General features: G+C 34.0%; 1 protein-coding gene across 2 annotated transcripts; it reads left to right on the top strand.

Moving 5' to 3' along the window:
• The first annotated feature begins 2,073 nt into the window (after positions 1-2,073).
• On the top strand, positions 2,074-14,297 carry LOC125075080. 2 transcript variants are annotated; one of them, XM_047686679.1, is made up of 4 exons: positions 2,074-2,277; positions 6,009-6,147; positions 6,603-10,475; positions 10,903-14,297. In XM_047686679.1, the coding sequence occupies exons 2-4, from the start codon at positions 6,025-6,027 to the stop codon at positions 11,791-11,793; spliced, it is 4,887 nt and encodes a 1,628-aa protein (XP_047542635.1). In that variant the 5' UTR covers positions 2,074-2,277; positions 6,009-6,024; the 3' UTR covers positions 11,794-14,297. The 2 variants fall into 2 exon arrangements, with proteins under 2 accessions (XP_047542635.1, XP_047542634.1); XM_047686678.1 differs by lacking the exon at positions 2,074-2,277 and adding an exon at positions 2,993-3,085.
• The last annotated feature ends 38,058 nt before the right edge of the window (positions 14,298-52,355 follow it).

The raw sequence follows: 52,355 nt of genomic DNA, 5'->3' as shown, positions 1-52,355 counted from the left end.
TAGCTTCAAATAGTTGGTTTAATTCAAAATTGCTTGTAAAAGCCTACTTGAATAAAGTATATTTTGATTTTGATTTTATTGTAGATTCTTACATCGCTCCCCTGGTCCCCACCAGGGAAAGGATGTACTAACTTATGAATTCACACGCTTCATGTTTCTAGTTTACCTTTACTTCTTGTGTTTATAGTGTTTACGTTTATCAAAACCATAGATTTATTATTTTACCATAATATTTAACCATTAGATTACTTACAATCAACAGTACCACCTCTGACTTGGTAGAAGGGCTTTTTGCAACCGCATAATTATCATATATTCAACAACTTAATGTCGGAATCGGAGGGGTGCTTACCTGCCTTGAATGTGGTCGTACATGCGCTGCAAACATTGGCCATGTTTGTCATTTGAACACACAACAGAAGTTCTTAATAGTCAGATCCCAGTCGCTGTGGCCGAATACGGTCTTGATAGATAGCAGTACTGGATCTCCCGCCCGCAGGGGAAAACTGATATGCTAATATATTCATATAATCTATATGATGACGATGGCCTATTGACACTTATTGTGATGAAATATTTAAATGCGAGCATGTGTGCTCAAATACAAGCGAGTGCACTTGTTAGGCTCTCACTAATGTCATTGTACATCAAATCAGATACAATAGAAAAGAGTTCAGGCGCTGAACCAATGACTCCGTCCTTTTGGAGGTAGGGGTACCAAGTGGACAGAGCCAGATTTAATCACTTGTATCGGGAACTTTTAAAACAGTAATTAGTAAAATTATTATAATTTGATTATATCTGGATATTTGTCAACTCGTCGGAATCTCTGTTTTGGGGCCCCCTCTCATGTGGACGCTACAAGGCTGTTGCTCCGGTTGCCCTCCCCTAAATCCGCCCCTGGTAGTGAACTCGTATCGCCCACACCAGATCGGTAGTATATACGACAATGCGAGGCCATACCACTCTGCCAGATTATGACATCCTGACCAAAATTAAAGTCGAAATATACTTTATTCAAGTAGGCTTTTACAAGAAGAACGAAAGAAGCTTAACTACCAGTAGAAGAATATCAAGCCCTCTTTCCTAATATCCTAAAATCCCCGAAGGTAAGATTTAGGTTCGCTTAATCGGTCTACTCCACTAAACAGAGAAGTACCAGAAGTGATCACCAGTACCTTTTATAGCACCACCGTTTCAGTCGTTAGTTAGCAAGTATTTCGAGGATTAAATTGGTCATATCCAGGGTGCATCATGAGGAAGTGACGAACACGCATCCCAAACTAGTTCAACGAGGCGAGTTATTATTATAACAAAATCATATAATTCAAAGACAATGGCATAACCATAAGCTTTCTTGAAAAATACCGGTCCTTTTTGTGATTAACTACGAAGTCACGTAAGTCTCGGTAATTACATCTCCTTTTTGCTTTATCATCTCGCAATAAACTTAAATAAATAAATCTATTTAGCAGTAAATTGAATAGCGACAGGGGGTTTTATAGGTACAATGACACTTATCTGTAAAATATAGAAGAATACGTATTTCAAGTATAATGTATAAGAATATATGAAGGAATTACAAATAAAGATTACCAACTAATATTAATCTAGTTCATCAGCCCGCGACCTACATAGTAACAATTATAGGTAGCTGTGTGAAGGATGACCTACTCGCAACGGAGGGACGTCGATGCCCCAGTGGCACACTTTTGTTCACGAGCGCATGTGCACTTCAGGGTTTGAATGAAATCGCGCCACGTTGGTCGGGGTAGGAAAATTTTCATTAATACTCGGGAAATTTTTCGCAGTCAGCATTGAAGATTTTTATTTTTTTTAGCCAACTGTTTTAAAAATCGCGTATAAGTTAGTACTAAATTATCAATTTTAAATTTAGCAAGTGATCAGTTATAATTTTAGTTATAATAAAAATAAGTAATTTCAAGTCAATGGACTATTACAAATATCATGAAAAAATAATGAGATATACAGATATTTTAAATAAATTATATATTAATGAGGGGAAATCCGATTTTAATAAGTCGCAACATTAAGCCAGGGTTTTAAGAAAAATGGCCGACTCACGTAACGTCAAAACTTATTGGGCGAGTGTCTTCGAAAACGTGTGATTTTTATCGAAAACGAAGCGAAATTTATATATCCAGTGTATGTGACGTGATTGAGTGCTTGTGTTTTTGTGTAATTTCATAATATCAAGATATTTGTTACACGGTGGACGACGGAACCTACCAATTGTACACTCGGGTCTGATGCACAGTAAGTATTTTGATATATATTTTCGTAAAAAATACTATTTAACCCATAAAACATTGATTACAACTGCTACCTAAAACAATTCGATGCATATGTATATTCATATCATGCATAATTAATTCAAAACATTATAAATAATCTCAAGAGACATCGTACACACACGATATATTATTGAAACAATGAATAGGCCTTGATAATACACAGCAGATAGTTGTATCGCTGGGACACTATTCATATATATTTACGAGACGATAACTGAATATCATCGCACGACGATGTCAGAACCACAAATAGATTGCATTTTACACAACAAGATATTCGTATAATGAACTGTCGTATCGTTTGCGTTCCGTAGTCATTATAAAAATAAAAAAAAAAAATAAAGTAATTCCGCGGGAAAAATATATCGATATATTTTTTTTTCAAAACAAATTTAATAAAATTAATTATTAATGTCAAATTATTTCTGAAAATATAATGTACTTAAAAAATACTTATGAATGTGGTGTTAATCAGCTATGTCATCAAGATATTTTTGTAGCAATAATGATAACAAATGTCAAAAGTTGTAGGCAGTTGATGAGATAGTCATGAGCCATCCTCTTCCACTACCCGATGACTCAACTCTTGGTAGCATCACACTTGCAAAACCTTGTATTAATACATTGGTCATAGTTGCTAAATGTTATCCATTATCATAAATGAATAATCTAACATTAATAGTGCAATGTGTTAACTTTAGTGTGCAAATGTTAAAGAAAGAAATTCATTTAATTGGATTTGCTTATATCATCACTTTGTTAAATCGAAAGTAAGTTATTTGTTAAAAATATTTGCTTTCTTATCTTCGCAGTTATTTATATGTGCTTTAATCAAAACAATCGTCAGTCTTGCCGGGTAAATAATTTGAAATTAATTCTTATTTCTGATATAATCATTACTCTGGTACATATTTTTAATTCTATAATTGTTTATAGTGCGTGAATATTAATTAAAGTTTTTTGTTAATCATTGTCATAATGGTAATTATTTTTAATATTAAATAGCATTTTCTATCATCGAGATTTAAAGCATATTTGGTTCACGTATAGTCGATTCCAATTGAGGTAGGAAAAAAGATTAACAAACCTTAGATTTACGTATTTCTTGCAATTTACTAGTAACTCAGCTATATTGTGTTGTACTAAGAGTTTATTATTAATATATCTTTATTTATAATACAACACTATTAACAATTTAACAATTAACTACTTATTTACACTTTAATTTTACTTTAAAAATTCTGATAACAGTTTTGTCTATGTTCAAAATACCATTCTTTCGCAAATCCATAGTGAATATCATAGATTAATCAACCTCTGGACCAATGATATTGTGTCAATTTGCTGTCAAATGTTGTCTTTTTGTATTTTTTCCTGTTATGGTTGGAATTAAAGTATAGGTTATAATATTATCTGGGCATTGTAGAGTAATATGACATTAAAAATACTTTTTGTTTCATATTGTTTGAAACAACAAAGTGCTCCTTTAGATTAAATAGTGAATGGCTGATTGATAATCCAAGTTAATAAATATGTACTATTGCTAAAGTTCATTGAAATTAATAATATTTTTGGATCAGACGTGATTGTAATTATTAAAGTATAGTAATATAGTATTTGAATAAAAAACTCATACTTTGATGAAATTATGAACTTTATTAAAATTAAATACCAATAAATTTATCAATGAATATATGAGAACTCATAATGGACAATGTATATGTTTAAATTTCAGCTGATAGTGAATATATATATAGCCGATAGGGGTAGATTTGTTTTGTTGCAGCCTGAGTGAACTCAAAACTATAGCCACTTGGACTGTATCATATATACCGTAGACACTTATTTTAAATATTGTTAATAAATGTGCTGTAATATCAAATTAGGACAACCATGTTCTGTAATAATATGTATACAGTTTTGTATTATAAATAAATAAATATTTCATTTCACAGTATATGTTGAATAAAAATTATTACATGCTTAGAATATTTTGAATACATCATTAAAACTAGTCAATTCAATAAAATCAGTAACTCTCCTTATGCAGGTGTTCATTTTGTACCAATTCATGCTCATTCAATCAATTAGTATATTTTATTGGTGACTACAAGTACTAACTTGTACTTGCCTAATTTGACCGAACTAAAAATATTGTACTTCATCTTATAACAACATTTTGTTTTATTTCACCTGTTCATATGTATAGGAATTTCAAACGAGCTTCACCTTGTATGTACTTGTGACAATTTAGTTTGTGCCCACAGACGAAAGCATGTTTTTGCACAAATGCAAGTGCCCCATCTTGTTAACTTACTTTTACATACTGTTGGGATAGTAAATCTCACATAAAATAATCCCGAAATAATTCAACCAAAGAAATATTGCCTCTAAGGAGTCTAATAACTTTTTTATTATGTAAGGTTTCAAATCACAGACATTTGAATCTGAGCATCTTAATTTATAGTTTTAGCTTAATTTGGGCTTCATTGCCTTGTGAAAACGACTAAGCACCTTAAAACGGCAAAAGCTAAACAATAATTAAATGGAATTCATATGATTTAACAATATATCACTCATTAATTTACATTTGAGAGATCATTTGGGTTTTGTAGCAAAGATTTAAACATCTGAATACGAAACATATATACATTTTGTGAGTTATATTTATCTTGCAGTTTGAGTCACTTGGATAAAATTGCCTAAAAAATATTTTTTAAGATTTTGTATAACTTTTTTACACTCTAATTATTCTATTCAGTCACCATGAACAATTTAGTATTTTTTTAGTAACATTATGAGAATGGCAATTTTAAATGAATTAGAGTAACTACTGAGTTTTTCTCGGTTCTTCTTGGGTGAATCTCAATTCAGAACCGGTGGTAGCTTCACTTAAAAGAGTTTGTAAAATGATGATTTAAAAGTGCTTGTAAAAGCCTACTTGAATAAATTATATCTTGATTTTGCTACATTGAGTTTTTGTTTATTTATAAATATGAACTTATAAATAACATAATGGCTTAAGGAAAAATATAAGTATGTTCGATTGAATGTTATGTAGGAAAAAAAAAACAGTCAGAAACAAAAATTATACTTCCTTCCTCGTGATTAATGTAATACAATTTTATTTAGGCCATTAAAGCTTTGGGGTGATATTGCAATAGATATACTTTTACCTTCCGCCTGAGGGTTCGCCCACTTATAAGGGTAGTCCATGTATAGTCTGTGTATAAGCTATTTGTTGTACAACTTTTTTTTTTAAATATATGTGTTTTGGTAATTCCTCAAATTAGTGGAATTACTTATATTTTTATTTACCCCTAAACTAAATTAAATTTAAACTTTGTGTTGAGGCGAGAGTGAATGGGTGAGGTTAGAAGTGACTTTTGAACATCGCTAGCCGGTCCGTAAACCATTGTGAACTCCGATTTCAACCAAATCCGTCTAGTTGTTTTCACATAATAAAGTAACAAACATCCAAAAATAGTTGGCCTAGCACCAGATTTTTCTCTGACATGGCATCCCTTCTAACAGTCAGAGTGAGGTAGCAAAGAATGCAACTGTGTTTTTACACATATACTGCGTAGTTGGATAATTTTCTTTTAAAAATAGCGTCTGTGACCGAAAAAGGTCAGGACGACATAATAGTAATCAATTATTATTGCATTAAATACAATTTAATTCAATTTGTAGATGTGAGGGTGGTGGCATGTGGGGCGCGCAGGCGGGGTGGTGGTGCGGCGCGCTGGCGGCCGCGCTGCTGGCGCTGCTCGCGCTCTGCCGCCGCGCCAAGCGAGCGCCCTCGCCCGTGCCCCAAACGACAGTCACCCAGGTACTGGCACTTTTTTATTTATATACACTCGAAGATATTTTATGAAGATATGTATTTAAATTTACTCTTTTTTAATGAAATAAGTAGGCGCCGAGCAAATGGGCCACCTAATGGTATGTGGTCACCATCACCCATAGACAGATTAGGAGTGGCATTGTAAGAACTATTAACCATTCCTTACATCGTCAATGCGCCAACAACCTTGGGAACTATATTGTAATTCCATTGTGCCTGTAATTACTGGCTCACTCACTGAGTACTGCTGTTTAACGGCAGAATATCTGATGAGTGGATGGCACCTATCATACCCCACTAACTGGAACATATTAACTTGAAAAAGGTAAGTTTATTATTCAACAAGCAATATTATTCTCAAGGTAGGTTAAAAAAAAATTTGTAATTGTATACATTTGTTGAATATCTAATAAAATAACCCAATTAATTTATAATTCTAGGTGCACATAGTGTGTAATGGTGCGGCACGCGTGACACGTGCTGGGACTCCGCCGGAACCCACACGCGCTCGCGTCGCGCTGGCCGCTGCGCCCGCGCCTGAACCCCCCGTCAACTCCCAACGACCCCCACGCGATTCACAGCAACCCCCTCACATACTTATCGTACAAAACTGCACACAAAATACTATTCCTCAGCAATCTGACTCACCCCAACCCTCGAGCTCTCAAGGTCCTCGGCAACCACCATTAGAATATCGTGGAATACCGAAGTTACCTTTGCCGGAGCAGTGGCTTCATAAACGCCCCTTCGATTACAAGTATTCGGCAATTGCGAGACCATTTGCCCATATAGTGAACTCGGATCTCATGGTCGATCAGCAGAGGGAATCGCGGGCGAAGAAGTACAGCGCCACAAGATCTCCGTCGTTGGAAAAAGACGAGAAATCACCCTTTGTGAGTAGTGCGAAATCAGAAGACACGGAAGTTTTTGGATTTGACAGCGAATCCGTGCGTAAGTTGAGCGAAGACAGCGATAAATCTAGGGAAATGGGAGAACGACCGCCCTCTTCGCCGCACGAGAGCAAGAAAGAGCTGTCTCCGACAAATTTGCGTAGATTTCGATCAGTGAGCACGAGGCTCAATATGTGTAGTGTTAATGAGAGCCCTCTGCCAGAGGGCCAACAGGAGAGGTTAGAAATGCAAAGTTCTCCTCGTATACTCGAGTGTAGTTCAGCTAAGGAGAAGACCTCAGGAACTAAATTCGATTTTTCTCCGAAAATTTTAGCTGATACCATTGCCTCTCCGCGTTTTTTCACACCACCCGAAATGGTATCGCCTTTATTTTTCGCGGAACCCTCCCCAAAGTCTGTTTATTATGATAGTGTGAGGTCACCGAAATTCTTCCCCGAAACGCCTCGCGATGCAGAAGTTCCTCAGTCGCAACGTGCGTTAGGTGACCACAGAAACCGTACAAATGGTATAGAAAAACCCAGCTCGCCTAGAGTTTTAAGCGCTCGACCTAGCCCTAAGGTTCATAGTTATAATAAAGAAAATTACTTCACATTCGAACACGTCACTGCAACAGAAGAGAATGCAGCGAGAGTGTCACCAAGACCGAAACGGTATGGAGGAAGGAATTCTATAGAAAGAGAAAGATTTACACCACCAGCTGATAAGGCTGACGTTAAAAAGTACAGAAGGCACAATAGTTGTGACACGAACTATAGAAGCGTAGAGGTGAATATTTCCAAATGCGACGATATCAAGGAAACGGCTGATGCTGGAACTAAAATGGAAGCAACAGACAGAGATGTAGTAGATTGCTGTGCCAAAATAGAATCTTTGCAAGTTGATACAACGGCTAGTGAGAAACACGAACTAACTCCGATTTCGAATTCAGCGCAAGTGAGACGACAGAGATTAAAATCGATATCTCTAGATTCCGATAATGCAAAAATAATCGAACAGAATTTAGGTTTACCAATAGCCAAACAGATGAAAGATCAGATGAACGAAGCGTACAAAAATCAAGAAGGGAGTGCGTCCTGCGAAAGTATAGAGCGGTATCAGAAGTCGCCTTCGAAAGAACGACCAGTATTTAAGTTTGATGTCGAACAGAAAGAAAAAGTCGAAAGTGACCCGAAATCACCTGATCGCAAGCAGAAGAAATGTCTCCGTCAAAGTTGTGACACTCAATCTTTCTTAGATATGCCCAGGTTTTCGCCCAAGGAATTCGAAATAACCGTAACATCCGAGGAAGGTGCAACGACATCCGCTGAAACACAAACGAAACGAAAAGGCAAGAATTTGCGAAACTTAACAATCGATTTGTCGAAACGCGATAGCGATCTGGAAAAGGAGCTGTTGGAATTCGAGAAGCTCTACACAAATGCTGAAGAGAAGAAGGTAAAAACGCCAACATTAAAAGTCAAAGCGACATCACTGGATTCTTCTGAAACCGTTAATCTTTCTCTACCTCAGAAGAAGACTTTGGAAGTTCCTCAAAATTCTATTTCAGTTCCCAATACTCCTAAACGTCAGTTGAAACGTATACTTGCTCAAAAGAACGTAAAACACGATTTGTCTGGTGGTAAAGTAGGATACAACTCCATACAATCCAACGCCGACCAGCGCAGGTTGTTTATGAAGGGGCAGGATAGTGGTATATTTCTAAGGGAAAACCATGCGAGCCTCATGCTATATCAACCTGGTACATCTAGAATGGGCTCCCGCACAATGGGTTCGTTTGACGAGAATATGACAGATAATGCCCCAGAAATAAATGTGTCAACCGTTGATAATAGACCTGGATTCCACTTGGATTCGGGCCAAACTCTAGGTTCTAACTTATTAAATTATAAACAAAATTTAAGCGTATCAAGTACAAATTTGAAAACCCTTCCCGAGGGTGTACCGTCTGATGATTTCGAACCAAGTGCGGAAGACGAGAAATTAGTTAAGAAATTACATAGACGCAATTCTAATCAAAGTTTAATGCTAAGTACACACAGTCTTCAGGGCTCGAATTGTTCTCTAAGTAGCGCGGGAGCTTCGTGTCATAATTTAGCGACAGTCAGAACGAGTATATCGAATTTTAGTTTAAATAACGACAGTAGACAAAAGAAGTTTTCTCTGGAAAGGCGAGATTCGAGCGCCTCCATCAACCCTAGTGAACATTTGACGCCAACCACGAGAGTGATATGTTCGTCAAATACGAATTTATCTGGCGAAGTTTCTAAAAATTGTCTGTTACAACGTCGAGGCTCAAACAATAGTCTTACCTTAAATATATTATCTTCAAACAACCTTAGTCGACATTCGAGTAACAGTTCTCTGAACAAGGAAGCTAAACTTGGCCAAAAAAAGGGTTTATTGGAGAGGAGAAGCTCTAATACGTCTCTTACCCTGAATATTAACACTTCGAATCCTCAACTATCAACTAACCGTGGTTTAAGCATATCAAATTATAATCTTAACGGCTCTACGTGTAATCTAAGCCGCTATAACAGCAACCATAGTATTGATAATGCTGAACCAAGAAAGGGAATCTTGGAAAGAAGAAGTTCAAATACCTCCCTAACTCTCAACATCCAACCTCAAGAGCCCAGAGATTTGGAAATAGACGAGACATTAATAGACGCAAATCTTAAAGAGTTACCGCACAGGGACAAACACAGGAAGTCGTTGAGTACAGAAAATTTAATACCGAAATCTTATAAAAATAGAACAAGGTTCCGGTCAACGGAAAAGGGTTTTGGATCACACGACAATTTGTGGTCGGCGTCATATGGTGACCAAGAATATCCCCAGAACCTTACCTACGTTTGTGGTGATCAAGAAAATGAGATTATATACGCATTCGGTCGCCAAGAGGACCCAAACTTTCAACCCGGTTTCGTCCGAAATATTACAACGAAACCCCTGAGCCCTCAAAGTACGTCCGAAGATTTCAGACTCTATTTAGCCAATATGCAACACTTGCAGAACGCTTCGAGTGTTCTGACGAGACAACAGTTAAAAGACCTGAACGATGTCTTCCAAAATGGGTATTCCAAATTTAAATGCTTGAGCAAAAATGATGGCCAGCACTGTTGTTCAGGTCGCGTGGATATCGATCTAGTGTCTGAGAATCCACAGATGGCTCTGCCGGAGACGGTGGCATCGCAACCATGTTCTGAATACCAGAAAATGTTATTGCGAAACTTACACCAAGAGTTTTGGGATATGCCGACGAATTTTCAGGAGAAGCCAATAGTGTCAGGGTCCCATACGAAGAATAGGTATAAGACGATCCTACCTAACGAACATTCTAGATTCATTCTTCGAGCGGACGGTGATAACAGCGAGGGATATATAAATGCCAATTATATAAAGGTGAGAGGAATAGTTAGATATATGATTTTATCTGTCTAAACAGCAAAAAGACCATTAGTTTCGTTTTTATTTAAAGAATCTCTAAGCTAAGTTGTGTTATTATATTTATGTTATAAAAGGGGGCGAATGTTAAAAAAATATATTCAAAGCTTTATCTCTGAACTTTTATTCCTGAATATTATATTGTTATAAGAGCCCAGTTTTTGATGAGAATAACGCATAATTTGTTAAACTTTTTTTTTTTGTGGATTGTTTTTCCCAAAAATGTTGTTTAGACGAGTGAGTTTAATAATGCTATGTCTTCTTTCGAACCAATGATTACAGAAAGGGAGAAATCAGTGTTTACAAGCGCTAAGCAAATTTTATGAGTAAGGCGGTTGATATAATTGAATTTAAAATGTAAAAATACCAATTTTAATCATTTCAGGGGCATGAATACACCAAGAACAGCTACATAGCGACTCAAGGGCCGCTTCCGAACACATTATACGATTTCTGGTTAATGGTTCGGCAGAACAACGCCGAATTCCTCTCCCAACGACCTCCTGGTACCACCACCGAATACGTTCAGAAGATAGTCATGCTAACAAACTTCATAGAGAACAACAGACAGAAATGTGAAAAATATTTCCCGTTGGAGATCGATGAAGAAGTAACAATATCGAGTCCAGATTGCTCGGAAGTCTGCTTCTTCTTCGATGATGATATGCCGAAGAACACATTTAAAATCAGGAATATTGGAAAGATAAAAAAATCTGGTTACACGATAAGGAAATTGGATATGACATACGTGAATTCAAGTGGTGTTAGTGATGCTAGTGTCACAGTGTACCATTATTGGTTCCACAATTGGGCAGATCATAAGTGTCCGAAGGATGTAAACGCTTTGTTAAATTTGAGTTTGGATATTTTAAGAGAAGAGTGTTACGATTTCAGTGAGTGTAAAGACGAGAAAGACGAACAGTGTAAATGCAGTGATAGTCCTAAGCCCGGTTCTAAGTTCGTGTTCCCTCCGTTGGAGTCGCAAAGCATAGCGTGTCCTGTCAAAGTTTGTGTGACGTCACCTTTGAACTTTACTGTTGAAAATCATTCACCACCAACGATAATTCACTGTTCTGCGGGTATTGGCAGGACAGGGTGTTTGATTGCTATCCTTAATGGTATAAAGCAGTTGACAAACGAACAGAAAGTAGATGTATTGAGTATAGTTTGTAATATGCGTTTGAATAGAGGTGGGATGGTACAAAACTCGGAGCAGTATGAACTAATACATAAAGTATTGTGTTTGTTCGAACACGCTTGCTTGCCCGATTTATAGCTAAAGCGGTAACTAACCAGTCTTGTGATTAATTATGTATTTTTTGTTTAGATATTTTTCCAAAAATTAGTTTTAGTGTAAATTTTGTTCGAGTACTTTTTAAATTTTTTCTACTAAAATTTTATTAGTGACAATCTTTCATTGCCCTCTAAACAGTTTTCTTAATAATGCTTAATTTTTAACTGTCCGAATTAGTGTACCAGTCTAGAAGATCCTTAACTTCCGTATTTTATACTAAATTATTTTGGTCAATGAAACTGTGTTTACAATAGTAGAATAATTGGTAAAATAATTCGACTCAGTGCCCTTTTAATTAAATCTCTTTATCTTATCTTATCTTTAAATATGTATAAATATATATTTTTATTTTATAATTACTTAATTTGTCGCATGATGCTCTATTCTTCTCTTCAATATTTAAATTGTCCCAGTAAAAGATAAAAAAACATATATTTTAAATCTAGAAAGGCAATAGATATGTCTATTATATAAATAATCATTTTATTTACTTATTTATAGTAGGTACATAAGTAAAAATAACTCAAGTGTACCTAATTGCTCATCTTTGCTCAAAAATATAACAGATTTTTAATCTGGTTGTGGGATAAGTTGTCGTCACAATTAAACAAATTTGCTTGCAAAATAAATTACAATAAATTTGTGAGACATGTAATTTTAATAGATGTTCCCAAGACATTGCAATCAGGGTTTAACTTTATTCCTTAAAATTAGAAAATGAAATTTGCAATAAAAAAAAGTATATTTACACTTTACTTTATCATAAAATCCTTGGAATAATAAATTATAGTATGTATTGTTATGGTTCGCAGTCGGCTACGCTACTACCACCAAAACGAATTTTCTGCTATTGTAAACATTATCGGTATAGTTTTCACGGACCGTATTATAAAATCACTTGATTTTTATCTAAAGACATAACGCACATTTTGTTTTAAAATTAATTTATTCTAGGTTATATAAGGTAGCGAATTCTGACAAATTTATAATATATTTGTATTGTAATTTTATATAATGGGTCACCGGAAAGTATTTAATTTTGGAATGTAAAGTAAAAGTCCTGACATTTCATGATTAATATGGTGTCAGTACTGTAATATGTAAATGCTATTAGTTTTCAATCATCTGATCTATATATATTCATATATATATCAGATAGATATTCAGACATGTTCTTATGCTGCCTATGAATAATTAGGAAGAACTTTCCGTGTGACCCTATATTTAAAATATGCCCTCTTCCATAAATAAACGAGGACTTTCTTCAGAAAAAGTATAATTGCTATGGTCTTGATTTACTCATAATTGAACCCAGTTTACATAAGCACTGTGTCGATATATTTTTTCAAATATGTGCAAAGTTATTACTAATTTACTAAATACTACTACTAATATTTGTTTTCAATGATATTTAACATTCATAATATCAAATGGGAAGCCTATGTTATTCACAACGACAAAAGGATCTAACAGATGCAAGATTAGCAAAGACAATTGCGGCATTTATAAAAACAACAGTATATTATGGATACTTCCTAACACCAATGTAAACCCCAGCAGATATTATACTTACCGTATTTAAGATCCAGTTATTTATACAAATTAAAAGTTAGTTTAGAAGAGTTTCTGGTAAAATTGTACAACACATACTCCCTTGTGATAGTTAAAACGATGAAGAAAGTCCTGTTTAAATAATTTTGTATAAACTTTTATATAAATATATCATCATATTTAATATAATAGTGAAAAATATATATTTTTTTCTTTTAAAGAGAAATTATCAAGCGCATGCGTTCAAGCATGAAAGTAACGTGTACATTGAGAATTATTGCGCAGAATTATTATAAGGATTCATAAATATATTATTGTGCTATGGCAACACTGATCAAAAATTGTTGTTTATATATTTTCGTTGGTCGAGTATACGGATTCCTTTATCACACAGATAACGCATAAATAACACCTATACAACTTAATTATTATTTCTAATAATATTTTTAAGTTATTTTATATTGACATTGAATAGGCTAAACCGAGATGTTTGTGTATGAAAATGTTGCCAATATTACATTTGAGATTGTTTATTTTCGGGCTCTAAGTTTAAAAATTTTATTTTCAAATTGACATAACGTTCAGTGCTGCCATGCTTAAAAATCATAAAATATTTTATCGTTCATAAAAACGTTCTAAGTTTGAAATTTTAAATATATTAAGTAAATGCAAAATTTTATATGTTTTATATATAAGGAGACCCATGTATATGTCATAGTAAGTGACTTTGTGCTATATTTATTTTATTAGTTAGTTAATAAAAAGGAATTATTTATTTCTATTATCAAAGATATGTAGTTTTTAAGATTTTAGTCATTTAAATATTATTGAATTAAAAATGTTAATATGTGTGTCAGTATATTAATATTCGTTTTTTTTAATTTTTAAATATTTTACGGCAAGCTTTGCAAGGAAAAATATACTGTATAGTACAATTTTTTTTTCATTTTGATTTCCTATGATTTTATTTTTTTTTGATTGATTTTAGGATGACTTGTAATTGACTTAACATGACATTTTTTTTATTATTCGAAATGACTGGACATCAATTTCTTTTAATATGGTTTTGTTATTTTTTCACGCGAATGTCGCACGTGCTTTAACTACGTCTTCCTACCTAGCGAGGAGTCCCTCGGGAGGCTTCTTTCTTTAAATATATAGCATTAATATCGTCTTAAGAATAATTTACTTCATTCCAGGGACATTTGTAGGGAGCGTGAAACGTTGGTTTAGTTTAAGGAAATTCGCTGACCATATCCCCATAAACCTTAGATTTACATATTCTAAGCGATTTACTAATAGCTGAGCTATATGTGCGCCACCAACAGCTATTCGTTAACATATCTTTATTTATAATACAACACTATTACACTTAACTACGTATACCCACTTTAATTTGACTTCCAAAGTTCCGATAACAACCTCGTCGATGTACAAAACGTATTTTTTTCGAAAATTACAATAAATACAGATTATTCAAGCTCTCGACCAATTATATCGTGTCAATTCAAGGTCAAATGTTGTTTATTTGGCATTTGTACTCTTGTGATTGGAGAAAGATTTTGACTGGTAGAAACCAATTCAAAAATATATTTTTTTTTTGGTAGAAAGCTACTTTTAATTATATTTATTTCATAACATTTTCTTAATATATTGCACCCGCGCGAAGCCGGGGCAGGTTGCTAGTGTAATATATTGATAAATGCAGATTAGATCAGAACTTCATATTTAACTAGAATTTTTAAATATTTTTTTATGGCAAATAAATACTTAATTTTAGCAAGTGTTCACTTGAATCGTTAGTTTACAATGTAAAGTTAAATTTAATAGGTGGGCAAGGGCCCCGGTGCATAGAAAATCATCGGGCCCTCACCACCCCTTTCCATTCCATCTTTAACTTTATATTGCCCTTCAAAATTATAATTAGGAATAAAAATAGGATGCAGGATACAGCGAGTTGAACTTATCATTAGTAGGCTAAATCCATACATCATCTCTATTCAAAGCTTGGCCCTACGATAGCTACGCTACTGGGTAGTAACCTTTTCTACCACGGTAAAATAATTCATTGATTAATTAATTTTTTCACTGATTGAATACCGTTTACCGTGTAGACGTTAAATTTATATTTTTAATAAAATAAAATTAAAAATTATGACATTAATTGTATTTTTTTGCTGTCCCTACTCTTAGTCGTCTCACGCACACTAAGACATGATGTCAGCACTCGTGCTGATGCAAGCCGATAATATTTTAACATGTAGGGGCGCGCCTTTTGTCTGAATAGATCTATACATACTTATTTAATTTAAAGAGGTATCGTAGTATTCAACGTGAACGACTTAAATAAAATGAAATTTCAAATACTTACTTAATACTCAAGGCCGTATCGTAAGTTTAGGGGGCCCTGGGCCAACACTACTTAGGGGCCCACCTAAGACATATCTGAACGTAGACTTGAATTAATTAATTGAATGGGTTTGATTAATTGCAGGACTCGCAGGGCAGCAAACCATACGATCTGTTTAATTTAATAAAGTTATGGATTCTTTCGCATTGTAGTCTATTTTTGGTTTTGACTTGACTTAGCTGGGGCCCCGTTGAATCCACGGGGCCCTGGGCTGAAGTCCAAAAAGCCATATGGTAGATCCGGCCCTGTTTATACTTACTTTATAGAAAATATAAGCTTTGAAAGTTTAAATAATTTAAACGTAAATTACTTACATAATGCTATTGTATTAGAAGGGAAACAATACAACATGTCCAATGCTGGGCTGAAATCTCCTAAGGTTTTGGAGATATTCCATTATGCTGCTCTAATGCATATTGATGGACACCATTGTGGAAGATTTTCATGGCACTCGAGAAAGTCGCAGGTTTCCTCATGGTTCATTCTCCACAGTCGAGCACGTGGTGAATTATAAACACAAACCATGGATGTGGTGCAAAATTCAGTGGTGCTTGCCTGCTTTTATACCTCGATCTTCGGATTATATTTCTAAATTCTAACCACTGGGCCATCTTGACCACATTCTTGTTTCGAATATGAAAGTACATCTGTATTTTTTTTACGCTTTTGGTCTACAATAAAAATCTATTTAAAATTAGTGGTCGAACGTGGCTGCGCTCGCGTTTTAGAGGTTAGTCGTCAGGTAGGTAAAAGGTCCTATATTCTTTGGGGGTTAAGCTCGCTTCAAACTAAATATCAGGGACAGAGACCTATTTTCACATTTATAATATTAGTATAGATAAATAATTATCCTAATGAAATTACTGTTCCTACACCGAATGATAACAAACAGAAAATCGAGCTGACTGCGAATCCTTGAAAGTCAATCTAGTTTCGAAATTTTTACCATTTTACCGTGCGGTCATATTGTCCATATGGTACAGGTAAATAAAGTCAAGGTAAAGGTTACCAGTCAAAAAAAAGTATTTATTTACAACATTATGTTACAACAGGGTTGCCATGACATTAAATATTTTTTAAACGAGGGGTTAAGCACAGTTACAACTATTTGTCCTTAGAATATGATACCTACTGCGATGGTGGCGTTAATTAAACGAGAACATTTTTTTTCGATATTTTTGATAGAAAGATTTTGTATTTTATTTTGTTTAGAGAATACTGTATTTTTATGATAATAGAGGGATTTGTTTTTTTTTTAATTTAACTTAATGGTTATATAGATTTATTTCTTCCGCCGTCAAAATTCAAAATTTAAATTTATCACGGAGACGGGTAGGTAGCTATATATATTACTAATTATCTACCCGTCTCTGCTTGGTTACAATAAGGTTCTATACACAACTTTTAGATTGAAGAACAAGAAAAAGAAAAAATCTTGTCATCTGCCTAGGCAAGTTGAAATGCTTCAATTTTCTCTTACTAAGTATAATATGAATGTGTTCTACATATAGCACCTTCCTCTTTAATCTACTCTATTTATGTATGAGAATCACATTAAAATCCACTGCGTGCGATTTAAAAAATCTAAGCGTACAGACGGTGGGAAGCGACTTTGTTTTATACTTTTTGGAGATTAGTAATAAACGCATATTTTTAGAGAGCCGAGATGGCCCAGTGGTTAGAACGCGTGCATCTTAACCGATGATTTCGGGTTCAAACCCAGGCAGGCACCACTGAATTTTCATGTGCTTAATTTGTGTTTATAATTCATCTCGTGCTCGGCGGTGAAGGAAAACATCGTGAGGAAACCTGCATGTGTCTAATTTCAACGAAATTCTGCCACATATGTATTCCGCCAACCCGCATTGGAGCAGCGTGGTGGAATATGCTCCAAACCTTCTCATCAAAGGGAGAAGAGGCCTTTATCCCAGCAGTGGGACATTTACGGGCTGCTAATGCATATTTTTACACAAATATTCGAACACTTTGAAATTTTAATCACACGCCAGAATATGTTCAAAAATATTTAATAAACCTGAAATTATATACAAGCTACTTTCTCCTTTTCACTGTTCTGTGTCGCTTCGTGACAAAAGGTCGGAGGTTGTGAACTTATTTACAAAGGTACAATGTAGTCCGATATGGATACTTCAATATAAAACTACATGGCGAAATTAAAAAAGTATAATTTTTTGTTAAAGTGCAAGTTTTTTTTTTAAATATTTGGTCGTTGTCAATTAAGTCCGAGTCCGAGATCTTGGATTTTCTTTTTGTTTTTAATAGTAAACATCTTCAGTTATTCTGTAAAAAAAAAACAAGAATGTAGACGCGATCGTGAATTACAGAGTTGTTTTCGACATTGACTCTAATATTTATACACATTTAAACGTTAAACGTACTAAATAGCTTATCACTGTAAGTGGTTTTGCAACAGAACGCGTATAAGATGCGAAGGAGCATTCAAAGGACCGATGCCACGGAATGAGTTTTCGTTGTACGATCATCTTCAGCTAAACTCAATGTGGACCTAAGGCTACCTCAAATAAAAATGTTACGACATAGTGTTACGTCATTGAAATCAACTTCGGAATATTGTGTTGTAAGCACTCACATCGTTAAACCAAATAGTTGTATTGTAAACACTCCCACCAAGCATCTTAACTTGCCACGTTGCTGGTACGATGTCGTGACGTAAAAACGGACGATGCAATTGCGTCGGGGTCACGGATATATGGCGACGTGCCACGTCATGACGTCGTATTGTAATTATGTGTAGACTAGTCCATAGGTCTCTAAGAAAGCTTTTAGCGTATAGAGTTGTCTAGGCCGTTTTTAATATAAAAAATGTTATTGAAAACAGAATATAAATCCCTTGAGTTTCTTTCACTGTTTCTCAATCTCAATTCTCTACTCTGTAAATATAAATTCGAAACTAACAGCCCAACACAAGCGTTAAATGTCAGAAGTTGATATGCGATGTTGTCTATAACAATTGTAAAATATATTCTTATTTATTATTCTTGGTAGTAGGGTATTGTGCAAGCCCGTCTGGGTAAGGTACCCTCAACTCATATATTCTATGACCAAACAGCAGTACTCAGTACTGCTGTTCCGTTTTGAAGGGTAAGTAAGCCAGTGCAACTACAGGCACAAGGGACATAACATCTTAGTTCCCGAAGTTGGCGGCACATTAGCGATGTAAGGAATGGTTAATATTTCTCACAGCGCCGTTGTCTTTGGGCGGTGGTGACAGCTTACCATCAGGTGGCCCATGCGCTCACTCGCCTATTTATATAACATAATTGCGTATCATTGTAAGTCGGCTGTCAAAATTTCACGAGTGAGAAAGTGAATTTTTGAAGAATCACACTGCACTGAGGACTTTCCGAACCGGTGCTATATTTTTAACAGTCGATAATTGTTGATTGAATAACGATACAGATTTGACAAATGCCATTGCTATGTTGATGATGTGTGTTATGTTAATAATTGCACTGGAACGGATGGAAGGGGTAGGTACCTTGTGAGTGTTTATGACATACCGTCAGATCCCATACCATTACTGGTATGGGATAACTCATTTTATTAATTATAAACTTAAAATAATTGTACTGATTTGTTAAATTTATTTAAATGAATTTTCATTTACGTAGGTATAGCACGACACAATTTAGATGTAGCGTTGTCAAATTTCGTAAAACATCAATCTTTATTTATTTGTTATGCGAGATTTTTTTTAATGTAAACGTAATTTGTAATATTATATAACCAAACACATTCGCCAAATGAACGATTGAATGGTTTTTTTTTTTATTTGTCGATGCTACATTTATATTGTGTCGTACCGTACCGTCCATTCCAACCAAAAAAGAACAGAAGCTAAAAACCAACATTTGACATCGAATTGCCGCGCTTAAATCGGTCGAGAGCTTGAAAAATTATGGCGTTATATCCTAAATATATATTTAGGATACAACGGAATTTTAAAAGTCGACGAATCTGTTATCATAACTTCGGAAGTAAAATAAGAGTGGTTATAAGCAGATAAGTGAATACAACACTATTATAAATTAATATATATTAATCAAAAACTGTTAGTAGTGCACAATAACTCAATACTGTCCTAAATCAAAACTGTCCTTTTCCATGCCGTGATAACTTTTAATTGAAACTACACTCAGCTAGAAATGTAATTACCTTTATTTTTAAAACCTATAAATGGTGTATGTTTTTTAAGGTGCCCTTAATAAAAATAAAAAAAAAAACAATATAAAAGGACGGCTATAAAGCGCGTGGAACACGTAAACCATTTTAAAAAAAAAAAAATTATTTTACTACCGATTCGGAAATGTTACGTTAGTTAATTTTTTCCATCCATTTAATAAGGTACATTGACGAGTTATTTAAACAAAATGTATACAAGTTGAAATTTATTATTTGTTGATTGCAATGACAGCGATATTTGATATTCCCTATTGTTCATATTGAATTGAATTTAGTTTGTAGTAAAATAAGTAAAATGTATGTAATGTACAATGAATTATTATATTTGAACCGACGTCATAACGAATGTCCTTCAATTTGACAAGTATTAGGTACAGTAAAAAATAACCTGAAAGAACCTTTCTTAGAAGAATTCGTTTCGTTCGGATTTAAATATATATTTTCTTTTTATATAAAACCTACGGACGTCAATAGACATGGAAGCTGTATAATCATTCCTTACATCACCAACGCACCGCAATCGGGATCTAAGATTAAATGTCCCTTGTGTCTGTAGTTATACCGGCTCAGTCTCATTCAACCTTCAAATTGATTTGAGGTGAACCAGACTTTAATTGTAACAATATTATATACATTTGTAAGTAGGTAGTCGATTGGTCAAGTGTTGCATATCGATAGTCCACTATCGAAACCGATAGTTAAGGTGTTAGAGATAGTATCGATAGCTCCCCATGAGCAATACCATCGATAGTATCGACAGTATTGATGAAAACGATACTATCGATAGTACAATCGATATCCTGAATAGTTTTCGAGGTCAACTATCGATAGTCTGCAACGATGGATTGGTGGTACTTTCCAAGACGGATAGGCACAAGAAATTGCCATATAACAAAATATTTATGACGCGAGTAACTTAAAATATATATATTTTTTTAATTATATATCGTCATCATGAAAATTTAGCAAACTGCATTATTATTATTTTTTTGTACAGTTTCTTTTTGGAAGTGGAGAGATTATTAGGGATGTGACAATTACAGTATATTTTTTCTAGCTATCGATATTATGATTATAAGCAAAACGGTATTTAATAGGTGACTTAAAATTGTAAAAAATATAACGTCTGTATAATATCAATTTTTATTTAGCAAGAATAAATTATAAATGAGCTATTGTATTTTTTATTCTGATATATTTATTGATAACAAGAATATGGGCTCATAGTGTATTTTTTACAAAAAGCTATCTTTAAAGCATTTCACTAGAGTGACTCTTACCTCAACTGATTTATTTATAATATATAGATTTAATGAATATAATTGTACATCACATATTTTACTTTATCTTAAGAATATTTTAAGTAAATATTTCGCTAACAAACTTATCTGTACCGTTGGGAGCGTTACTTTATAAATCTGTGTTGCCATTACATATTTCCGGTAAAAATTGTGTATATAACACTTAACATTGACAATTATTGAAGTTAGTAACAAAAAAATAAGCTTATTTTAAATATATTTACTTGAAAATGTTGAAGAAGAAAAAAATGTCATAATAAAAACATGGCGGTGACAGATCAACTGTCATTTCAAAATGGCGTCGTTTTTCTATCGGTCCAGATGAGTTTGTAAGGTATTTATGTACATTTACAGCGTTAAAATAAATATATTCAGATATCGCAACTATGGAGTTCCATTACCCAATAAAACAGTATTACAAATATTTTTTTCTAAGAAAGTTATACTGTAATTAAATAATAATATTTAGAATATAATTTGTGTAAAAAAACTGTTCTTGTTTTTAAATGAAGTATAATTATATAATGTAAGTTTTAAAATATGTATTGTAATAAGAAAAAAACTCCAGTGTGTAATAGAAATTAAGGAATTTATATATAATTATGTACTTGTATTCAAAATTACTTAGGGCGGATTGGTGTTGCGTTTTTTAAATATTGTTTTACACTAAAATAAAAACGTCCGTTCATAACTAATATCCGGTCGGCGGTCGCTAAAGATCATGTTCCGCACAGGTCTATGAATGAATGAACAATTAATTTTTATTTAAAGAAAAGATGAGATAAACGTTTTCCTTTTATTTATTTTTCTTATCATAAGACAATAAAACTTTTAACTTAACTTAACACAATATTTTATTTAATTTTTCGTTCAATTTCAAATAAATTAGTAATGACGCTGTTGCGGAGTTATTTCAAGTGCTTATTTTGAAATAAAACTGAAATAAAATTGGTATCTTGAGTAGCGTTCCGTTAGCCTTCTGCGTGCAACCGGAACGCTACTCAAGATACCAATTAAGAAATCGTTGGCGGTAGTTGTAAATAATATTTCTTTTTAATTCGAACAGACAAATGTCACCTTAGTCTGCCCGTGACCACGAACACTGCAAAGTGTTCGAAACGTCGGGATGTTAAAATAATTAATATACGCGATTAAATCCGTTAAAAACTAGTTTTATTTCAATGTGTAATAATCGCGAAAATCTAAGACAACATTAGGTCCTTTTTTTTTATTTATTTTTTTAGTTTTGGCTTTTATTTATGCCAAGAGGGCACAGATTATTTCGCCAATGTCACGTGCGATGGAGAAGACACGATGGAGATTGATCGGTGATTTCAAGTGCTTATTTTTGTAGTTTAACTTGTCATGATCAACTGACAGACTTGAAAGTATTTTTTCAGCCAACAGAGCTTAAACACGCACATTACAAAATTATTTCTCAAATATTCAGAAAAATGTAATCAGGCAAGGATGATATGGGCACGATCCTGAACACGAAACCTATATCCTTAAAGAATCATCAATTAATTTAATTAAAGAAAATAATTAAAAGAAATTTTGTGCCTTCAGCCATCAGTTGAAAAAAAGGATTAAAAAATAAAACGATTGTAATTTATATTATTTTGTCACTTTAAATGCTGAGTCTGGCTAACCGAAACATTATTCGGGGATATAATTAACAACTGTTTTACCCATAAAACTATCATAAAGCTTACCTTTGCTATAATTAAATTAAAAAAAAAAAAGGTTTTTAGAGAATGCAACACCAAAACGCTGCCACTGTAAGAAAACAAGAACACCAATCTTTTAATATAAATAATTTATAACTTGTAAGATTTCTAAATGTAATTTTCGTATAGATGTTGTATAGTTACTTTAAATTATACCTTGTATATTAGTATAATCTGTTGTTTGCACAGATAATAAATTATATGTCTATTGAATGTCTTTCTTTTTTCAAATATTTACTTAATTTTTCGACGACTGGCGTTCAATTATGTATATATATCGTTATTATATAGTATAAAACAAAGTCGTTTACCGCTGTCTATCCCTATGTACGCTTAGATCTTTAAAATTACACAACGGATTTTGATGCAATTCTTTTTAATAGATATAATGATTCAAGAGGAAGGTTTACTTGTATGATACATGCACAATATAGTAGAGAAACGCTGATAATTTTAGAGGTTTCTAATGTGATGTACATAAACACACTTTTTTTTTATAACAAACACTTTCTCTTTTAAAGTTTTACGAGGAGGAAATATAGTTTTACGGGACGGGTATGTGGGACTCACAGGGGCATAGTCACCCGTCCTACCCAATAAAAAACGAGGCCGCTCACATAGTCCACTCTGCTCACCAGAGACGTTCCAGGAGCGACTCCGTGGCATCCCGCAAAACTCTAGCTCAACCCTACAAGATCAATCAAAATAATGTACTACAGTATTGTACACCTTAAAAAGGTTTACAAAAAGTCCACGATGGTATATGTCTATCTCATACGGATTTAAATTAATATTTTCAAAGATATTATACGGTTTGTATTGTCTAAGGACTGAAAAACTGTGAACATTCTGTAGTATATTTAGTGTCAGCATTGCACCCGTGCGAAGCCGGGGCGGGTCGCTAGTTAAGTAATAATTGATTTCGGTAATTTCGGCCACGGCCGCATTGTATGTGAAATATATTTGTACATACTCTCATTTAATCAAAATCAAGATATCGTTTATTCAAATAGGCTCATAAAAGCACTTTTGAATTGTCATGTTACACTGTGTTGAATTTAATGTAAAGCTACCACCAGTTCGAAAAGTAGATTCTACGGAGAAGAACCGGCAAGAAACTCACTAGTTACTCTTTCCACCATTTTAATTACAGAGTATGTCAGCAAGGAACAATTAAATTTATAGCCTTCCTAGAAATATTTTTTATATAATAAGTTTATTCCTAAGTCCACGCTTTTTTTTCTTTAATATAATCTTGTATTGAGTAACATTTATAAGCCTTATTAATAATATTATTGTCTTATTTTGTTGCAATAGTATTGAATAATATACATTATAAATGTTTTTTTTTTGACATTAACTTTAAATTTTTCAATAGGTCAAATTGAAAATAACCGTGGAATCTTATTATAGAAAAACTTTTTTCTGGCCGCTAGTGGAAAGGCGCCGTTTAGTAAACTGACTAGGCTGTTTATTGAACGGATGATTTAACTAGTTGGCTGCGACATGTCCACTAACCCGCACAGAATCTGCTTACCATTGGAAGGCAGCTTTAGCCCAGCAGTGGGATATTAATCGGCTGTTACATTACAGTCGATTATCTTGAATAAATAATATTTTGATTTTGAAATATTATAACAACACATTTTCGTTCATAGAATAGAGTATTCTGTTTGAAAATCTTGCGTATTTGTATCTGTTGCGTTAAACATACAATGACACAAGTGTTATTATCACATTTGATCCAAAAAAATCAAGCTAATAACCATGGTTAATCCAACCACAAGATGACAGAAGCCAAATAAACAACACTTGACTTCAAATCGAAGCGATATCAGCGTGAGTCTATAATGGATTTGCAAATAAATGCGGATTTGTACGTCGACGAAGTTGCTGACAGAAGTTTGGAAGTAAAATAAAAGTGGTTATAAGTATTTAAGAGGAATAGCATGTACAATATAGCTGAGGTATTAGCAAATCGTAAGGAATACGTATATCTAAGGTTTGTTTATCTTTATTCCTTCTTTCATTATAATCGAGATCTTTTTAACCCTTCATCCTCAAATGAAAGAGACAACATAATTATCTAGTAAGAAATTTCGTTGCGCAGAATAGCGTTTGTGTTTGGTAGAATTAGTCTGAGTAAGGTAAGGTCGATGATCGAGCGGACAAATCTGAGTTAAGTTTCATTGTTCATAGTAATAGGCATTGTGTTTTGAAGTCGTTTTATTATCGTAGTTTATGAGTTATGAAGCGACAAATATGTTTGCGATATTTTATCATAGGTAAACCTTGACCTTAAATGTAAATAGATGGAATAATAGCGGAAAATTTTGTTAAACTTTGAGAGTAAGGTTTATAACTAAGATGTTATCTGTGCCTTTAGTTACAATGGCTCACTCACCCTTCAAACCGGGACATTACTAAGTATTTAGACGATGAGTGCGTACCCACAGACAACAAACTGCTTTATTGTATATATTTCAAACTCACAATCGCATACCTAAATACATAGGTACAATAATAAACACAATGTATATAGATAATCTTTACATATATAATTATTTGTAGCGAGAGAGGTTACACCCCATCCCCAACACCGACAAATACGATTTATTTATTTATAACAAATTAATTCATATAATTGAAATATTTTTTCTATTCTTAGCAGGTGTGTCAATTTGACGAAAACGATTTTTCGGACCGCGCTTGCTGTTCGCAAAAAAATTCGAAATAAAAACCGTTGCGTAGTTTACAAGATCTTAGCGCACAATTCGCGGGAAGCGACTTTGTTTTATACCATGCAGAGATTATCGCTTTTAATTATTTTTTAGTAATTCTCATCATTCTCACCAGTTCAGTAAATTATTTATAAGCAAATTTTATTGATAGAATAATGTCTCATCTTCCTTTGGGGACAAGGTTTGGAGATTATTTCAACACGCTACTCCAATACAACCCGTATTGGTAACAAGTGGAAAATAAGTGCTTGTCCGCATTTGAATTCGCAATCAACGGGGATGCACGCGTTTTAACTTAACCGATGATTTCGGGTTCAAATCCAGGCAGGCACCACTGAATTTTCATCATAATTCATCTCGTGCTCGGTCAAGGAAAACATCGTGATGAAACCTGCGAGTCTAAGTTCAACGAAATTTTGCCACATGTGTATTCCACCAATCCGCATTGGACCAGCGTGCTCATATGCTCCAAACTTTCTCCTCAAAGTGAGAGGCCTTAGCCCAGCAGTGGGAAATTTACAGGCTGTATGTAAAATATGTAATGTAAGTATTATTTATAATATAAATATCGCTTGAACCAGCAACGATGTCATTATTACTAATTAAACGATCATGAATCTAATAACGCTGTCAAAGATAATTATCTTTTAATTCTAATTGAGTTGCAAAAACATTATTAAACTTAGCTATCAATCATAACAATTTATTTAGGGTTCCGTAACCGAATGAAAAAACCGAAAAAAATATATTTGTATAAGTCAGAATTAAATTTGTTGAAATCCTGACCCCTGAGTTTTTGAGAAGGTCACTGAACGTGATACTTAAGGAGCATATATTGATGAAGTTGTTTGTGGAGAAAACTGTATCCGGTTTGTTTAGGAAAACTTTTCGTCTCGCACTGAGACGAATTCTACGCACAAATTGACGGTAGGGTAAATTTTCCTGCCCGTCGTCGTAAAATTAATCACAATATAAAAATGATGCTTTGACAAATTTTCTATACATATACTATCTAAAGGTGGAATCAGACGGTTGATTTTCAATTTGGGCATTCACTCAAACTGATGAAAGAAATTTTGAAACCAATGTTAATAATAAAATTAATCAATGTACCGATCCAATCCAAATATAATCCAATATTGGCATTTAGTATAGAAATGAATATTTCCCCGGCAACTCAATCATATCCGTTAACGTTTTCCTACAGACGCAACGATCCAGTTGCTGTTCGGTCAAAGTTGGATCTGTATATAATTGGAATCGTAACCTATCCGATAAAATATAATTAGTTCTCAGTTAAGATTAAGTTGAGGTTATTTTTTGTGTGGAAACGTCGAATTTGGATCTAAATGGAACCATTATATACCAACCGTTGTAAGTTAAATTGGTCTTCAGTTTTTTTTTGGTGACAGGACGTTGAATCGCGATGTGCGCTCAGAAATTTAAAATTACGTAAAAAATCGTTAATAAATATAAGAGAGTATATTGCAAAAACAAGACGAAGGTTTCCTTCGTATTTTATTGTGCAACATGCTGATGTAAATAAAAAAACCCTTTGTAAAATATAGTATAGGGTAAAAAGGGTTATAATTATTAAACGGGTTTAAGGGTATGTACCCTTGCTTTTTTGTCTTATTACTTCTAATTGTTTCCAAGATGTATGGAAGCGAAAAGGAAAATCTATAACTGATATAAATTAGCATTTTTATTTCATGTATTATTATTATAAATATTAACTAAATATGGCAAACATTAGTGTGATTCGAATGACAAGTAACGGCTGTTATTTACAATTAATCTGTTATAACAGCATAATCTTACAATTTTAAGTAAAGAATTTTAGAATTAACTGTCTTGATTAATGTTTAACAAAAAATTTAATGCAGACTACAGAACCTCTACAGAATATTCGACACACACTTGACCGGTACTTATAAGTTTACATTTAAAACTAACGGCCCGCCCCGGGTTCGCACGGGTGCAATGCTGATACTTAATAAACTACAGAATGTCTTTCGACAAAACAAACTGCTATATCCCTACGTTTTAAATATGTAAAATATTAATTTGAATTACATGCTGTAAAGCGCCATATTGGTTTAAATTAAATGCACAATGTATTCAAGTTACTTAATTGGATAAGGATGATTGCTATATTGCTTAAAATCGCTTCATAAAAAAAACTTTATTTCAAATAAAAAGTAAATTATTTCTCATAAAATAAAATATAGTTATTTTGGGTTATCCCTAAGAGACTGACATATGCCATCGCGGACTTTTTTGGAGTCCTTTTTAAGGTGTACAATACTGTAGTACATTATTTTGATCTATCTCGGAGGGTTCAGCCAGCGTTTGCAATAAAGCGCAAAAAAAAATTTTTATTTACGACATCACATAATTTAAAAATTATCGATGTTTCCCAACTATATTATGCACGAATTATAAATATAAACCTTCCTCTTGAATTACTCTATTTATAAAAAAAAACCGCATCAAAATCCGTTGCGTAGTTTTTAAGATCTAAGCATACACAGGGACAGACAGCGGGAAGCAACTTTTATTTATACTATGTAGTGATATTTAAAATAAAATATTATTAAATGTCTTGCTTGTCGACAGCTTTTTGCTGATTAACGATTTAATGTAATAACATATTGATATATTATATTAATTAATGAAAGAACAGTAACAGTCGTTTTATATCCCACTGCTGGGCAAATGTCTACTCTTTATTGAATTGTATGGTAGAAAAAAAAAAAGATTGCTACACATCTGCAACAATACAATGCAACCGGCGAGGGAAAGCATATATTATATTTATAATAAAAAAAATGGTAGGTAGCCTAATAGGCCTTATGGTGGTAGGTGGTCACCGCCCGTAGACATTACGAAATATTAATTGTATAGTCGCTAAGATTTTTAAAAAATGTTTTTAAAATTAATTCTTGTTTACTGACATACTCTGTCAAAATGGTGTACAAGATTAACTACTGAGTTTCTTGCCGGTTCTTAACGGTAGAATCTACTTTCTGAACCGGTGGTAGCTTTAAATTTAATTTATTAGTTTAACATGACGATTCAAATGTGCTTTAATAAAGAATATTTAGATTTTGATGTGTTCTAAATCCTGTGTTCGTAGTGACCCTGCCACTTAACGTACAAACAAACCGAAACGCAAAAATACAAAGTAAGTATTGCTGTTTGACAGTGACCTCGGTTCTTGTGTTTCTCTTGTAAATCATAATAAGGAATAATTTAATAAATTATCACTACGACAAAACGTTATAGCTTACGATCTTTTTTGTTTAACACGTTTTAATTTGTTATTCAGTACGTTATAATGAAACAATATATTTTTACGTTAGGTCGATAGTACCTATCGATCGATTAAAAATAAAAGATTTAAAATATAAACTAACAAATCACTTGTTTGAAATATTCATTTAAATAGTTAAATTAATATATTTAATAATTAAACGTTTTGTCATTGTATTTGGTTTTATAAGAATATATTTGATTTCAGACTTCAGAACGTTATTTGTATTGTTTTTTTTTTAATTCAAGCGAAAAGGTGTTCCCGCGCTTTATTTGAAGCTGTCAACTGTCAATCAATTCCAAATGTGACGTTTTGTGAATTTTATTTATTCCAACCTCGGTGCTGTAAGTAAAAGAAAAAAATGTTCAGTGTACTTATATAAACTGAAATAAATATATCAGTAAATAAATTAATTTTAGATTATTTTACTTTACGTTTTATATTATTTACTATAAAAATATTTTTGGTATTTGTAATTTTTAAAGCTGACACGTCGAAAAAAACTATAGCAGAGAACGGTTGGCCACGAAGTACACACACACTATTGAAGTAGTATGGCATTTGGCGAATGTCAAGCGTAGCTGTCACGCACACCAAGATAATAAAGTTGGCTCATTTGTTTTAATTCACTTGTAGTATATCTAAATATATAAATCATCTTAGATTTTAGGATTATTGAGAACTATTTAATAGTTTATTGGACTCTAATATTGGCAAATTTTCTCAGCTATAGGCGTTTTATGTTTTACGAGTTTTATTTGATCAAAGTTTTTGACGACCTCCGTGGTCGAGTAGTGTGGGCACCGGTTTTCGTGGGTGCGCCGCTCTGAGGTCCCGGGTTCGATTCCCGGCCGAGTCGATGTAGAAAAAGTTCATTAGTTTTCTATGTTGTCTTGGGTCTGGGTGTCTGTGGTACCGTCGTTACTTCTGATTTCCATAACACAAGTGCTTTGGCTGCTTACATTGGGATTAGAGTAATGTATGTGATGTTGTCCAATATTTATTTATTTATTTATTTATTATTTGATGAACAATATTTGATATCGTTCTGAAAAGGCCACTTTGGAATTTTTATCTTGAAATAGGCTTGTTTCCAGTAATAATAAATCGGATGGCTTTGAGTTTCTAATGATAAATCATGATAATTAGTAAATAAAAAAACAACTTTTCTACAAAAATAATAAAAGATTAATTATATTTTTGGAAAATAAATTCGACAAAATGAGGCATTTAATCACGTGACATTAAACACCAATCAGAGTCGCGTGACGTCACACCTCGCGAAACAAGCGCGGAACGCTACGTTGTTGCTATCAATTATCATTATGGCAGATAAACTGGGGGTACTACTTGGTTCTGGATCTTTCAAACACTCTGCGATTATTGACAAACTTTGTTTTTTCAACATATATCTTCTTGGCATTCGAACTTCGTTGGTATACAACCTGGTTTCATGCGCACTTGTGTCTTTACCCATAATATGATACTCTGTATAATTAGTCATATCATTTGGCAACTAAAAAAATAAAAAGAGTTTGAATTATTACATTTTATAAAACGAAAATAATATTTTAACTCAAACAAATCATAAAATCCTATTCTAGTCCTAACATTTTATAGGTTATGTGTGATATACTATATTTGCTAAATTCATTTCTTTTACTATACATTTATAAATAGATATATCAAGTTGTATTTAATACTTACATCGAAATGATCTTCACAGTTCACAGAAATAAATTGTGGAATTAGTTGACAAAATAAGAGCATCTTGCCTCCATGCCATTTAACCACTTTATTCGTATTTATTTATTGTTTGGTACGTATATGAATAATTTGTCTGGCGTTTTTATCGTTGTACTTTCACATTGGGACACCATACAGTATTTATAATACGAGGAATTCATTATTTATTAAAAAACACAATTGACTGTCATACACAAACACGGCTGTTTCGCGAGGTGTGACGTCATTCAAGACGCCATGACAATCTTGGCCTTTTTCGCGGTCAATTTCAAGTTCATTTCTAAAAACTCAAAATACTAACATAAAAAACCTATTTTTCTTAAAATAGTATATTTTTGGGGTGAAATAGATGCTAAGCTATAGTTTTAAACTAATTTCCAAATTTTGTCAACTAGCCTATTCGGTATTTTCACAAGCTCTAATTAAATAAATCGAATGGATTGAATTAAGATCCGCACAATTAAATGATGATACAATACATTTACGTGTTCAATTGTAATTATAAGACGTAACAAAAACCGGCAATAACTAAGTTATATCGTGTTTGCATCTTATATGAGATGATAATTTTATAATTATAGTTTACCAATTCTTTACTTTTTTTTTTATGTGACAACACCAAGGGCAAGTGGGCAACCCAATTGTATATCATTCACACATCACAGATGAGCTACCAACATTGGGAATGAAGATATTAAGGAACACTGAATGATGATTAGCCTTCAAACCGGAACACAAGAAGACTGGGTACTGCTGCTACACTAGGCTTTTTTTTTTAATAACTTTACAATATCTACGAGCTCACAGTTGACCGTGCTTTTTTTACATTTTACTTGAAATTAAACACATGAAGGTTTCCTCACGATATTTTCCTTCACCGCCGAATACGAGATGAATATAACACAAACTAAAAACACGAAAATTCAGCGTTGCTTGTCTGGGTTTGAACCGCATTCGCTTAAGATGCACGCGTTTTAATCACTGAGCCATCTCGGCTCTATAATTGATAAAGGAATCTGAATTTGAATAAAATATATCACACAGCACAAATTTGTTTCGCTATCGTTAAGGACAGTTCCTTGGTAATGACGTTGTTGCTGATAATAAATTCCGACTTATTGAGCAAAGACCAGAAAATGAAAAAAGCGAGGAACGCGAATATGCTACCTAACTATTAATTAAAATTAATTAATTTATAAACATTTCCGGACATAACGTTGTAACCTTTTTTCAACCCTCAATTTATTTTAAGTCTTATTATTTATAAGAGGCTAAGGTAGACGGATATACGGCCTACATTGTTTTGTATTATGAAGTGTTAAAGTGAAGTTACTGATGTCATTTAGCGCAAATAATTAACATACTACGTTTAAATTAAATTAGTATTCATAGATTTTCATAAAGATTAATAAAATGTCATAATTACATAGTATAAACAAAGCTTACCGCTAAATCTACAACGGATTTTGATGCGGTTTTTTTAATAGATAGATTGATTCAAAAGGAAGGTTTGTATGTATAGTACTTGCACAATATAGTAGAGAAATGCTGATAATTTTAGAGATTTCTAAAGTGAAGTCGTAAATAAACAAATTTTTCTGCGCTTACATTGCAAACGCTGGCTGAACTGTGATCAAAATAATGTACACCTTAAAAAGTTCTTCAAAAAAGTCTGCGATAGTACATATCTATCTCTTAGGGATAACCCACAATAACCATTTTTTATCCTTTACCTTTTACGAGAAATAATGGCTAATTTGAAGTGAAAAAAGTTGTGAACGTTATAAGACATTCTGTAGTATATTTAGTATCAGCATCCGTGCGAAGTCGGGGCGGTTCGCTAGTTTTAAATAATTTAATATTTGATTTTAAATTTCACCGATATATAAGTATAGAATTTCTAGAAGGTTCTTTAAGAATCTAAAACTCAAATCAATATTCAAAAGCCGCTTTATGTATAGTGCAGGGTGTGCGGCGCCCGCCTAGTCTAAGGGGACGCCGAGCGCCCTCTAATATGACACCTCCAAAGATGCGTCGCTCGCGGCACTGGTGGCACCGGCTTACTTACCGGTTTATTCTATATCAACTGATTCTGTTTATTGTAAACTTTTCCACGCTGATGTCACTCCTTTCAATGAATAGGTTACAGAGATTGCCAGCATTTGTCTAGCACTTGCTCTAGAACGTCATGAAAAGAGCTTACCTATCATGACTTGAGAAACAAATTACATTGAAAACTGTTATTTTAAATGAAAAGTCGGTAGATTTCTTGCACCAAAATTAAATTACGGGCAAAATAAACGTTGGTTTGAAGTACTCGAACGAATACTAAAACTAAAAATAATTAAAAACTATCTTAGATCAACGTTGTCGCGAAGTTTTGAACTTGAAATCAAAATTGAAGTCAGTGACATTGTTAAAGACTTTGCTGAGTCAATGCAAAAGCACGAATGGTAACTATGTTGTAAATAGATTGGTATGTGTGTGTGTGTCTGCTTGTGTATGTGTGTATTTGTGAGTCCTGTAATTTATAATAGTTTTTAATTAAATATTCTTAAAATAAGTATAGAGTTGTGATTTTTTATTGTTGTAACCCTAAAAAACACTGCTTTCCGATATCATTTAAAATTTCACTATTTGTACCGGAATTTTCGTTTGAAAGTATAACTGTAAGTATTCTATTTTGACCCCACTCCTACTAGAGGGCGCCAGGGTACTGGTTGCACTCGGGCGCCATAAGGGCTAGAGCCTCTGTCTACTTTTAAATGGTTACTCTATTACTACTAATATAAGGTTAATTTAATGTTATTAACTGAAATCTATACGAATGACGATGACGTTGTGAAAGTCCGGTGATCTTATTCGACCACCAAACAGTAATAATTAGTATTGTTATGTTCCTATTTAAGGAGGGGGGCAGTGTAACTACAGGAATAAGCGACATAACATCATAGTTGCCAAGGTTGGTCGCATTTACGATGTAAGGGATTCATATTTCTTACAGGTGCCATTGACTTCAGGCGGTGGTCACCACATATCATCAGGTTATCAATTTACGTACCGAATTGTAAAAATAAATAAAATCGATAAAATTTACTTGGTGGTAGGGCTTTGTGCAAGCCCGTCTGGGTAGGTACCACCCACTCATCAGATATTCTACTGCCAAATAACACTACTCTGTATTATTGTGTTCCGGTTAGAAGGGTGATTGAGCCAGTGTAATCACAGGCACAAGGGACACAACATCTTAGTTCCTATATTTCTTACAGCGCCTTTGTCTATGGGCGGTGGTGACCACTTACGTGGGCGGTGGCCTATATGCTCGTCCGCCAAACAATGCCATAAAATAAAAAAAAAATGTTTCAACAAATTAACAAAACATCACCTGATATTTTCGTAAAGCCATAAAATTAAACCAATATGTAAGTATTCAAAACAATCTCAAAATAATTATGAACTCAACCTTTGCTTAAAAGATTAAAAAAAAAAAAACATGTATCGGATTTATTTACTTGTTTTATCTGTATTGACTTTTTCTATTAAATTTGATAGACGTCATTTGAAAATCGTTATTCGTTTCTGTTTATTGATGTTGTTTCTATTTTTGTATTAAACAGTCACGTTTTCTTTGAAAGTACACATATATTCTATTAGAAATACCGGGAATACTTGTTACAGCGAATAGTTGAATACCGATTAAACGCGATATATTATTTAGTCACAATCGGTAACAAAAATATTCCAGTTCAATAGTCCAGTAATTCTGAATACCGAATAAATGCGAATTTTGACGGCATTCTTTATCCGTATTATAAATAAATAAAATATATTAAAACAATGAAGTGTGAAGTAAGGAGAAGTTTAATAAATGAATAGTTCCGTTCCAAATTTTATTAATTTATTACTTTTCTAATAAAACCTCTTTTGTTAACGTTGTACATATACCTGTGGAAACTATACAGTACTACGAACTACGATCTAATTCTATGTTCATGTTCTATGGCAATCAATATGGCCTTGAATTGACTGAAAAACCTGCCATAGTTATATATAAAGATTTACTGTAGTATATTTATTATAAGCATTGCACCCGTGCGAAGCCGGGGCGGCACACTAGTATATTTATAATACAACAATATTCCACTTAAATACTTATATCCACTTTAATTTTACTTCCAAAGTTACGATGGGTTTCGTCGACATTCGAAACGACATTTTGTCGGCAGCCATAATAAATATAATTCATTATCAAGACTAATGATCTATACATAAACGCGACGTCAGAGTCGAGGCTGTACTCTCTCTGATCGAGCACGGAGCAGGGCCCGCTGGATTGCAGTAAATAGGATAAAAAAACTGCCATATACATAATTTTTTATATATTATCATATATTATTTATTCTGGATTATTTATATATTATTTTAAAATTACAAAAAATGTCAGTAAGGGCCTCGTCTTCCAAGAAGATGACAAGCTCGAAGTCCAGCGAAGATCTGCATATTCAGTAAAAATATAAAATGTAAAAAAAATTTATAAAAGTAAAATGTAAAAAAAGGCACGGGCGACTGTGAGCCCGTGGCTGTTGTATATTAAATATATATATATATATATATATATATATATATAAATGCGAGAGATCACCTTTGTCAGGATTAGCCATGATTTATGACTTCTTGATGCAAGTGGATAACAAGATAAAACGTCAAAATGAATTGTAAAATCAATTTACTTCTTCAAATATAATTACAATCAGTGTTTAGTCCAAAAATCTAATTAATAGTCTCAATATTCACTTTATATCACAAATAAATCAAAATTAACACAAACTATCTTAGATATTATAGCCGAGATGGCCCAGTGGTTAGAAAACGTGCATTTTAACCGATGATTTCGGGTGCAAACCCAGGTAGGCACCACTGAATTTTCATGTGCTTAATTTGTGTTTATAATTCATCTCGTGCTCGGCGGTGAAGGAAAACATCGTGAGGAAACCTACATGTGTCTAATTTCACCGAAATTCTGCCACATGTGTATTCCGCCAACCCGCATTGGAGCAGCGTGGTGGAATATGCTCCAAACCTTCTCCTCAAAGGGAGAGGAGGCCTTTAGTCCAGCAGTGGGAAAATTTACAGGCTGCTAATGGTAAAAAAATGCTAATCGTAGATTACACGGAACAATAGCGATTCGTCGTATTTGTAGTGCATTTATGATTATGATGACGGTTTCTTTTCACTGTTGAATGCCGACATTATGTGCGCGCATCATCCACATGACGCTTCGCTAGATTTTGACAGTGACAGAGTAGTTTTTTTTTTTTAATTTATTTATTTATTATTAAAAAAGTTTTTACAAAAACATAAGTTCTCGCCAAGCTGGTATGCTTAACGGCGAGACTCGCTCGTTATTACATAAAAAAATAATAATAATACAGTATTCACTTCACATGTACATTTGTTTAAATATCACAATGGCGACATTTTTTCTTCATCGAGAAACAAATCCCTTAACTTAACCTTTAACAGTTTTCAGCTTATTTAATTTTTTTGTCTTAACATAACATTTCTATTGAATAATTTTGGTACCATATATTTATTTGTTCTTTCCCCATAGTAATTATTTATTTTTGGCTGATATAACTTTTTGTCGGTAACTCTTCTCGTATTATATTTATTATTTAATAATATTTTATATTTGTCCTTGTAATAATATTCTAATCCTAATAAATATTCTACCTTTTTGTCTACTGGTAATATTTTGCATATATGAAATAGCCGTTAGTTGTCAAATTTAGTTCCGACGTAATTCAACATATGGCGCTACACATGCGCCGTCATATATATACATACTTTTTTGATTAAAAAATATTTAAATCATTAACCTAACCTAGCCTAACTTGTTACTTATATTTTGCTTAACAAATATATCACTGTGATTTGCGTTTAACCAAACAAGTGGCAAAAAGTACTATTGACTGTTCACTAAGGCAATATTTATTCGTGAATCTATTTATTTGTACTGTGTGTTACCGCGTTCGGAAGGTTGAAACGAACAAATAAATATCGTATAGGAAATAATTCACTTAACAAATGACGAGATACTTAATTCCGTAAGGTGTGGTGGGATTTATTTTTATATTTCTTCATTGTATTTTGGTCACCTGTGGTGATATTACTGTTATAGCAAAGCAACGGCTGGTATCAAATATTTGTTGCGGATTGGTATCAAATAAAAATAAAAAATTATATAATCAGTATTATGAACCTGTGCAGTAGCTCCATAATACTGAATTATATGCTCTAACCGTAATACCACCACTGGAGTTAACTTCTTACCAATTAAGTCCCGTATATCACCAATGCGCCACCGACATTGAAAACTAAGAGGCTCCCTCGTGGCTGTAGTTACAGTGGTTTACCCAGACAACGGAATAATTCTAAGTATTGCTAGCTTTCTGCTTCTGGGTATAACCCCTCCAATTATAATTTACTGAGCTATATAGCTGATTACTCAGAAATCCTTCGAGGCTGAGCTTGATATTAATCAAAAAATCACAGAATTCCTCCTTTTAATGGAAATAATAAATATTATCATATATTATAAAGTAAAGTCTTTGCGTCTGTCTGTCTTAATCGTATGAAAATTTGTATCGAATGCATGGTCTCACCAATGGACGAAGTGATTCTTGAGGAAAGTTATTTACAATACTTAGATTAAGGAGAATTGAGGCGAAATTCGCGGGATCAAAACCAGGCAGGCGCCACTGAATTTCACGTGCTTAATTTGTGCTTATAATTCATATCGTGCTCAGCGGTGAAGGAGAACTTCGTGAGGAAACCTGCATTGTGTGTCTAATTTCAACGAAATTCGGCCAAATGTTAATCCACTAATCCGCATTGGAGCAGCATGGTGGAATTTGCTCCTACCCTTATCCTCAAAGAGAGAGAAGGTCTTAGCCCAGCAGTAGCAGGCAGCAAATTTACAGGAGAGAAGGAGAATTTGTTATTAAGAAATATTCATATTATTTTTTTATTTGTAAATAAGGCAAGTATAAATATTATCACTGAAAATTGATATTCTATTGATACATTCCAGTGGTTAGAACACGTAAATCTTAAATGATGATTATGGGTTCGAAATCGATCCATCATCACTGAATTCATCATCATCCTCCTGCCCTTATCCCAATTTTACTTGGGGTCGGCGCAGCATGTCTTCTTCTTCCATACTTCTCTGTCAGACGTCATCTCACAAGTAACATTCTTTCTAACCATATCGTCTTTCACACAATCCATCCATCGTTTCTTTGGTCGTCCCCTACCTCTATATCCATCCACATCCATACTCAAAACCTTTCTCACAACATTGTCCTCATTCCTCCGCATAACATGCCCATACCAAGACAGCCGGTTTCCAGATAGCTTCTCGGTTACCGGTGCCACTTTCAAACTTCCTCTTATGTACTCATTCCTTACTCCATCATCACTGAATTATCATCTGCTTATAATTCCTCTCGTGCGGTGAAAACACTGTATTCGGATGAAAATCATTTGTGCATCGTGTATCCGCTAACCCGTATTGGAGAAGCGTTGTTGAATAAGCTCCATTTCTTTTGTATATTAAATTGGCATGCCAATAGCTATTATAGGCAAAGCGGTGCGAACACCAGACCCCTTGAGGTGTGAACTCTAGGAAACAAATGATGACTTCATTGTTATTTTTGTCGTAAATTAATTGCTGTAAAAAAAATATGACCATTTATATTTATATAAGTGATATGTTAGTACATTTCGAGCAGGCCAACGATTTTCTCTGAATACAACGATCTACCGTGCCCTTGGTCGAATAACTATGCTGCGTAGCTTGTAATCATTTTCTTACTTGGTGGTAGGGCTTTGTACAAGCCCATTTGGGCAGGTACCAGATATTCTACCGCCAAACAGGAGTACTCAGTATTGTTGTTTCGGTTTGAAGGGTGAGTGAAACAGTGTTGATGGCGCATCGGTGATGTAAGGAATGGTTAATATTTCTTACAGTGCCATTGTCTACGGGCGACCTACCTATGTCATACATAAAAACTTTCCTAGATTGAAGAAAAACAATAGTTACAACATAAAGTTCTTTAAATGTTAATCAAATAAAAATATACTCTATTCAAGTAGGCTTTTACAAGCACTTTTGTATCGTTATTTCAACTAATTACAAATGTAAACCTACCACTTGTATTGTTCGAAAATTTTTCAAACTATAAAACTGACATTAACTTACAAATTATATAAGTAAACGCCGTCCTTTTGTTTATTGATATTTGAAACTATGAAGTGCGTGTGTTACGCACGATACTAATATATGTAAAGTGTTAATTGATTACTTAGGGTACGTTCTGAATCGCGATGGCAAGATTATTGTTGCTAGGTACGTATATGTCGGCGGGAAACTACGTATTTAAGAAAAATACGTGTCCGGGAATGATTATCCATGAGTGGGTTGCCAACAGCGTTGCAGAACTATCGATAGACAAACTATCCAGGATATCGATAGTATTAATATGTATACTATCGATTATATTAATATAGATAATACGAGTTCATATGTCTACGTAAACTTTATAAATATATGTATAAAATGCTTCGCCCTTATTAAAATGGTTTGAAGTTCACACACACGGCGCGGGTTGGTTGGCACGTGGCAGATTTTCATACGCAACGTCCTTGATATGAATTAGAAACACAAATTAAGCCCATGAATTCAGTTTTGCTTGCTTGGCTATCGGAATCATGGAAAGATTTATACAAAGATTGACGTCTTGGCCATTACGGCTCACAAATGCACCTATATTCAATATAATAATCTTTAATCTAATACTTACATTTGATTATATTACATATAATAAAACTGGAGTGTCTGTTTGTAATATTAAAATAACCGCTTTTTACTAAATGCATGTGTATTTATTATACATTTAGTTCAATTTTTGTATGTCTGTCTGTTTGGTCCGGCTAATCTCTGGAAGGGCTGGACCGATTTTGACGGGATTTCCACTGGCATATAGATGATGTTAAAGCAGTAACTTAGGCTACAATATTATTTTTTGTTACATTCAAACGCGAACGAAGTCGCGGGCGAAGCTGGCGTGTAATAAAAGTCGCAAAAAATATGTCACTTTTTAATATAATTATGATTGATTAATTTGTTTTTAATGAGGAAAACATAATGACTGCAGTCAACACTTAGTAGCAATAACAAATTATTAACTAAAACGCAGAAGATGACGTACCAATACACGTTGAGGGGGTGTGTTTCGATAACTAGCTGGGCCCGCGACTTCGTGCTCGTTTGAATTTAACATTAATTCTGTATTAGGCATCTTTTGTGACATTGAGTTACCCGACGTGACGGCGGTGATATGCGCATGTACTGCGCGCGGTACTGGACAGCATTTGGACATTGCAGCGTGATTTTATTATTGTTACAAAACACAGGTACGGTCCTGCGTTGAATATTGCTCGCACCTCTGGGATGGCTCCGCTAAGTACCTACTGGAGGCCTTGGATCGGTTGCAGCGACGTGCGGTTCGCATTATTGGCGATGTAAAGGTCACCAACACCCTCGAGCCTTTACAATTGCGTCGAGAGATAGCGGCACTCAGCGCTTTCTATCGAATGTGTCACGGCGAGTGCTCAGAGGAACTATTCTCCCTTATTCCTGCTTCCCCTTTCCTTCACAAGTCCACGCGTGCTGGTTCTCGATGTCACCGCCTAACTGTGACATCAATTCCATCGCGTACAAAGAAATTTGGCAACTCTTTTCTTTGTCGCACTTCCAAAACATGGAATTCTTTACCAGCGCACGTATTCCCCTCCTCTTATGACCTGGGTTCCTTCAAGCGAGGCGTGAAGAGGCATCTTGCGGGCCGGCAAGGCGGGGGCGGCTAGAGCAGATCACCTTTCCCAACTGCACTAGCCGTCGTCGCGTTTGGACTCTACTACCACTTACCATCAGGTGGAGCAGAGTCATTTGCCCTCCCGGGCAATAAAAAAAAAAAAAATTGTATTATATTTAACTCTAAAGTAAATTACTCCTAAGTTACTCCTTATTACATCAACTATCTGTGAAAAGTCCCGTCAAAATCGGTCCAGCCGTTCCAGAGATTAGCTGGACCAAACAGGCAGACAGACAAAAATTGTAAAAAATGTTATTTTGGTCAATGTGCCGTGTATATGCATTTAGTAAAAAGCGGTTATTTTAATATTACAAGCAGACACGCCATTTTTATTTTATGTATAAATATAACGTATATTTATAAAAACCGTGACAAACGTATAAGACTAGAAGTATCCAGGCATGGTAGAGATGATCCGATAATAAAAAATCCAGACCCAACAAGGAATCCGGAATTCTAATACGAATAATACCACTTCAAGAACACATTCCGATTCCGTCTGGGAACTACGACTTCGTTGCATACACACATTCATATTGCTTATGAATACGATAAGAAATAATAATAATTAATTCTCAAACTTAAATTGTGATGCTAAATATAATTACAAATGAAATATACACCAAAGACAGACAAAAAATTAAACAAGTGAATAAAACAACACGAGAACTAAAGATAAACTGGTAACACCAAGCTTCCATCATCGCAAAACCAATTAATCGTACCCTGGGCCAGCTGTCAAATACTTTTAGTCAACGTCAAATATATTTATTCAATAAAGAAGCATTACACTTACTTACTAACTGTCATGAAAAAAAATACAGTTCGGAAAGAAACACCTCAAACCTTAAAGAATCGGCGAAAGAATCTTGCCGGGATTTTGCTTTTTTTTTTTAAACAATTGTATTTACATTCCAATTTTTCAATTATATTTGAAACGGAGTGGAGGCGATTTAAATAACTAATAAATTCTTAGATCATCTTGGGAATTTAATTATAGCCCGAAGAATGAGGATTATTTTCTCAACCGTTTGGCAACACTGAGCTGTCACAATGATTGTCAGTTAAATAATATTTTTGCTTATAAAGCCAAATAATTTTAATTTTAGTTAGCAACCAGATAAAAAATAAGTCCCCTACAATAATAATATTATTGTACGAGACTTATATTTGTATTTGAGATTTAAAAAAAAAAACCTTTGCGTTTTTAATCAGGTTCGAGATGTTTAATTCTTGTTGATGGTAGATTTTTGACATTCAATAGGCAAGTTTAACGCTTCTTTATTGAATGAAGATATTGACTTCGACTTTGACGCCATTTTCAGTCCTATTCTTACGTAACAACAGTTATAATACAAATAAAAAAAATAATTGCACTTCTAATTATAGGATATTACGACGTGCAAAAAGGAAATCGTACTACGGACATCGCTAAAAGAACTACAGTTTTGATAGCACTCACATGTAGTATTTTTACACAATGTCTTCGAAAAAGTATTTTGTAATTTGTGTTTTAAGTAATACGAATTACACCGCTTAGTCATATCAAAATCAAATTATACTTTGTTCATGTAGACTTTTACAAGGACTTTTGACAAACTATATTAAGTAAATCTACCACCGGTTTGGAATGTAGATTCTACAGAGAAGAACTGGCAAGGAACTTAGTAGTTAATCTTTTTCAACATCTAAGTATACAGTCATGTTAGTTAAATACAATTATATATGTATGTTATATATCCTGCCTGGAAGTCAACGAGCATTAACTCCACGCTTTTTTTTCATCTATAAAATCTTGTATATATTTATACATTAATAAAAGAAAACTGAGCGCTACACGCTTAAATTGCGGTCATGATTATTTTGAGCTTAGTATCATTAGTATAAAGGCTTAGGAGAGGTCTACGCCAAAACCTACCAACAAATATTGTTTAATATATATTTATATTTCTTATACACACAAAACTAACAAATAATATTATATAAGATTTTAAATTAACATGGTTATTTTTATTACTAACAGTATTTAAAACGGGATATTTACCATGTTTTTTATTTTTATTTGGTGGAGCTCGATATTTCGACATTATCTACGAATGTCTTGTTCACGAGACGAAATATTATATAATTTTACAAATACATATTATTATAACCTAGAATAAGTACTCATGTAACAGTTCTTTGTCGTAGTAATGAAGGTTGTTCTTATTTTTATTTATTTTATTTAGTATAATTATTAAAACATTTGCAAATATAAATTATACCTAGAGGCCTCTTTTAATATGAGCCAAAGCTTCTGCTTCTTGTGGCCCCTTGGGGCGAAACCGACTTATCTGGGATTCACTAACGCCACTGCAATGGCTGGTTGGTACCGCATGGGCGAGGCTGAGGGATCGTGATGATATTAACACCTTCCCTTGATGGAGCTCTCCTTAGGGGGTGAAGGTGATCTCGTCTCCCGCTTTCCTCACTAGTGTATACCTCCCGGGCAGCCTGAAACAGGACACGAGAGGTCCCCTTGCCGCATCCAGTCGAGTCTTCTTCAGGTCATCGGTCACCTGGCTGCTAGTTATGTTTTCCGATCAACATTATAGAAAAACCGTTTGGAATTTTCGTGTACTTAAGTAATGATATTTGTAAAATAAATTATCGTCGTATTCGTGGAAACGTTCTTGTTGTTACCGACTATGACATCAGTATTTAACGCATATTTTTGTCCATTTCTTATACATCGTTATCCTCCTGCTTTAAACCAATTTAATTTTGGGTCGGCGCATCGTGTCTTCTTCTTCCATACTTCTTTGTCTGACGTCATCTCACAAGTAACATTCTTTCCAGCCATATCGTCTTTCAAACAATCCATCCATCTTTTCTTTGGTCATCCCCTTCCTCTACACCCATCCCCGTCCTTCAAGACCTTCGAGATTATGTTTTTTACCATCAGTTCGGATTCGAGAGGTTGCTCGGCCACTGACGCGGGAATAGCACTTCAAAATCAAAATATTCCTTATTCAATGAGACTCATAAAATCACTTTTGAATTAAATGTAAAGCTACACCTGGAATTAGATTCTACCGAGAACCGGCAAGAAGCTCAAAACTTACCCTTTTCCATCATTTTAAATACAGATTTAATTAATGGAATAAAGTCTTCTGGATTAATGCTAAAATATTCACAACATTTTTTTACATTAACAGCCTGTAAATTTCCCACTGCTGGGCTAAGGCCTCCTCTCCTTTTTGAGCATATTCCACCACGCTTCTCCAATGTGATACACATTTGGCAGAATTTAGACACATGCAGGTTTCCTCACGATGTTTCCCTTCACCGCCGAGCACGAGATGAATTATAAACACAAATTAAACACATGAAAATTCAGTGGTGCCTGCCTGGGTTTGAACCCGAAATCATCGGTTAAGATGCACGCGTTCTAACCACTGGATCTCGGCTCTCTCATTTACAACAGTGTTATGTTTATTCCTAACAATATACACAAAGATTATTACTTCGATAGTATCAGTGATAATTATTATATAAACACGGTAAATAAGGATGATATTATAAATTTAAATCGCTTATTAAAAAAAACCATTAATAAATAAGGCTAATTACTCAACTCAAGATTACATAGATGATAAAAAACGCGGAGATTGTTTGACTTTCATGCATGTTATAATCTATATATTATAAATACGAAAGAAATTCTGTTCGTTTGTCTGGTGTTCTGGATTGGATTTGATGAGAGTGTAGTTTGAAGCATGATTGAATTCCAAAGGATAGGTTAGGTTTAATTCATAACAACTGAAGAGCAACGCTCAGAATATGAGCGAAGCTGCCCGCACAATTAGTATATTATAATATTGTCGGTTTTAATAATGTTAAGTTAAGCCTTTTGACACTAATTAAATGTCTTTTAGCATCAGGTCACAGGATTTCTCTGCTCTAAACTGGAACTGGGCTTAACTGATATTTTTTTTGGAACACTTGATGTACTTATATTGAGTAATTATAAAACAAATATCAAATTCATCTTTAAAATTCCACAATTATTTTTAATTATGGCAATACATTTTAAATCTTATGTTAATAAAATCTTAACTTATATTATAGGCAGGCGGGCAAATTAATGGCTAATGATCACCACCGCTCGTAGACATTGGCGCTGTTAGAATTTTTAACCATTCCTTACATCGCCAATGCGCCACTAACCTTGGAAAATATGATGATAGATTCCTTCAAACCGGAACACAATAATACTACGTATACCACTTGACGGTACAGCATATGATGAGTGGGTGGTATCTACCCAGACGGGCTTGCACAAAGACCTACCACCACTCTATGTACCATACATAGAGTGCATGATTTGTGAGCTCAACCTTGTCCTGCGCAGTAGATTTTTAGGTTTCCTTGGAAGGAGTCGAGGGTGCTGGGGCACGCCATTGGTCCCTCAATCGATGCTTGTCATCGATTGGTTTCTTACTTGTCATACGGCTACTGTAATTGGCCCCAATACTGAGCCTGCGCTCACGACATGCTGTCACACCTAACACCTCGCATGCGGACAAAGCTCCGGTAACAAATGAGTCTTTGATAAATAGAGCGTATTACTCAATGCAAAATTAAAGGGACGATAAAAAGTGTGGAGTTAGCAATTGTATTGATTTCTATGCAAAATATATAATTATATTGAATTGTATTTAATCATCTATGTAATTTAATTGTCGGTAAAAAGTACCTGCTGTTTTTTTCTCTCGATATTATCTTCATTGTGAATGTGTTAGCGCTTTGTATAAATCTCAAGAACGGTTAGAATGGATAAAGATGGAAGAGGCTTCTGTCGATTGGCAAACACATCTAAAGAAGATAAACATTTTAGAAATACAAGAAGTACTATGTTTTGAGTTTGTAAGTTGAACTGAATAAAAGCTATTATTATTATTATACTGGAAATGTAATTTCATGACTATTTAAATTTTAATTTTTAATTAATTTTAAAAATAATTGTAATTTATCTGAATATTCTTTATTTTGATATTATTTTGATTAAAATAATTGTCGTTGATTCCTCACTTGACAATTGTGATTCAATAACCACTAGAAGAAAATTAAAATCACAAATAGCAACACTGCGACCGGATATACAAGGACGACGGTTGGCGGTACTCGTGCATCCGCTTAACTGTCCGAATATCTAGCGATGGGTTGTAATGGAATGAGAATCTCTGTTGGCCGCCATTAAAATATTTTTAAAAATATCATTTCATTTTCTATTTGTAATAATATATATTGAAGGGGTATTCAAATCGAAGAGGGAATAAAGGTAAACAAACTTTACATTAACATATTCCCTGCGTTATGTACAAGCCCGGGAAGTACCACCCACACAATATACTCTACGGCAGCAACACTTTGTACTGTCGTGTTCCGGCTTAAACGGTGAGTCATTGTAACTACAGGCACAAGGGACAAAATAACTTAGCACACAAGTTTGGTGACACATCTATCTAAGGAATGGTTAAAATTTCTTACAGCTCCAATGTCACCTACCTCATGAAAAAGTATGCAGTACGATTCTAAAAGATTCACTCAAAATCTCACACCTAAAATGTTCACAGCTGATTTAAAGTGATATAAAAAATTTCCTTCCCACATAACAGTCCTAATCCTACATTATGCACTACAATCAGTTGTTGACTAATATATCTTTATTTATAATTCAACGCTATTCCACTAAACTGCTGATATCCACATTAATTTTACCTCCAAAACCAAAAGCAACATTGACATTCAAAACGCCATTTTTCACGAACGCCATACGAATTCCGTTATTCAAGATCTCGACCAATGGAATTACGTCGATTCAATGTCAAAGTTGTTTATCCGTCTTTACTTGTCTTGTGATTGGAACAAAGTTTACAGTTTTAAGTATGATTTAAAGGATAAAATATTTTATATTTATTAATATGATTCCAAGTAAAACCTTCAATTAGTTTTTGACAAATGTGTAAGGTCAGTGTGTCGATATTTTGTGTACAAACAAATATTCTGATAGTAAAAAGTTTTATCAATATTTTTTTTTATTTTATTAAGCTTTACTTTGGTTGTGGTTCTATAAAATTACGACTCCGAAGTGCTTGGGAAAACCTACTTGTATTTAAGTAGGCATCGGTGAAAGCACAAGCACGACTTTCAGTAACGAAGACAAAGAATAGGCTATTTGACAATGCGAAAAATAAAGTGTCAATTATTGTAATCAGTATATATGAGTTTAAAAATGGATATTTATCAACGAAAGTTGAAAATGATAATTAATTTAATCAAAAATCCATAAATAAAAATGCATTTTTTTAAACGTTTATCACGTGACATAAAACGCTCTAGGGACACTGCACTCAGTCTTCTGATTTCGTATCTGAGCAATCGCATTCAGAGGGTTGATGTAAATGGAAAGAGATCTCCCGGGTCTCCAGTTACTGTAGGGGGTCCCTCAAGGATCAATTCTTGGACCATTTCTCTTCCTTGTTTATATAAATGACCTGCCACATCTCCTAGGTGATAAACTCGAGATAGTATTGTTTGCTGATGATGCTTCTTTAATTTTTAAAATAAAAAGACGTCTTTCGATATATGACGATGTGAACAATACTCTCTCTGAAATAGTAAATTGGTTTAGTGTTAATAATTTAATGTTAAATAGTAAAAAGACTAAATGTATTAAATTCACTACTCCCAATGTAAGATGTGTCAAAACGAGTGTACGTTTAAACGGGGAAGCATTAGATGTTTTAGAATCTACAGAGTTCCTTGGTATGACAATAGACTCTAAGCTCCAATGGGGCCCCCATATAAATAAATTGGCGAATAGACTTAGCTCTGCAGCCTATGCGGTAAAAAAAATTAGACTTTTGACTGATGTGGATACGGCACGCCTTGTGTACTTCAGTTATTTCCATAGTATAATGTCGTATGGCATCCTACTCTGGGGTAATGCAGCTGACATTAATACTATTTTTGTACTGCAGAAGAGGGCTATTCATGCAATTTATAACCTGGTCCCAAAAGATTCGTTAAGAGGTAAATTTAAAGAAATTAAAATAATGACTGTCGCTTCTCAATTTGTTTTTGATAATGTTATGTATGTACGCAAAAACATAAATGATTTTCCCAAACATTGTGACGTACATTCTATTAACACTAGGAACAAGAATAAACTTGTTACTCCAAGTACCCGATTACACAGGGTTAGTAACTCTTTTTTGGGGCAATGTATACGTTTTTACAACAGGATCCCAGAAAACGTTCAAAATTATTCAATTATAAAATTCAAAAGAGTCGTTAAAGAGCGTTTGTGTGCTAAAGGATATTACAACACTAATGACTTTTTAGTTGACTGCACACCTTGGGAATGAAATGATCGCCTCCAGACTGTTTCAAACAACTAATATATACTTATCATTGTACCTACATGGAAAATGGTTAAAAAAAATGAAAAAAAATATATCCCGCTGAGTTTCTTTCGCCGGTTCTTCTCAGGTCCGAGGTGCTAAATTCCGAACCGGTGGTAGATTTTTGACAATCAATAAGCAAGTGCAAACACTTCTATATTGAATAAAGATTTTTGACTTTGACTTTGACTTTGACTTTGGCTCCTGATTGGTCGGGTTTATGATGACGTCACTTGCTTGTTAATCTCGTTTGCCTACTGTGTGTGGATTATATGTGCCACAGATTACAATACTGGCAAGTGACGTCACCGACCCCATTACAGCGCCATATTGTCAAAGTAGCGTTTTCGCGCGCTATTTAAATATGGAATTTTTAATTTGATATTTTTCAGCAAATAAGTACTAGTAAAAACAACTTTTACTGGGTTCCTTAACCTCTACTAAATAATATTACATGGATTTTAAAAACCAGTCAAATAGCCTATTCAAGTAGGTTTTTCCAAGATATACTTTATTAAGTTTATTTTGATTTAACAAACATACAACCATGAATTTTATTTGAAGGTTATTTACGCTTATTTTATTTATGTAACCAGTGGACGACCAAAACGCATCCAATGGTAACGGTTTTGTCAAATTATGATGGCTAGTTTGAGACATGTTCAAAACTGGTGACATACAAACACTGCGCGCCGTAATCGTATAGCTCCTGTAGTCGTTGTCATTTAAAAAAAATGTGTAAACTAAATATTATATCAAATATATATATAGGGACTTGGCCCATATCAGAATTATTTCTTTGCTCCATAGTGGCGTGGATTAACGGGCGAGGAGAAAATAATTAACAATTATACAGTTCACTCTTGATATTAACTGAAATCACTAGACGTTCCGCGGACAACGTGACGCATGCGCCGAATATGACCGGACTATTTCACCGACCCGAGCACAATGCCGCCAGTCACCCGAGTTACGTCAAGCGAGATGTCACCTAACCGAGCTGTCAGTAACATTCGCTTCGCTAAGGCGCTAAAACTACCCGCAATTTATTACGAAATAATCAACTTGGCTTCCGGGATTACGAATGCGCCGTCATATATTTTAATAATTTACAATAACAGATTTTATATATATACTAATATTATAAATGCGAAAGTAACTCTGTCTGTCTGTTGCTCTTTCACGGTAATAGCACTGAATCGAATTCGATGAAATCGGGTACGAGGCAAACTTGAACAACAAGGATAGGGTACTTTTTCTTGCCAACACCTGCCCCTAAAACGCAAGCGAAGCCGCGTGTAAATAGTATAGTGCTGATATAAATTGAAAACAACGAAGAGCAACACGGACGTACCTTCAATAAGTTTGAAGTGTACGATGGAAGTTTTGCACTGCAGTCAGTTTAATAAATTAACTATTTTGTATCTTATTATTTAAAAATAATGTATAAATAATAATAATAATAATTAATAAATAATAATATGTAAAGTTTTGAAATTACACGACGGCAGATTTAGTAGATAACATATTCGTCAAAAATTTACTCTTATTAAGTGTGTTTTTATAGAGTTTTAACTTGACCCATTAAAAAATTTAAAGCTCATGTCAAAAAAAATCACTGATAAATAAGACACAAAAACAAGACTCAATAGAAGATATTTAATACTACATTATTAGCATTAGCCGCCTGTAAATTTTTCCACTGCTGGGCTAAAGGCCTCCTCTCCCTTTGAGGAGAAGGTTTGGAGCATATTCTACCACGCTGCTCCAATGCGGGTTGACGGAATATGCTCCAATTAAATTAATATAATTAAAGATAAAAAATTGTGGACTTACTTATTGATTACTAGGCAGAATATATAAAATATATATATAAAAATTATTGTACTTTTCCGACATACTCTATAATTAAAATGGTGGAAAAGATTAACTACGGAGTTTCTTGCCGGTTCTTCGAGAATCTATATTCCGAATTTTGGTTTGCACATAATTCCACACTGTTACACGACGGTCCAAAAGTGATTTTATGAGCCTACTTGAATAAGGAATATTTTGATTTTGATATTGCTTTGCGGACAAAGCCGCGGTTTCATCTATATATTGTCAAATGTATTCGTTCTTTTATCATAGATAGGTCGCATCCTGTTCGTCCAGCGCATATCTGAAACCTAAATCGTTGGCAATGTTCCCAGGCCCTGTCTAGCCGATCCATCAATGGACTGCCTTTTGTGAATACTAAGCTCGTTGAGCATTCATTGATTTTATCAACCTAACCGAACATACGACTATATTATTGTTGATGCATCTTCGTTACAAATATACATATACATATAAAATGGAGTACTCGCTGCGTCTGTAAGCGGTTAACTCATAATCAACCAACCGGCTTTTTAAAGAGTTTTCACGAATAAATGGTGTGATTCATGTGGAAGGTTTAGGCATTTCCGTCTTTACCAGAGGACACATGGGGCACGTGCGCAGGGCATCCTGAGAGGGCCTCGAAGAATCGACAATTTCTTTCACACGTTTGTTCTCACGTTGACTCCTCTGTATATTTTCGAATGTGATATATTTGTAAGAAATAACTAACAAATTTTAAAAAAGGCTATAAAATAGCCATAAGATTGTACAACCAATCAGATTCCTACGAATATACGAAAATTACCGCACCATTTATTTGAAACTATACTTAAGGCCTGGCCATAAGCAAATTATTTGTACATAGTAGTAAATATCTACCAATTCTGATGAGTTACGAATAAATAGGAGGACGTGGTTTTTGTAATGACTAACTGAAAAATTAATAAACCAATATACGTTAAAAGTTTCATCCAAACAAAAGTCAAACTAAGCGGTTTGACAGCTCGTTTTTGGTGAGAGTCGCCAAGATTTGGAACGACTTGCCTGATTCTATTTTTCCAGATAAGTTGAACTCTGGAGCCTTTAAGAGTAGAGTGAACAGGTTTCTTTTGGATGGGCGTGTACCACCTTCGTCTTCATCTACACTTTCCATCAGGTGAGATGGAAGACAAACGCCTATTCCATTACAACTATAAAGAAAAACGTAAAACTTAACTTAAGGTTTTAGTAAATAATATCATTATATGTGTTGCAGAGTTTCGCAGTTTCTCTTGCTTTAAAATCAGACTATTGACTCAAGCAGGAATTTCTTATTCTTCAGTTTTTTTTATGGCATTGGTTGGCGGACGAGCATATGGGCCAACTGATGGTAAGTGGTCACCACCGCCCATTGACAAAGGCGCTGTAAGAAATATTAACCATTCCTTACATCACCTATGCGCCACCAACCTTGGGAACTAAGATGTTATATCCCTTGTGCCTGTGATTACACTGGCTCACTCACCCTTCTAACCGGAACACAACAATACAGTGTACTGTTATTTGGCGGGAGAATATCAGATGAGTGAGAGTGGTAACTACCCAGACGAGCTTGCACAAAGCCCTACCACCAAGTATTCTTTGGCAGAGATGGTTTTATTGAATCTTCTTAAAGTGTGTAACTAAAGCTATGATGATGATGTTCTCCTGGTCTGACATTCGTGTGCCCGAAGACAGGTGCACTCTCTATCGTCGTAGTTTCACAACATGAGCGAAGAGTTCAGGACTAAGATCAATGGTCTGTATGCTTTCCGAGGCGCTGCAACGCGGTGGTAGGGCTTTGTGCAAGTCCATCTATTTACATAGGTACTACGCACTTGTTAGATTTTTTATCGAGACCTAATACATAATGTCAGAATAATTTCCATTTCTTTATTACTTAATTATATTTTAAGGTTTTAAGACAATAAAGCATTATATATGAAACACAAATATTTATTTAACCATTATAATTGCTGTAGTAATCGAAATATTGTATTAATTAATATTTACATTAACACCAATTACCTTAATACTAACTTTGTATATCTTGATAATTGCAAAAAACACATTTCATATATCATCAATAATTTAACGAGCAATAACAATAATTTATACTTTATCGCAAAATTATATCGTACCTTAAATGTTAACACCCTGCTGCTCCAGGAAGAGTAAAGTCGTTCTGTACCGATCTTCTATCACTTATTTAAGCCTCACTACAAATCACATGAATCACAATATAGAACAGAAAAGTC

The sequence above is a fragment of the Vanessa atalanta genome, chromosome 29, assembly GCF_905147765.1.
Source record: "Vanessa atalanta chromosome 29, ilVanAtal1.2, whole genome shotgun sequence".
NCBI lineage: Eukaryota > Metazoa > Arthropoda > Insecta > Lepidoptera > Nymphalidae > Vanessa > Vanessa atalanta.
Note: the sequence above shows the minus strand (reverse complement) of the source record. Positions and strands in the feature narration are given on the sequence as shown.

Coding starts and splice junctions, on each gene's coding strand:
- LOC125075080 (XM_047686678.1), top strand. CDS start 3,024: ATGTTAAAGAAAGAAATTCATTTAATTGGATTTGCTTATATCATCACT. Junction 6,148..6,602: donor CCCAAACGACAGTCACCCAG/GTACTGGCACTT, acceptor TTATAATTCTAG/GTGCACATAGTGTGTAATGG. Junction 10,476..10,902: donor TAAATGCCAATTATATAAAG/GTGAGAGGAATA, acceptor TAATCATTTCAG/GGGCATGAATACACCAAGAA.